At 41.5% G+C, this 50,569-nt stretch overlaps 4 protein-coding genes across 4 annotated transcripts; 3 read left to right on the top strand and 1 right to left on the bottom strand.

Moving 5' to 3' along the window:
* Nucleotides 1-2,411: 2,411 nt before the first annotated feature.
* cdk7 (cyclin-dependent kinase 7) lies at nt 2,412-8,328 on the top strand. The gene is made up of 12 exons (XM_080852500.1): nt 2,412-2,486; nt 2,979-3,038; nt 3,269-3,302; nt 3,529-3,596; nt 3,833-3,901; nt 5,218-5,328; nt 6,191-6,309; nt 6,437-6,536; nt 6,727-6,813; nt 7,181-7,330; nt 7,639-7,783; nt 8,064-8,328. Exons 1-12 carry the CDS (start codon nt 2,421-2,423, stop codon nt 8,090-8,092), a joined length of 1,038 nt encoding a protein of 345 aa, XP_080708626.1. The 5' UTR covers nt 2,412-2,420; the 3' UTR covers nt 8,093-8,328.
* Nucleotides 8,329-8,920: 592 nt separating this feature from the next.
* Nucleotides 8,921-28,717, top strand: serinc5 (serine incorporator 5). Its single transcript, XM_080852399.1, has 12 exons — nt 8,921-9,049; nt 13,204-13,371; nt 14,946-15,124; nt 16,176-16,258; nt 17,694-17,787; nt 23,247-23,458; nt 25,209-25,301; nt 25,547-25,673; nt 27,436-27,505; nt 27,708-27,744; nt 28,077-28,227; nt 28,409-28,717. Exons 1-12 carry the CDS (start codon nt 9,023-9,025, stop codon nt 28,551-28,553), a joined length of 1,386 nt encoding a protein of 461 aa, XP_080708525.1. The 5' UTR covers nt 8,921-9,022; the 3' UTR covers nt 28,554-28,717.
* Nucleotides 28,718-31,831: 3,114 nt separating this feature from the next.
* On the bottom strand, nt 31,832-42,502 carry thbs4a (thrombospondin 4a; the record flags this gene model as incomplete). The annotated part of the gene is made up of 22 exons (XM_080852225.1): nt 31,832-31,932; nt 32,272-32,411; nt 32,780-32,952; nt 33,569-33,765; nt 34,015-34,063; nt 34,159-34,337; nt 34,426-34,607; nt 34,717-34,769; nt 34,901-35,019; nt 35,948-36,107; nt 36,228-36,335; nt 36,451-36,555; nt 38,436-38,615; nt 38,925-39,002; nt 39,308-39,445; nt 40,266-40,432; nt 40,593-40,644; nt 40,753-40,838; nt 40,991-41,093; nt 41,244-41,494; nt 41,606-41,803; nt 42,421-42,502. The coding sequence occupies 22 exons, from the start codon at nt 42,500-42,502 to the stop codon at nt 31,871-31,873; spliced, it is 2,862 nt and encodes a 953-aa protein (XP_080708351.1). The 3' UTR covers nt 31,832-31,870.
* Nucleotides 42,503-43,909: 1,407 nt separating this feature from the next.
* Nucleotides 43,910-50,212, top strand: mtx3 (metaxin 3). Its single transcript, XM_080853060.1, has 9 exons — nt 43,910-44,163; nt 45,162-45,231; nt 45,380-45,456; nt 45,657-45,749; nt 45,867-46,049; nt 46,826-46,902; nt 47,177-47,334; nt 47,723-47,811; nt 47,962-50,212. The coding sequence occupies exons 1-9, from the start codon at nt 44,083-44,085 to the stop codon at nt 48,040-48,042; spliced, it is 909 nt and encodes a 302-aa protein (XP_080709186.1). The 5' UTR covers nt 43,910-44,082; the 3' UTR covers nt 48,043-50,212.
* The last annotated feature ends 357 nt before the right edge of the window (nt 50,213-50,569 follow it).

Here is a 50,569-nt window from a genome sequence, read left to right on the forward strand (position 1 = left end):
GGGGGTGGTGCAGGGGCTCAAATGCAGTTGCCGGGCTCAAATTCAGATGTCGGCCAACAGGCTTTAAACTGAAAAGTGATGCCATCAGCCACATTTAAACTGTTTTAAAATGATAAAATGAGAAATATTTACAAAAAATGCCACTGGTGATCAGGTGATGAGACTTGCCACTTCAGTTCAGTGGGCAAAGGGGCAGGTGCTGCATCACCTGGAGTACGTGCCTGATTGGATAAAGATTCAGTTGGCCCTTGGGCCCAGCAGACAGCAGATTACTGTACAATAACAAGGACTCAGCAAAACAGGAAGGGGAAGGATTCAAACAGATAGATGAAGAATGAAGCAAAAAAAAAAAACGCTATTGCCAAGCCACTGACAGCTTGATCTGAAAAACATTTCAGGTCAAAAATAACGGCTTTTTTTGTGTGGATGAAGAGCAGTAACTGCATGCTCTTCATGATATACTGTAGGTTAATAATAAAGTAGGGTTAAGGTTAAGGGGTGTTGATTAGCTAATTTAAATTAGTAAAATAACAGTGTGGGTCTGCTTGATCCAGAGGGGAAAGAATGCATCTCCAGACTCCACCTTTTCCGAAGTGTTTTTATCTTTTGCGAAGTTGGGAGATGGGAGTCTGAAGATGTTTACATGAGCTGAAAAGTAAGAGGTTGCCATCTTACCTACCATTTATCACTACATGAGTTGCAGAGCTCAAACATGAGCACAAAAGATGTGACCGACTGTGGTGTGTATTAAGATTATTGTAAAACTGCTCATTTAGATAATTAACCAGAGTTATGATACTGTATTTTGTTAATGAACAGAGGTTACTGGTTAACTTCTGCCGCCAAGTTTTTCTTTTAGTCATACAACTGTGTCTTTTTCTGTCTAGGAAAAAAATGAGTAGCCTAACCAGAGTCTTTTCAGAAATGACAGATAGGCTAACACCAACAATATCTTGTCACTCAATGTTCAAGTGAACTCAAAAGACCTTGAATTTTCGTCATGTCAGCAACTTTACAAGTATTGGTATGAGGGAAAAAGAGTAAGAAGGGGGACTATGTGACTTCACCTATGTCAGTCAGTAATTCCAGATTTAATTTGTAAAAAAGACACCCATCAAAAACAAAGCACTTCTTCCATATCTCCCACTTAAAAAACTATTAAAGTACTTCTTAAGTCATGTCCTACTGACATTGCATCATATGATATTATATCACATATTTATCTTTATCAATATCATACATTACCTTGAATGCAATGCTGTGTAATATAAATTATGAATATCTTTGTTATGTTATATCACATCAGTTTATTAATTATATAGTCTCTCTCTTTCTCTCTAATATTTATGAGTCATTCATATAGCCTACATGGGACTTTTTACTGAAATGTCCACTTCTGGAATGGCAAGATGTCTGAAATTGTAAAACGTAGACCACGTTATTACATAACTCATTGGCTGTATGAACACACATACATTCCAGTATACATATAATCGCAATATAGGCCTAACAAAAAATAAAATAAAAATGTTATTACTTTGACAGCACTGTTTGGTCAGCATACCATTCATTTATCTGCATTGAGTCCAGTACCCACTGACGAGATGAACAAAACGTACTCCTCTCTTCATTCAAGGAGGTCATTTCAGCCTAACAAATTTCATTTCATTCAATTTTATTTATATAGCACCATAACAATACAATTGCCTCTAGGCGCTTTACAGAGCCCAGAGCCTGAACCACCTTCGTGCAAGCACAATGGCTACAGGGCCAGGGGCAAGAAAAAAAAACTCCCTGTTAGGCAGGAAGAAACCTTAAGCAGAACCACGGCACATGGGGGGACCCATCTGCTTGAGGTCGGCCGGGTGGAGAAAGGAAGGGGGGGAAGGGGGAGGGTTGTGTGGCAGAATGGGAAGGAAACAACAGCATTTGGTCGATGTAGGCCTACGTATTACAGACATCCGGTGGTAAATACATGACACAGGCAAGACCAGCTTAGTGGGTATACACTGCTCATAGGGTTACTGTTACAGTGGTAAGGGATGTAGGGACAGAGAAACATCTCAGTGGTGGCAATAATGTATATTGTATATAAATGCTAGCATAAGGTATGGGGTAGAGTAAGTGTACCGCAATGCGTTGGCGGTGGGTGCAATTGGCCGAGGGTTTCTACAGGTAGACCATGTGGAGAGACTACAGCAGCGTCCCATGGCGGAGATTAGGAGGGAAAGAAAGAAAGAAAGAAAGAAAGAAAAGAAACAACTTGAATTACCTTTAGCACCACTAGATGATGCTATTGTTCAAGAAACACTTATTTTCTTTTTTCTTTGAACCGGAAGTCATTCTGAATGACCTTTTAATAATCAGGAAGTTAATTTCAAATAGGCAGCCTATACATGTCTATGGTTTAAAGTACGAACATGGCGTTGGACGTGAAGTCAAGATCCAAGCGTTATGAAAAACTGGCTTTTCTTGGAGAGGGACAGGTATTACAAGTCACTATTGCACATATTCAAAGTCCAAAGCATTTAGTGTATTTGAACTTGATTCCTTGTCTCATTCTTCCTGTCGCTAGTGTTAGCACTATCAGGATGCCTTCCTGGAGACAACAGTGAAGTTATCAATGAACCAAGATAGTAGGCTACTGTTGCTATGTTAGCTGTAGTCTACTTGGATCGCTAGATTAAAGATGACAGGTTATTAGATGTAAATCATGAAACCGTTTACCCTGCTTACCACGTACTTACAGAACAGGGGGTTTATAGTTGGGAAATTAACAGCTATTTTAGGAATTCATCTAGAAATTAAGTTTCTTATTTGTTCGTTAAGTTTTAAATGACGTGTTGCTTGTTAAAGTTTATGACTAGTTTTGTCTCCAGTTGGATTACCTGGCTGGGATTTGGATAGTTTTACATTCCTATTGGATTAGTGCGGAGGAAAACTTGATATGTTTGTTTCTGTCTGTGTTTTTGTTATAGTTTGCCACGGTTTACAAAGCCAGAGATAAAACAACAAATTCTATAGTGGCAATCAAAAAGGTAAGGTTATCTGTACCCAGAAAAAAAGCCTATTCTTAACGTAAAGCTTGGTTCTTTTTGTAGAATGATTTGCTTCAAAGTAACTTCTGACAGTAATGTTTCGACTTAATGTCACTGAATAAAGATCCATTGTTCTTATTTGTATGCTCCAAACTCCAATCTTACACCAACATCAAGCAATACATCTGGAAAATGTGAAGCTTGTCCCTTTGTGTGTATTTTCCTTCTAGATCAAAGTTGGGCACAGAACAGAAGCAAAGGATGGTATGAAAACCCCAGACACCATTAGCATTACTGACCTTGTTTGCATATTCAGATCAAGTAGTTGACAGTCCATAAATGTCTGTAGACTTGCTATACATGTCAGATTTGTTGCATTCTCAACAACTTACTTTTCGTTCCTGTGTCTGTAGGGATGTACAGTAGGCTATTGCGTAGTCTGTACGGACGTGAGACCCTTGCCTTATTCTTGAATCATGTTTTGTTTCAGGCATTAACCGGACAGCTCTTCGAGAGATTAAATTGTTGCAGGAGCTGAGTCATCAAAACATTATAGGTGTATGTGAGAATTTATACCAGACATTTCCACTCCATTTTGAGATTACAGCATATTCTTAAAATCTGCATTTAATGATGATGTTTAAATGCTGCTGTTTTTACTTTTAAGAATGAAATTGTGGAGTGATTAATTAGTAATTTTGGCAATATATCATTTTGATTTTTGTGTTCCCCTCAATGCTCTTTGGCATTTCAAAAGGCAAGAGGTGTGATTTCTTTGCTCTTGATTCCCACAGCTATTAGATGCATTTGGACACAAGTCTAACATCAGTTTGGTGTTTGATTACATGGAAACAGATCTTGAGGTAGGAGATTGTAATTTCCGCACTACATGCATAATTGTAAGTGCTGGTGGGATGCCCTGATGTGAAGGGTATGTGTCTGATGCACTGGTATATATCATGTGTCTATTTTCAGGTTAATGGGATTATGTGTAATTGAATTCCGGTTGTAAATGGTAGATTATACAGTTTGAAATGTACCTTTGAGTTGTACAATATGCAACTAAGTGCAGCCCAAATTAGACCACACATTCCAAAACATGTACTTGTCTCCTTTTAAGTCTTCCTCTTATTCTTAGTATCACATGAAGATCAAGCAGAAATTACAGTATTGTAAATAGCCCTTATAATATCCCCATGTTCCACTGAAATTGAGATTTGATAGATAGATGGATACTTTATCCCAAGGGAAATTCAGAAAAACTAGGATTAGGATTATTCAATTATTTAGGAAAACTAGGACATAATTAAGGTTAATTTACATTTCCTCTACATTTGCCCATGTGTATGTCCTGATCTGGAGCATCAGAGACAGCACTTATAGTGAGGAAGCATGTTGTGCTTCAGATAATGACCACTTCAGAGAAGGTACTGTAGCTGTATGTTTTATCTCATGTAACTCAGTGGGGTACCAACAGGCTACACTCCCTGGATCTGGGCAGGGGTAACCGATTAAAACCAGTTAGGGTACGTTATGAGCAGATCCCCTAGGGGGAAAATGCAGGAAGGCACTTAGGAAAATGATACCACTTCCATAAATGGCCTAGACTGTAATGCCATTATCTAATCAGGTGATGTATTCTTTTTTTAAGAAACAATTCAATCTTATTTGATCTCATGTGCTGCATTACTGAAAACCTGTTTTGTGTTAGGTTTGAGGATTAAGTGATCCATTACTCATCAAATTGTTTACATGGAAATCCACTCCAACTGACGTTTCCCTTTCGGAGTCAGCCAGCCGGCTCTCAATAAATGCGTTTTGGATGCCATTATTTCAAACCGCTTGTAATGCAATCATAATGTGCCTCATAATAGGTTTGAGGTTACCAAAACAAGTTGATAAAACTTGAATGTGTGGTTTTAATGTTTTTATTGCTTTATAAGAACTGGATGTTCTTTGAGTTATACCATTCTGTTGAGTATTAGGTGTTGTCACTTAGGTAGGGAGAATGTGATGAAGTAATGGGAAATGTAGTTTTTATGTCTTTTGTATTCTTTAATAGCATCATAATGCTATATACTGAGGTGTCTGTTGACGCGTCTGTGTATTCTGTAACCTTAGCACCTTAGGACAATATATTGAGAAGTGTATTGTTTTTTATCGTTTTTCTTTTTAACAGGTGATCATAAAAGACACTAGCCTTGTATTAACCCCGGCCAACATTAAAGCCTACATACTGATGACGCTTCAGGGACTGGAGTACATGCACCATCACTGGATCTTACACAGGGTAAGATGTCGTCATAGGATGCACTGTAGGGTGCAGTGTAGTGAGGAGATGCATTGTAGGGTGCAGTATAGTGATGGGATGCGTTGTAGGGTGCTTAAATACTATACTCCCTGGAACTTCAACACTTCCACTCTATGTGTGCTTATATAAGAAAAGAAAAAAACATTATTGGTTTTGGTGGATTATTGTTGAAGTCCAAGTTTTAAAGAGGTATTATACGAAGGTAACTGCTTCTTCTCAGAATAGGTGGTGGGTCAGTATCCTGGTTCATTCAAAAGTCCTGTGTTTAGGTAGCTTTTTAAGTTTTATGAGTAATACTAGCCTCTTTGTTAGTCATTACTTATAGGATTCAACCATGATTATCAGCAGAGAATGAGTTGTACTGTATTTCTTTAAGTGAGAATTGGAACAAGTTGCTATTCACGTTCAAAAGCAGAACAAAGTGGCATTTAAAAGGTCTTTTCAGTTGCCTTTGACGTAGAGGAACAACAAAGAGGATATTCTCCATGTGATGGTGGTGGTGGTGGTGGGTGAGGGGAATTTGGAAATCTGACTGGTAAACCTGATAAAAGATGTTCAGTAGATGTATTTTGTCATTGTTAAAGTATCCGTACAAGGATATGGCTCATTGTTGTTATTGACAGACATTGCAGATAGATACCTATAATATTTACCGGTGTATACAAGATAAAGGGGATATGTATTCTCACCTGAAGAAGGGAATTGACAACAGGCCTCAGAATCACATAAAAAAGACACCATGTAGTTTACTTAACATATGCTTGTGTGTGGCTTATTATGTATGTATTGTTTGAATGTATGTATTGTTTGAATCCTGTTTTTCTCATTTGGTTTTAAATAGGATTTAAAGCCAAATAACTTGTTGCTTGATGAAAATGGGGTCCTGAAGCTCGCTGACTTTGGGTTGGCAAAAGCTTTCGGAAGTCCAAACAGGGTCTACACACATCAAGTTGTCACACGGTACTGTATCTTTTTAGTCTATTCCCCCAGACACTGACTTTGTTGTGTATTATACATTTCTATTAAGTGGTAATGTTATTTTGGGGGGAACAATCATACATTTTTTAACATTCTCCTTTTGTTTCAGGTGGTACCGTGCTCCTGAGCTTCTCTTTGGTGCCAGGATGTATGGTGTAGGTGTGGATATGTGGGCCGTGGGCTGTATACTCGCTGAGTTGCTTCTCAGGGTAAGATCACAGTATATGGGGTCATGTTTCCAAAGTGGCATACTAAGCGTTTCCCAGCCCTTGGTGAGCCATGGGAATTGAAGTCATGACCTTGGTGTTGCACATTGCAACCCTTATCTATTGAGATACAGGAAAGATTTTAGACTTTACTTTTTAAAAATGTACGTTCTCTCTTCATTCTTGCCTTCAGTTGCCATTCTTGGCAGGAGACTCTGACCTAGATCAACTGACAAAAATATTTGAAGCATTGGGAACACCAACAGAAGAAACGTGGCCGGTAAGTTTTTATTTACAGCAGTTGGCTAGCTAAACATGTACACTGGGCAATAAGCAAAGGAAAAGAGGAATTCCAATAATTTACATACACCACAAACACTCTTGACTGGTGTTTTGAGTCTACCAAAGATAGCATACCAGTTTTTTTTGCGAGTTTGTTTTGTGTTTGACAACAACAAGGACTATACCAAGGACCTTATGTATGAGCTTTGTTTACATGTATATATTCAAAATACTATTAACAATGAATATGTGGTCTATAAAGCTATAAGAAGTATATAAGGTCATTTACCCTTTTTGAGTTAACTTCAGTACAGTTTTCCATCATTGTACGCTAATCATGCCTTTGTGTTTGTCTGCTTTTAAAGGGGATGACCAACCTCCCTGACTATGTGTCATTTAAGCTATTCCCTGGAACTCCCCTTGAGCATATATTCAGCGCAGCAGGAGATGACCTTCTGGAGCTACTGCAGGGATTATTCACCTTTAACCCTTCTACCCGGCTCACAGCGACACAGGTCAGTATCCCACTGGCCAGGCTTGACATGCAATGATTCTAAGCATTCCTTGCTAATGCCACAAAGTGGCAAGTAACCTCCATAATCCATGTAAAATGTAAGGAATGGTTTCCCAGTGCAGAGGCCTTGTAAAATTCTGGAGGGATAATAAACAAAGCACCTCAGGCTGATAAACAGGTGTTTATCGGCACTGGTAAATTGTCCCCTATATTTTTCCTGCTTTGCCCAATCCAGTTGAAATGTCAGTAACCTCGTGCCCAGAGATAAACAGGAACACTCACTCCCATCCCTCTGTTTGGTCCATGCAGTCTCTAAAGATGAGGTATTTCAGTAACAGGCCGGGACCAACCCCAGGACCTCTGCTTCCACGGCCAAATTGCTCAACAGAAGCCCTCAAGGAGAAGGAGAACCTCGTTATTGGGACTAAAAGGAAACGTGATGCCATATCTGAGGGTTAGTTTACCATTTGTATCACTGCTGTTTTGCAACTTTGTTTGAGGCTGTAACATCACTTTGTGAGATATTTAAGGTGGCATTACGGGAGAAATATACCGCTATTGCTATTTTGCATTGAGCATTAAGCATGTTGTCCAACTGCCTTGTGCATTTTGTCGAGAAGACTTAGTGAACTGCTAATTCTTGATGAAAATCTGTCGAACAAGGCAGTCGAGTCATACAGTGGTGTGTATTTTGAACCTTGCATAATTACTCTGACTTCACTGTTTTATTTCAGGGACTGTGTCCAAGAAATTGGTATTTTGAGTGAGACTTTTTACTATCTGAGGCGGAGGTTCATTACATTTCTGCGATTATGTTCCATGGTTTGGTCAGGAATTAAGGAACCTCAACACAAAGGTTTGATGACTGAGCCTGCTAAAAAAGAATGTGTTCCTCTGCTGGAACGGAATAGTGGCATGTATTTTTGTTTTTCAATGTAATTATTTTATTTTTGAAGATGTTTTGTATGTGCTCTGCATAATTAAATTATGATGAATTTGTCTGGTGTGTTGTTGAGTATTCATTTTACATCTCAAATCTCAAATTTGGCGTATCATTAAATGAATGGCGCCCTGTTATGGAAAAAAAGGGGGGGGGGGGGGGTCCGGTCAAATCACTTACACACTTACAATTTATCTGAAACACAATGAATATACATGCGCTACACGACATGCATGACTGTTCCTATTTAGTAAAATATGTATTTAAATAACTGCACTTATTTATTTATTAGGAAAATGTTGTAAACGTTGGTAAAATCACTACAGCAAGTGTTCCATCCACAACATGCCTTAGGTTTGTGGGTTTGGTTTCAGTGGAGAACCATGACGACAACGGAAGTAACTGGCAATCTGTTGAAAATTAATTTGGATGTCATTTGAAGGCTTGCTTAGGCATCATCCTAAGATTGACCCAAGCTTCGCACCAATGGCCGTTTTACTGTGAGGCAAATAAACAAAGAAATACAAAGGAGGTATAAGCTAAATGTATATACAGCGTTGCCCATCAGCTTCTCGTTGGGTCATATGCATCACTGCCTTTTGTCTGCCTAGAAACTCACCAGACGCACGCTGGTCGAGCTATTGAGGATAGGTGGAAGTCGGCGCGATATTGCTCTTTTATGAGTGATACATCATTGAATAAGGAGGAATATAACGTCAGTCTTGGGCTGGATTTTCAACTTGAACAGTAATAATGTGCAACCAATGCTGTATTTCTCAGGTGAGTTGTTATCGTCTTTTGTAGTAACACACTATCTGATTCAACTTGTTAATGTGACATACAAGGGAGTCGTTAGCATCGAGAGCGGATTTGTGTTCAGTAGCTCCTTAGCTACTAACATATTATTTTATTGTGGGAATAAGATCCGATTAGTCTAGTGAAAAGTCAAGTTTCGTTCAACAATGAAGTCAAGTCAGTCTTTGTTGTTCTAGACTAGAGCGTCCGAATAATATGTTACAAATGGCCGGTAATGAACGCTATTGTCGAGTTTTTGTTTTGGTTTGACGATTCAAAGAAATATTTTTTTCAGAACAACTCCAAACATATCACGTCGGAAAGATTCACTTTCTTTCATACTTGCCTAATTAACCGTCTCTATCATTTCAGCAACTGGAATTTTGGCGAGTTGGTTAGTTGCGTAGTTGTCTACACAGCGAGATGGAAGTGAACTGACTACATATTCCTTGCTTGAATTAATTTCTTCAGTGTAAGTGTCTAGGTGAGGCTACCATGTAGAGGAAGACCTGACAGGGCATTGTTTTTGGCTTGGGGTCGATGGCTAGTTTGGACTCAGGTTCAGCATATCGCTAGCTGATTTTTTTTGAGAAGTTTCGTTCACTTGGTGACGCCTAACAACATTATCCTGAACACTAACCATTATATAATATACCAGCATGGCACATTTTACAGTATAGATTCTTTAGAATTTTAGGCGGTGATGCTTGCAACAAAACTCACAGTAATGTCATGCCATGTTTCAAGCCATGTACAAAATGGTTATTTATTTCAAAGGAAGTGGATTTTACAGGTAGATACTTAGTTAAAAAAACAACACAGCAAAACAGCAACTAAACATTGGTCAATTCCAGTGAAGATGAAGGGATGAGAGGAGTCCTTTGGTCAATATTGTCCTTGCTACAGTCTCCATATGCTAATTTCTGCTTGAAGTGGGCCTCATTTATAGGCTGAGCTTTTTTATTGTGCATGGTCTGAGGGTGGTCTTTTCATTTCCTTGTAGAATCTGTGAGGCGGTTTGTTTGTATAAGATTAGTGCTGGGAAAAGGAGGGGGAAGATGCCAGCAGCCAAAAGGGATTCAGCGTCTGGATTTCTGTCTCATTAGTGTAGACCTGTCAAAAGTCAGTTGTTGGCAGGCATCTTGGGTAAACGGCATGTCTGACACACATAAACCACCATGGAGTTGCTGACACAGGGAATGTCCGACAGGGATATCCCTATCAACAGAACACGTCCTCTTCAGGTCTTTCAGTTTTCAAGACAAAGGGCACTGACAAAAGCAGCTTTAGGTTTTATTGTTGTATTTTTTCTCTCTGATTTTATCCCCTCTTGTTTAGTTGGTTAGATACTTTAGCTGTTGAGAATTCAATGTGTCTCGTTTTCCGTAAACTCCACACGAATATTTTGTGTAAGTGCCCAGGGTGCTGTCTATTGGATTGCCAAGCCTCATATGCGCTTCCATTATTAGTTGGCAAGGAGGGGGCTCCCAGCAAAGGCATGATGAAATGCCTTGAAATACACTTTGGGATGTTTTCTCTGTGCTGCCCGAGTACACAGTGTTTTGTGGATCTTCCATGAAGGGGAGGGGAGGCATTGTGTCCTTGCTAGGCTATATATTCTCTGTGGCCTGATACTGGAAAGATGGAAAGCTTTTTCCTACAACTCCCAACAGCGATTTTCCAAGAGGAGTAGCTTAATTTTCACTGCCGAGTTTCAATGAAAGGACAAAGGATCCTCGCTATTTCAAAGTGTCGCACTGTGAGCAAGAGCTTCACACTAGTATGCAAACTTGTGGAGGTTTGGAGTTGCCAGTTCAACCTAGATATGCTGCCTGAAGGTTAATTTCAACAGTTTTTATAGAAGGCTTCTCTTTTTAAGAGGTTGGTTGAAGCTTGGGGCTGCAGTTTCTTCCTGATGGTAACCTACTGTTTTGTCTGTTTTGTATTTTCTTACACCTGCATAGAGATTACTCATACCCTCTGAATAGTAATCATCAGGCTCACTTTGTTCACCCATAAGCATTTCATTCTTCCACATATATTCAGCAGCCAAGGTTCCCTCAAATGTCTAGCATAGCCATAGTCTCTATTTACTCAAGACAAAAGGCAACTTCTGTGTACACTTGAAACAGTGAAGTGATACATTTTTTCCACTCTTGTACTATCACCCTGCCAACAGGGCAGTGGTACAACAAAGGAGTCGTTGATACAATTGGAACTGTGGTGTTATTGTCAAGGCTTTTTTACTGTCCTTGATGTTATGAATGCAGAAATTCTGAAGTTAGGCGAACTGTAATAGCTTAGACTACACTCATGTGAAACCATTGGCCTTTTACTTTTTTTTTTCTTTTGTGTTGTTTTGCATGTATTTGCCAACTGGTGTGATGACTAGTTATCCAGTCTGATGTGCTGTGAGTTGGTTTGTTTTCAAGCAATACGCATAGCACTATCTCTCAGCTAGACATGCAGTCACACTCGACTATTCAGTCACACAGGTTTTCGTTGATTCGAAAGATGCACCCCTGGAAAACTCCCCTCGCTATGAAAGACGAGCCAGACCCAGGTAGACCTAAGAGGTTTGCGGATCCTGGCCGCAGGAATCCGTGAAATGGGACGAGGAAGTCTCCATCTACACTCTCTGTCTCTCTCATGGATGGGGTTACAGCAGCTAGGTCATTGTTTCGTTGCTGGATGGCCTTTGTGTGTGAAGCAACAAGGCCCTATCGCCTTTCACCAAAGGCCCCAGCTAGCAGCTGGTGGACATGAAAGGGGGGCACTCAACAGGCCAAAAGGCCACTCCTTTTGTGTGGGGGGCTTTGGACGAGCATCCCATGCACAGCATGGGAGAGGTCAGCGTGGGGGGTTGGGCATAGCCTGAGGCATAGACATATATAGGCTAGGTCTATGTCTGTGGCCTGAGGGCCTATCTTTACTCTCAGGCCCCTATGCCACCATGCTGTATTGACCAAAGTGAAGGAGGGCCCTTTTCTCAGGGTGGGTTGGTGGGTAGTCAGTCCTGTGGGCAAGCAGACCAATTGTGGCTATAGCCAACTCCTCCCACATCCACATTGGGTCCAGCCACCGCTGTGGGTGGGAGAGGCTGAATTTAGGTGTGCAGCGTTTGCTCAGAGGTCCCTTCCCAGCTGTCTTTTTTTGGATACATGTGCAGTCAAGTTATTTGCACACAGAAAAAGGCGAAATGCTAAACTGTACAAAGAACCCGAAAGGAAGTTTTCACTATTTGGGAAAAAATATTCTTTGTTTTACCCTCCTGTATTCCATGTATGCAGGATTCACTTGGTTTGATTTTTGGCTATGCTGAAAAAAACAACAACACATAGACTTCATATGAACGGTGAACAGCATGGATCTGCATTTCATTCCTCATCCTCTAAATTCTCTCTGTGACTGAAATGTTCCATCCAGAAAGCAGATGAACAGATAAAGACATTTCCAGATGCGCTCTCTCAAGCCCACATCAGCTCTGCCTTGTAGAATTGATACAGCCTTAATGCCAGTAATCTCTCTGGATGTGCCTCTCCTCTGCTACTTTACTGCTGCTGACAGGCGGCCATGGAAACAATCCCGCTCCTGCTGTGTCAGCAGCCAATAGGAATTGGCCTGTGGGATGGGTAGAGCAGGTACTTGACCAATAGGAACAGCTTGTGGTTGAGCTGCGTTTGTGAGCTTGTTCCTGCTGTATTGAGACTCTTGGTGTTGTGGCAAGTGGGCATATAGATACGACGAGCATATGAAGGATTCAAGACTTTATTTTTCTTATAACAAGCAATAGGCTATAGGCTGATACTCTTCCACCGTCTTCGTCTGGCAGCAACAACAGTGTGAAAAAAAAGTGCACAAAAGACTCAAATACGATATAGTCAGAAACAACAATAAAAACCTTTCGGACACAAAAAATAATTACACAAAATGGGCTCATGGGGAATACAGCATGTCACCCATAATCCGCAACACTAACATATTTGTAGTGCAGTAATGTAGTGTGTTCAAGGGAGCAGAAAGCCCAGTGTGGAATGGTAAGCATATTCTGTGTTTGATTTAACGTCTCTGTTGGGTTATCTTTCTTGTGCTGCCTTGTGCCTCGTTCTCATGTTTTATTTACTAATTTTCTCTTTCAGCTGGCCTGCTGTTGTGGCACAGCGGCCTGTTCGCTATGCTGCGGCTGCTGCCCCAAGATAAAGCAGTCCACTGGCACACGCTTCATGTACGCGCTGTACTTCATGCTGGTCACCGTCATCTGCGTCGTCATGATGTCACCCACTGTGGAAAAGAAGATGAAGGAACATGTAAGTCTCGTCGATGGCCAACGTCCTTATCACCATGTCTGCTTGGCCAAGTTTCAGCTTGCCCTGCTCTGATGCACCCTCTTTACAAACATGTGCCCTAGCCACAACAGTTTGGAAGAAGAAAAAAAAATAACACAAGGGTGTTCAGTGTTTTATATTTTGACTGTGCAAGTAATAAAAGTTCTAATGGAAGAGGGTAAAACCACAGGAGAATGCCCCAATAAATGCATTTTAAATCACTTCCCTCGCCCTTTTGTAGTCTAATAAAGAGGGACTTGTCCACTTATCTCAGACGCCCTGGAAAATAGACAAGTCCCCTCTTTCCTCTAAAGGCTATGTTGAATCCCCACCTCATCTCCAGCTATTGAGGGACCCAACCCCACAAAAGATATTTTAATTTTGCTTAGGAAAAACTAGGGCGCTCAAACCCCTTCACCCCCACCACCATGCCCCCCACACCCCCACCCTTGACAGTAGCAGTAATTCCTAGGCTGCAGTCCTCTTCCTTGGAAACTGGGAGCACAATGGAATGTTGTCCTGGTGCTATGGGAGAAACATTGTGTGGCGTCGGACTGTCATGTGTGCCCTGGTTTACAGGCTGGCTGTGCCTCTGCTATTGTACTCGGGGCGGTGTTGACTCCCCTGCTGTTTAAAATTTCACATGAGAACAACAGACCAGTCAAGTAACAAAGAGCCCAACCCACCCCAGGTCCCGAGAGTGCATATGTACTTAAAACAAGACAAGAGTTAGCAATACCAGTTTCAAAAGAAAGTGCATAGTTTCTGTTCTTATTAGATTTTCTGTTTGGAAAAGAAACCACCTCTTAAAGACATTATAGATGATCATTACTAGAGCACTTTGAGCTGTGCAATTTATAGGCCAAACTTTCACCTATACACAGAGCCTTCAAAGGTGTGTCCATGTTTTCTCTTTTCACATATTTCAGGACTGATCTTGTTCAATTTTTCCTTTACCCCAGGCTGCAATATCTTGTACTGAATGTAGTGTACAAGGCCAAAGATGTATCATTGGGTTTTCAACATGGATAATGCTACACAGCTGAAGCTAAGAGCTCTCTTTGCCAATTCTGTTTGCTCTTCACAAAATAAGATATTAAATATTGGACTTAGGTTGACACCAATACCCATGTCGTAGAGAGAAGTCAAACCTGTCTAACATTCGAGAGCATTTCCTTTATGGTTAAATCGCCCAGGAATAGCTTGGATGTCCTGCTGAGCCAGTGCTATGAGTCATCTGAGTTCACTACTTGAGTTGTTGCACAGCCATCGTCTGTCTGTTTTTTACTCCCTGGTTCTCTCAATAGAAATTCACTGCTTTAAACTGTTTGAAATGTATAAATTATAGGTTTTCTGTGTTTTTGTGCTTTTAAAGACAAGAAATATTCCAAGACGTTTATTAGATTTACAATTTGATATTTGGACCTTAACAAAAGTCAAATAATCCAGTGTTCAGTAATATCATTTTGAAAGTCCACAGCATAAAATGCAAGCTAGGCCACTTGGCTCTCCCTCTTCTTCTGCGCTTAAACTCCTGCTCTGTCCTGCACCCTCAGATCCCATTCTACAGCGAAATGTGTGACAAGCTGAGTGCCGGGGAGAACTGCGAGGACCTGGTGGGCTACTCGGCTGTCTACAAGGTCTGCTTCGGCATGGCTTGCTTCTTTCTTTTCCTCTGCATCTTCACCATATGCGTGAAGTCCAGTACGGACTGCCGGGCGGCCATTCACAACGGGTATGTCTCAGAGTTCTATGTCACTCTGACACACTCGCTCACTCACCCACTCGCTCTCTCTCTCTGAATCTCTCTCTCTTTCTCAGACACACACACACACTTGTATACGAGCACACACTCTCACTCACTCACTCTCTTCTCATCATTGAGCTCCCTACAGCACTCTCTCTCGCTCTCACTCTCTTTGTCCATCCACAATGGGTATGTATGTCTGCATTCTCGCTCAACCTCTCTTTCTCTCCCTTGCTAAACCTCTCATTCTCTCTCTCCGGCTCACTTTTAGAGACTGTGTTTCTCTCTGTCTCTCTTTTGATTTGATTGTTTTTCCTCTGATTTTTGGGGCTGGTGTCTCTAACCCCACCCACCCCCTACCCTATCAAGACATCAGGTTTCTCTCTGAACACGTCCAAGGCTTCACTAGCGCGGCGGGTTCACATATATGCTTTGGCAGGCAGCCTTTTTTTACCGGCCTAGCCCCCCGAACAGCGTTTAGCTGCGAGCGGCTTATCCCTACCCCCCTCCGCTGTCTCCCCCTGCTCCCTCGTTCTCCTCCCACAACACTCGCCAATGAATAGATCTATTAATTCCGGCAATCTGGCCAAAGGAAGTTGCTGCAGAATGAGTCTTATTCTGCCCCTTACAAATCAAATTTCTTAGCCCCCATAGAGTGCGCTTAAGATCGTAATTGGATCCACAATAATTGGATGTTTGTGAGGTATGCGAATATTGCTAACCAGAGGGGATGTGTATGGTCGGGTTTTCTGTTTCTGAGCGAGCGGGGGTGAGAACATGGTGACACACAAAGAAGCTTGTGCCCGCCATGCTTGTCTACTACGTGTAAATCTGCAGAATGTTACTTCTGAAAGCTCTGGGTACATCTGTAAAGTTTTCTCCTCTATATACATCACCATAACACAATCAGCAGTATCAAACAAAATGGCTGATTTTGTGGCCAACCGAAAGTTGCAACACCCAGATAATGTGTGATGAATCATAGGCACTGTGGTAATAATCTGATGTGTTTGGGGCTTCTTGTTCCTCCCATATGCAGGTTCTGGTGCTTCAAGTTTGTGGCTCTGCTGGCCTGCTGTGCAGGAGGATTCTTTCTTCCAAATCAAGAAACCTTTCTTGAAGGTACAGTTGAACTTTCTCCAATCAGTTTAGTTTTTTCTGTAACATTATCATACCAAAGGAATGAACCTCCCAAACCTACATATACATATATATATTCTACCCTCTAACCTCAATGATAAACTACATTTAACATGCATTCCAGAAGTCTCAGTCTCCTTGCAGATCCAACCTCTCTTCTTTGAAAATGCAAAGAAACAGCACACTGTAGCATTCCTCCGCTAAGGTCTCCCTGACTTTGCAGCCGCTGCGCGTGTTAAACAAATGAATGTCTTCTTCAAGGGTTCATGAACTCCTTGGGGCCCGTTTAACGCTGTTGGAGCGCTAGCTGCTCAGCGGGAGAGAAGATTTGGGCCTGGCCCGGTCCTTGCCGGCTTGGCCCGGGGAAAGCAAGAGGCGCTGGTCCCTTTGCTGTCATCAGGCTCTCCATCTGCTGTTGTGTTGGAATCCATGTGTTTTTTGTTTGCTTGTCTTTTGTGGCAAACTTTGAGAAACAGATTTATAGCAAACTTAATTATTCGAAAAACGTTTTCAAAATGTTGCATTTTGCCGTCTCGCACGGTTTACATTAGCAAGTAGCCAAACAATAGAGAATATACAGTCACAACAGATTAGTTGTTTGTGAAGTGATTATTATTGATGTGCAAGCAGGCTGTAGAGAGTTGAAGATGAAGAAGGCACAACAAAGTCTAGGCCACCTTGCCAACAGGGTGAAATGTGCAAGCAGTGAGAGTCCATGCAGAGAGCTGTTCCCTCTAATCTAGTTTGTCATAGATTGCTGTCACACATGGCCTCATAACTCAGTTAAGCATGGATGTTCAGGGGCTGATTCTTCCTGCCAATCTTGCATTCACAGTGTAGCAAGCAGCAATATTTCTTTTGAATATGATAACAATGCAGCCTTGAACATGGCAAATGATGAATGTCAGCTAATAAAAAGTTGTTCAGTGTTACAAAGGCGCATTCCTGGAAGCTGTGTGAGATCTCAAAAATGATTGGCTGTTCCAAGATGGAGGACTGCAACTTTATGTTCACCCTGAAGTATTTATTTATAATCAGTTCAATGTGCTTCTAGTTGCACAGTGTCACCCTGTGTATGTTTGATAGATTTTACATTTTAATTTAGTTCACCATTCAGCTTTGCCATACTAACACAGTCATAACCTTTAAATGTAGTTTTTTGGTGAGCTTACTAAAGCCTTCTGGTACCACTGTTCTAAAAAACTAGAATCTGGTGGCCCTGAATCGAACATTAAACAAATTGCAGCAATCTTACCACAAAATTCAATTTTGGAATTCTGGCAGCAAAACTGCCTGGCTGGGTTCTAGGATTTTTCAAGATTGGACCTACAGTATAAGCACTCTTTCTGGAGAATGGCACTCACTCTCTCCCTCTACCTCTCCCTCCTCCTCCTTCCCTCTCTCTCTCTGGATTCAGTGTGGCGCTATGTGGGGGCAGTCGGAGGCTTTTTCTTCCTCCTCATCCAGCTCATGCTCCTGGTGGAGTTCGCTCATCGCTGGAACCAAAACTGGTAATCATCCATTTATTCCACTTGCTTGATTAAACCCAGTACATCCAAAGCACGCAGAAACATGTCCTTGCATCTACCAGAGGTTCCATCTGCAATAGCCAGCGTGGGAAGCATAGATAAATACAAATCAAGTCATGGTGAATATATCAAATACAGGTAGACAGCAGTCCTATGGACCTACATGAATCCATTTTCCTGAACTCTTTCACAGCCACTGTTGTGAAATGGAAGCAAAACAACTCTGCAGTCGGCACAACTGGAATCCATTAAGCATGGGAAGGAAAGATGTACTGTAGTATTTACGACTCATAATTTCCACTGTAGGTCTCCCAGGGTGGTCCAAAGCATAAACATTAAAAAAACTCAAGCTGTGAAGCCTGCTTAAGCAGAGCCAGGGCCCCTTGTGCTACAGATATGATGGAAGCAAAATTACAACCCATTACTTTCAAGGGGTAATGACAGCAAGGCGTAATTTAAACATCGGACAGGATGAAATACAACAGGATATAGATGTTTGGGAAAGATAACTGTAAACAGATAATGACTTCAGAGTTTATCTCGCTGTCCTAAATTTAGAAGCATCTAGACACATTGTTTCTGGACCATCAGTGGGTGTGTTACGTCTGGCCACTCTCCAGTCTTGGTTAGCTCCTTGACCCATCCGATTAGTTTAGCACTGACTTGGTGTCTCAAATTTCCGGACAAGGAATGAGGGAATGTTGTGCTGCAGCGGTCCTTCATGTCCTCTCATCACCTTCATCTCATCTGAACACATGGGCCTACTGCTTTGCTAGTGTGACGTAGCCAGTGAATAAAGGCATCTGCATGGTTATCCAATTCACCTCGTACGACTTCACGAGAGACACGCCCTTTCTAATCTGATGATCGTACGACTCACCTCTACCTGCATGGTTCTACGAGGGGCTGTGGAGATTACCAACGGTTTATTATGATGTTACAAGGCCATTACATCATCATCAACAACAAACTATAAAATAAGTAGGGCTGGGCAAGTTAACGCGTTAATCTTGCGTTAATTCATCAATTATTTAACGCTGATAATTATTTTATCGCGCGTTAACACAGGTTTTATTATTTTGCTCAAAGGATTTTATTTTGTAAAAGTCTGCAGCAAAACCGGAAACGGATAAACCATAGGTATATACATACAGATGTCTCGTTGCGTTGCCGGCCAACGGAGTTGAACGTCCGCACTTGGCGCCCTCTTGCCACAGTCAGCTCGCTTACGTAACATTGTGTTGGTAGTGGTACATGTACTTTTTAAATAACGATAACTTGCTCAATTTTCAACCAATTTTTAAGCGGTTTGGTTTGTTATAAACGTCAGAAATGTAGTTATGACACTGCTAACTTATGAACAATTATAATTATAACCATTGGTTTTCATATGAAAATAACATTAAACAGAACAGATAGGTGCAATGAACACACACATGCACTAGGTATTTATGTAATTTATGTTAAATCATTATACTCAGCATACAGAATGGCAACATGAGATATACAGTATGTATACTTTTAAAATAGGAATATTACTAATATAATAAAATAATTTGAATTATTACATATTTAGTTTAAACAAGTAATAATTCTGTAGTAGTAACTGCTACTAGATACAAATGCTGATGCTGGTGTTTGCACAACAAATGCAATGGCACTTTAGTTCATATGGCAGTACATTTAAAATAACAGTGTCAAGTTCTAGGAATTGACAAACTGCACTGAGAGTGTTTTCTGGTTTCTCACTCTAACAGGGACATTTGGTACTGAATATAGACTGGTTATGCTGCTCCCTGATGAAAGTAAAATGTTTCTGCTGTTACCTCAGAAATTGCCTGTTTTAATGATATGATTGTGGCTCAGGATTTTGTGGCCAGTTTGTTTTCTTTTTCATAACGAACAGGATAACATTAATGTGCACTGTACATTACTTTTGAATTCATTGTCGGATTTTGCGTATACAAATGCGATTAATCGTGATTAATCAGGGAAATCATGCGATTAATTGCGATTAAACTTTTTAATCGTTGCCCAGCCCTAAAAATAAGAAATCGTTTGTTTTTATCCCGTGATTTTCAGTTAATGATCAGAGGCTGTTGTTGTGAAATGAATTACTAACGACAATGACCAAGCTCGCGGTTATTGCAGAATATTTTCTATTATACCACACAAACAGTTCTGCTTTTTTATGTCTACAATTCAGGTTATTTTACAATTTAATCATTTACACTGCATGCTCTGCTAACTCAAACACAAAGAGGCTGTTCGAAAACCAAGAAATGTTTTTATTATTGCTGTAATTAGACGACGTCTCCCTATGCTTTATATGCGGCGAGAGCCACGATAGAGCAAGGAAGAAGGGAGATGTTGGTTTTCCTCCTGCATCGCCGCTGGTGCCCTTCATAGTTTTTTTTTTCATTTTTACAAACTTGTCCCTGATCTTCCTCCAACTCCTAATGCACTCCTGGACCTCCAGCCCCAGGTTCCCAGCGATCTCTCAGCGATTTTTTAAAAACGGCGGTGCTGTCATATAGGGAACAAAACAGGAAACGTGATTTTAGCCAGGGGTGTCGGACAGCTCGGATCGGATAGTGAGAAAATTCAAGCGGTGCTCCAGAGGCCATCCGAGACCCTCGGATGTCTCTCCGAGGTGCTCAAAGGTGTGGTCCCACTTCAAGGAGGGCGTTTTAGGGCGTGCCTCGTGAGATCGGAGAGCACAATCGGATAAGCATGTGGGGGCCTTAAGCCTCACTCTCTGACACCTTAAGAGACTAAGCAAGGCAGGTGAATTCATACAGTACATTTCATACACAGAGACAATTTGGTGTGCTTACATAATATAAGTTTACCTGCGCTTTACCTGCGCTTTTCAAGAATATAAATTGTTTGGTCCAAAGTTGCCATGCCAACCTGTGTATATATTCCTTACTCTATCTGATTGTGTATTTTTTTTAACCATATTAACAATATTTGACTTTGGACTTTCCAACATTTCATATGTGCAGTTAGCATTTAGTTTTGCTTTCTGTGAGCTGGTAGCCTGTCACTCCGTGCCAGAGGTCGTTCACAACCTCTGGGGGGAAATAGAAAGTGTAGGGTAGCGTACGATAGGGGTAGGTGAGCTGGGGCTGGGGAGTGGAGCTTTGCAGTCACTGCAAGCCCTCAGACAGGATGCACGTGGTGGGGCTAAATGTGTATACAAAGCCCCCCTCACACACTCACACACCAACCCCTAGGCTCTGAGGGCAAAATGGAGAACAAAACAGCTAAACAATGGGCAGGAACTGAAAGAAGAGCCCAAGATGAAAGGAAGTGCATTTGTGAAGCCTTCCTGTAGTACTGTGTGTTTGTGTTTGGCAGGGAGGCCGTGAGTTTTTGTGCAAGGCTAGGTCAGCCAAGCTACAGATGTAGTTTGTTTGTGTGTGTGTGTGGTTGTGTGTGTGTGTGTGTGTGTGGTTGTGCGTGTGTGTGTGCGTGTGTGTGTGTGTGTGTGTGTGTGTGTGTGTGTGCGTGTGTGTGCGCGCGTGTGTGTGTGTGTGTGTGTGTGTGTGCGCGCGCGCGCGCATGTGTGTAGGACTGGATCAATTCCTGCCTGTTTTCTGTGTCTTTGTGTGGGACTGGCCCAACAACTATATGCCTTTGTGAATAAGTGCGTGTTTGGGAGAGAGGGGGAAAGCGAGGGAGATAGCGCACGCGACCAGATGGCCTATTTGGAAGTGACACAGACATTGTGCCGAGGGGGCCTTGTTGACACCAGTGGACGGACAGGGCGTGTTTAGTGTGTGGTGGGCGAGAACACTGTCTCTCTCTCTCCCACACACACACACACACACACACACTGCACACACACACACACACACGCCTCCGGCACAATGACCTCACTCACCACACGCCCTGCTTTAGAGCACATCCATACATTCTCCCAATTTGTAACTGACCCTTCTTCATTTCCAGCATGGGTCAAGCTATTCCCTAACTCAAGTGCTGATTCAATTAGTATTTTCCCAGACCAGGTCTACAAGTTTGAACAGGGCTTTGTATGCCAGTTCAGTGGGCTTTATAGTGTGATTTTTGGTGCTCTCCAAATGAACATTTATTTGAAAAAAAAGCATATATAATGGTTTAAATATCAGGGGGCATTCAACGTACACACACACAGAGGTTACTTAAATTCACAAGCTTGCAAGTCTATTGAGCTCTTCAATTTACAACTAACCCAACCCATAAAAGTCCCTTCACACTTGGCATGCTACACATATAATATGCCTTTCAAGCTGACCGTGCTTGACACTATTATTGAAAATCTGTAGTTCACGGGAGTGAATCTGTGCTTGGTTAAAAAGAAGCTAATAAACAATAGTATTTCAATTTAAATATAATTTGTGTTGATTCTACATGATTTCAGTGATTCTACATTTAAATATCCATTATTACAAAACTTAAGTTTTTAGAAGAAATAAAGGGATTAATCACAGCCAATTCTGTGATTTGAAAGTAGTTTTGCTTATTTTGAGGATGTTTGTGAGCTTGGTACTGAATCCCACCTTTGGACTACTGTGACTGGATTCTGTGCAAAGTAGTTTATTGATCCAAAGAGAGGATTAATCAATACAACTCATAGAGTCGTGAGGAGCATTGGTTTTCTGATGTCATTGTTTATGTGGTTTTAGACCGATAACATTGGAGATGAGCGTCTACCACAATAGTGCACTTCCTCTCCCTGTTTGTTTCCAGTAATCCAGTCATTTGCTGAAATACTCCCAGTACATGGAGTACAAAGTTGCACAATGGATAAGTTCCTCACACAGACTTGCTTGTACTGGTCGTGTTAACACAGTTGGTGCCAGCTTTACACGGCACTCTCAATGTTTAACACGTTCCTTGTAGCAATTACGTTATTCTTTCTGTATAAGTCCTGATCATTTTCTATGCATATTTAGTTGAATAGAATTTACTCTGATAACCTGGTGTAAGGTTCACACACATATGCAGACTTCATCACTGAGATTAGTTTCTCAATGATTAAATCATCGCTCATAGTTTCTTAGACTTTCTTAGACCTCAGTGCTGTTGTCTCTCACTCTCTCTCTCTCTCTCTCTCTCTTGACCTTTCTTCTCCTCCTCTCTTCCCTCCCTGAGGAAGTCAAGTCTGAAGCACAACAGACTAGTTGCACAAGATGCACTTCCAGACCAGCTGCTCATGTGGCCCTTTGACAGGCAGTGATGGTTAAAAACTGTAGTTTTTGTGTGGTGTGTTCTAGTGAAGTGAGGATTACCAAGTGATTATGTTAATATCTGTCAGGAAATTTAGTTTTGAACATAATTTTGTCTTTGTGGGTATGAACAGCTTTTCACCCAATAAATAAAAATAAATAATAAGGAAAAAAGCCTTCAACTCAACTCATTGTCTGCCTCTTTCTCTCCTCCCTCCTCCTCAGGACGTCGGGAGTGAAGTACAACAAGCTGTGGTACGCGGCGCTGGCCCTGGTCACGCTGCTGCTCTTCACGGTGGCGGTGGCCGCCCTGGTCTTCATGGCCCTCTTCTACACCCACTCGGAGGCCTGCTCCCTCAACAAGATCTTCCTGGGCATCAACGGCTCCCTCTGCCTCTTCGTCTCCCTGCTGGCCATCTCGCCCTGCATCCAGTCCTGTGAGTCTTCCCACTTCCCTCTACTTCACTCTGTTTTCGCCTGCTAGCACACGTCAGGCTTGTGTGTGTGTTCTCTCTCCGCCACTAAAGAGCCTGGAGTTGGAAACGTGTGTTTTTGCAATGAGCAGCCTTAAAAAGCAGCGGAGGCTCCGAACAGATGATAGTCCTGAAGGCCACAGCACACTGGATGGACAATGGAGATTGATTAAAGCAACACTGTGCAACCGTTTGGCCCTTTTTGTGCATGTGTTTCGAAGCCACTACGTTTTGTATCATATTCATGCGGTTGGTATATGGTCATGCGAAGGATGGATGAACACACCAGTCTTTACCACTAGCCACCCATGCTGTGCACTATGTGGTTCTGCGGTGTGGGACGGAACCCCTACCTTCACAGCATGACATCGCTAACTCCGCAACAAAGTCGTTGCTTGCTTTTTAGGTAGCAAGCTTGCTAGTTTTAGACTAAAACTCCATTATATTGCTTTAAGGCACCGTCACACTACAACTTACAAAAAAATCATCGGCAAAGCCTAACACAACATTTGACCATACTTCTGTGTGGTTGACAAGGGGTGATTGATTTCTGCGGTTTGATCAATCAGTGGCCTTGTTGGTATTTTAGACCCCCTGCCCCATTTAAGCCCCATTTACATGAAGCCTAGATTCACTGAATAGGGTTCATTTTTCACACGAATCGCATCTTTTAATTTCGTAAAGACGGAGCCTGGTAACGAGAGATTTGCGCAAAAACGGAGCCACCAGATTGTGTTGAACGGGCTGTAGTACATACCCCACGCCTGTGGGTGGCGCTTTAGCGCTGCCACATACAACTGAAAAAACGTGAAAAACTTAGAAGAAAGACTAAACAGCACACGGTTAAACATATTACACAAGACATTCAAGCTCCAATTAGCAACATTACATTATGGTGGTTAATAAAATCAGTGGTCAGACTAAAGGTTATGCGAAAATGAATTGTATTTTCTATTGATAATAAAGAGTTTGGAACAGTACAACATGACATGGCTGTCATCCCATTTCCCATGAGGCTTTGCTCCGACCATTCTACATTAATATATGAAGAAAAAAGCGAATTAAATCGCTGGCCAATTTATATTTGTGGTCATGAAAGTTATGTAACGTCTGAATAAAAAGAATTAGATCAAGATAGGAGGCTAAACAAAAATCAGTAGGCTGGATTAATGAGAGTGAATTCGAGACCCACCACAAGTGAGATGTAAACGGAGAACAAGTGATGTATATATTGGTTGAAGATCGTGAAGCCATCGCGTGGGACAATGACATCATCAGGTTGCGTGAATCTGTGCAGACGAGCACCAGCCCCCGTACCGATTCAAATCTACTAACTTTCTACCCCCGATTTGGATCGTTGCGGATAGAGAGTGCTCGTCTAAATGATAGGGCTATCTGTATTCGGAACTTTGTGGACGAAGACAAACTAGACTTCGTCTGTATTGGGCCTTAGAATCTTAACAGATTTGACTGCTCAGAATGCCTGACATGTAATAGGATACTCTATTGTGCCACAGCAGAAAGTTTTCAATCAAGTTCACTTTTGAATCAGCAACCTGTTTTTTAGGCCATTAGGACTAACTGGCCAAACTGACCAGCGTGCAGGTGATGGGCTGTGTACATCTCTGTGTGTGTTTGTTGTGTTTGTGTTCAATCAACCTGTGTTGTAATAAAATCTCTCTCTCTCTCTCTCTCTCTCTCTCTCTCTCTGCAGTTCAGCCCATGTCTGGCCTGCTGCAACCTGGTGTTATCAGTGTGTATGTCATGTACCTGACCTTCTCGGCTCTCTCCAGCAAACCCATTGAAAGTGAGTGGTTTATGTGTGAGTGAGTGAGTGTGTATTTGCATGTCCATGTGTATGTTTGCATAAGTGTGTGTTAATGAGTGTGCATGTGTGTGAAATACTTGCTCTCACATTTAACAGAGCCAAGCCTTGGGTGAAGCCCTCATTAACTGAGCCCAGCAGTGGCACCCAGAGTTCATTTTAATTGCTCCCACATTCGGGCAAGCCTCTTCCCTCTCATTAAATGTGTGTGTCTGTCTGTCTTGCAGTGGTGGAGGAGAACGGCGTCAACGTCACCGTCTGCGTCTTCCCCTTCAGCTCTGGCGATGAGAGTGGTAAGAGGATAGCCACAGGAGTGGGCACCGTCATCCTCTTCTGCTGCATCTTGTACTCATGGTACGTGTGGAATAGGGTGACCTTAGTGTTAAAGGCCGCTGCTGATTTTGCCTATTCACTTTGCTTTCCTTCTCTTCTCCTCTCCTCTCATGCACACTCACTCTCTCTCTCACTCACTCACTCTCTCTCTCTCTCTCACTCACTCACTCACTCACTCACTCACCCACACAAACACACACACACACACACACACACACACACACACACACACACACACACACACAAACACACACTCACACACACAAACACGCTCTTTCTCTATCTTCTGGGAGTCCTTTGTCTGTTCAAGAGACTAAACCAAGTCATTTTCAATTTGCAGTTTCTCCTGCCTGGTCACGTTTTTCCACATCGGAACATAAACATGCAATTTAGCCAGGGACTGCACGGGGTGTTATTTTCGACATAAAAGCAGGTAGTGCTGCCATGGTTGAGCGGAGGAGGAGGAAGAGGCGAGGAAGATTAAAGCCTTCTTCGCTTGGCTCCCACAGTGTGGAAGGGTGTATTCACATGTGTTTCACATTAGGGACCGACATGTCAGGCGAGGCTCTCCCCTTGCTTGCCGGTGGTTTATTTCTGTAACTTTACTCTGTATTTACCCAGATCCGTTTGTTACTGAGGGAAAGAGAGCATTGTGGAGCCACCATTTTGAAGGTTTGCATGGTAGAGGCTCCCAGATGCACAATCCCACTCTGTCATACGGATGACTCACACACAAGAAGGGGCCAAGCTGATCGAGTTTAAAAAACTGATTGGGCTGCGGCTTTCTCAGGGAAGATTTCCTGTGCAACTATTTATCAAAAACAGCAGGAGAATGCGGCCCATTCTGTTTGGATCCAAAGACGTGCCTCTGAGACTTCCAGTAATTGCTGCGTGTATGTGTGAGATGAAAGGCACTTAAGTGATAGGGGTGTGCCAGCTTCTTCTCCTCTGCTATTTTCGTCCTGTTCAACACAGCATTAGGGATGGAACTTATTGACTTCATGTCACTTATGTCTCATGAAAGCGGGAAATCGGTGGTAATCTCACTCAGGATAATGAAGCCTTTTAAGAGATAGAATAGTCAAGGCTTCCAGTGGAGAAGAGGAAGGAGAAAATTACCACGAGCTGCAGAGTATGCCATGGAAACCAGACCGAAACAGGCAGACCATAATATACTGTCTTACTTAAATGTATCTTATAATCAGCAGGCTATCTTAGTCCAATGTTGTTTGTCGCAATCCTAAGAAGGCGCCCTGTAGACCTTTAACCTAATGTCACTGCTCACCACTGCTGACATGGAGTCAGTATTCAGTTAATGATGTGAATAAGTTGGACCATACTGTAGGTTTCATTACTTTGTTTTTTCTTATTTAAGCTGTTCCATTTTGTCTACCACAGCTCCTTAGTATAAGTGTTGGCACGCCGCCTGTGCCGTCATAGGAACTTTCTCTGGATTCCATAGCTGTTGTGTGGTTGTCCTTATAGCCTGTCGGCAAACACCACAGGTACTATATCGGAGTGTTCCCTGATAAGAGGGTAAAAACAGTTAGCTTCTCCCACTCTCTGTGGTTTCTGTTTTCTTATTTACCTCTTATCTCTTCCCCCACCTTCTTTTCAGTTAAGTTCCAATACAAACATGCAGTGGGGGGTTGGTTGATACCGAAGTCTGTTGAATGCATTTAGATTTAGCATTTAACGGTTTGTTGACCTCTTTATCGCTCCCCCCCCCCCTTTCTCTTTCTCTCTTTTTTCTCTCTCTCTCTCTCTCTCTCTCTCTGAGCAGTTTGACTTCAACCACCAGAAGGAGCTCCACAGCTCTGCGGGTGTACAGGCCCTCTGTTCAAGAGAATGAGGTAATTGAACACCTCAGACACTGAATCCACCCGCAAGGCATGACCCCCAGTGCCCCGTATTAAAATTGAATAACAACATGGCAGTTAATTAAGTTATTTTGAACATTCTGAGATGACATGGTGTTTACACAATGATAGTGATTTTGGAACGGATATGTTACTCAGGCTATTTGGTGTCTTTGCCTTCTACTTTCCCTCACAGAGAGCTCGCTGTTGTTTCTGCTGGGGGGATGACTCAGGTAGGTGGATTTCTGTGAATAACAAACTGACCTACACTGATGGCTCTATCCTAATACGATTAAGCCCACTTTAACTGATGTGATTATTTTCAGTTACTTCTGCTGAGTAGTAATTAACTTGATCGGATGATTTATCACCATCATGTAATTACTCCACTTTTTACTTTCATTACATTTACGACACAGGTAAATAAATAACTGTACACTCCTCTAGCGCTTCTAGTGACACCTGGTGGTTGTAGGCCTCTGTAGCAGCATTATTTTCCTCCCCGCTGGTTTTCCCCTCCTCGTGTGCGTGTTGACTAAATTGCGGCTTCGCTTCTGTGTTTCAGATGAGTTTGAGGAGGAGGAGAAGAAAACTGGAGGGGGTCAGGACGTCATGTACGACGAGAGGGACGGCACCATCTACAGCTACGCCTACTTCCACTTCGTTTTCTTCCTGGGCTCCCTCTACGTCATGATGACCGTCACAAACTGGTTCCAGTGAGTCACACATTGAGACGCACTACGCTATATGAGCCTGTCTCATGGCACTGCTGCACTAATATAACAAAACAAAGCACTAACACTGATTGCCAATACACACTGTTGAATTGTTTGTTTGTTTATTTGGTGAGTTGTTGTGTAAAGTCTTGAGATGTTTGTTTTGCTCTCGTGCCCACAGTTACGACAACGCCAAGATTGAAAAGCTGCTGGACGGGAGCTTGTCTGTCTTCTGGATTAAGATGGCCTCCAGCTGGGTCTGCCTCCTGCTCTACATGGGGACCCTGGTGGCCCCCATGCTCTGTCCAAAGAGGTTTGAGGCTTAAAACCAGCATTCCCCCACCCTCCTGTCCACTACAAAAGGTGGCACACACAAACTCACACACACAAACACACACACACTCACCACCTCAGTAGATTGAGTTTTGTTATTGCTGTTGGGTTTTTATCTTTTTTTTTAAATTGTGTTTACAAAATTAGTTGCTTTCATTCAATATTTTTTTGGTCAAGGGAAAGCTATTGATGCCTTTTTTAAAGTTCTTTTTTTTTTTTTTTCTATGTCTTTATAAATCCTGGAGTTTTGTTACTGTTGCGTTCGTCGTGGTCACAGTGAACACCTGGACCATTTGTCAGTCAGAAATGTATATAAAAAGTCTGTTTTTTTTTTATTAAGAACAAATCCCCGGATTTAAATCCAACAAACATTTTGCTCAGGCTAATAAAGCACCTGTAAGTGTCTTGCTTGTTACATTGCATCCACTTTGGTAGATTTAGAATTCTATGCAATTAAACAGGTTATTGCGTTTTTATTTCTTTTTTGGCTTGTCTCAAAATTCTCATTTCTGTGCGTTGTCACAGAGCTTATTCTTGTTTTCCTCTTTGAGACTCAGTTGGACACCAGGAAAATACGCTTTGTAATTACACAGAAGTTTTCCAAATATGTAACATATTGACCTAAGATCTATGTTAATATAAATGTAAATCACTGGGCCAATTTGTCTTGTTTTCTTTGGTTCTAGTTTTAAATTTTTTATTATCAGAGCAGAAGAAATACATTTTTGTCAGTAATTGTTGTTGGGCCAGGAAAGAGGCATACCGTGTCGTGGGAAGGCTTAATCTCAGGATATGAGGTTCTGGAAACTGAATTTGAAGAAGATTTAGCTGGTTTAAAGGACATGGAGCGAAGTTCAGGTTTGTAACAATACAGCTGTTAGAGTCCAAATATGATGTTTTCATTATTGGTGAAGATGCATCATCTTAACCGAATCACCTCTGATTATACCATCATCTAGACCCATGGTGACTTCTCAGCATTCATGCCAAATACTGGATGCAGCCCTCTAAATGCATTCAAGATCTCAGTCTTTAGAAGGATAGGAAGGTGCCAAAGCTAGAACCTTAGGGGTTAAATTGAGTCATGTCCAGGCTAATGCAGAGCATTGCTAACTCAAGGTAACAGAAGCTACTTAGAAACAGCAATGGAACAATGGAATTGTATAGGCATTAAAACTATTTCTATTTAATAATCAGTTTCATTGCAATCAGAAGTGCTTCTTACCAGCCCATGTTTAGTAGGTTTGTTCTTGTTTTCCCTTTAATTACCATTCAAAGATGTCAAAAAAATATGTATTTTGATCAAATGTTGATCTACCATACTAGAGGAGCTTTCACATATTGAATTTTGTAATTCTATCTGTCATTCAAGATAAGACGGTGAGCTATTGTTACATTATATGTCATATTTAAATTCTAATAAAAACTCTTTGTACAGTCAGTTTCTCAGATCCAAAACCAGCAGTTGCAATTTCACTTTCCATCTTTACATCTTATGGACATGATAATAATGCACTTTTTTCTATCTTTCATACTGGCATTTTACAATTATAGAAATCAGATGTATTCCTAATGCATAGTCTGCAGCTGTATTAAGGCACATGTAGCATGTTTTCTACGAACTAACATTACTGGTTAGTATGGCAACCTCTGTATGGCCATCTGTCACAGTCTAACACAGATACAGAAACTGGAAACTTGTTACACAAAGGGTTTTATCCTCTATTTTTTAGGTCTTTATTTACTTTAACAAACGTATTGGACATAGAGGAAAGCGTAAGAGATATATGATATAGAGTAATTCATTGGCATTTAAATTAAAGTTTAATTTGAAGGTCTTGCAATCATGTGCAATTATTTACACAGAACATCGATTCTGAGGGTCACATGTCTGAAGCTTACAAAAGAGTATGCTTGTTAAATCCCTTTAATAATGTTTGTGGGTTGGTATAATTTGCGTTGGGTATGACTGGACTACTTCTTTGCTTATTGCCTTTGCAGATGAGACAATAGTAAGGTGGGGGGGACTGTGGGGATTTACATTTTTAACACTGTATATTTCTTTCCTCTTATATCAACAGTCAAAGTTCCCCCAGTCTAATGAGGATTATTAATCAACTGCCATAGATTTAGGTTTGACACTAAAAAACCACCTACTATTCATTGTTATACCCAATGAGAGTTGTGAACTGACATGTTGCTCGCCATTGTTTTCGGAACGCTGATAAGTATGTGTTTTTCCAGGTTTCTGTGTTTTTACTTTCATTCTGTGTCTCACATGTAAATGTTTCTAGGTCAAATTCTTGAAAAGGAACATACCAACTCTTCTAAAGGAAACCACTAGGGGTGCTAAAACTGCACAATCAATAGAGAGGGTATCAATTTGTTATACGTGTACATTTGATATGTGCATCGGAATGGAACATGGTTGTTTTGTTTTCAAAGAGCACTAAATAGGTTGAGTCAAAGGCATCCTCGTTGTTATCCTGTTGTGAAATGACAAAAAAAACTAACCTACAAATTATAGATAGGTTTAAAAGTACAAAAGCTATTTGTGTTCATGTTTTAGGTCAAATTGTTTTTATTATTGTTTTTAAAGTCATTTTCTTATACAAATAAATGAGTATTGGTAGTGAAACACCATCTGTGTGAGTTAGGAGTGGGGTGCTGAGAAGTGTGGCTGAGACCATCTGTACTGCAATGAATGAACCTTACATCATGAAGTACAAACTCCTATCCTGCTTTGAAATCAGTTTTTCAGTTGTCTTTTTAATGATTAAATATAAAATCTAAATGTAAATCTGACGTGTCTTTTGTGTTTGTTCTGGACCTTTAAAATGTGTTTTTCTATAAGTCTCTATAATATTGGCTTAATTGGTGCCATGTCAGGATTTATGTTATGTTTACATTCTTTGAAATAATTTAATTATATATTTATTTTAAAGGGCTTCTTTAAGATTGAAGGTTAATTTCAGTAACATCTTAAAGACTCATGTTCTGGTGTTAGGCAAAAAACTGTTCAACTGCTGGTAAACTACTTACAAAATAAAGCGGATCACAGGTATATCGTAAACATGTGGAGAATAATGTAACCATACAAGTATATGTGCCAACTTAGTATTGTCCAAGTAATATTCAAAGCTTGGTAATATGTAATGTAATTCCCTCTGTCCCTCTCTCGGTCCCTCTCTGGAGGTCTACCCCTAATGAACAGAAAAGAGCCTTCGTGCTGGGTTTGTACCATTCCCAAGTAATGACCTCTTGAGTTTCTCTCCATCTTGTTATTCTGTCATTCCAGCCCCCTCTGCGATTACTGGCTATTGATGCCTGAGAGCTGCGAGTTGTATTCCTGGAAGTCTTCTGGAATGGTGTCTGTGAGTGGAACAAGAGGGGGGAAAAAAACGTAATTAAAAGTGGTCCAAGATAGAAAACATGCTCGTAGGAACTCAGCCTGGTCTACAAAGGAATCGAAAGGTGTCTAATTTAGTTCACATTTTAAAAAGTAAGCTATTATCCTAAACATTTACAATACTTTAAACATAAACAGTTATATTGTATATGTCCATATGATAATTAAATAATAATAGTTGTCATAATATTATATATATATAATGTCAATAGTCAGACCGTTATTATGAGTTACTAAACCATCAGCTGATAGAAATCTGGCTGTGACCAGACATCTTTTTTTGTTTTTCATCTGTCACTCACCATTGCAACGATACATCAGATTGGACCAGATGATGTTTTCTTGAGAAAAGCAAAAGACGCCAAGCCGGCCACCTCTCATGCTGGTGTCCATGATCACTCCAGAATCTGCCACCAGGGCCGGGCCCTCATAGAGACGCACCCTGTGCAGAGAAATGGCATCTCTCTCTATCTTCCATCTAGGATACTACTTTATCTCTCGTGGTCAGGGGTACTCAGCCCGACCTGGTCACCAAACCCCCCCCCCCCCCCAAACACACACACACACACACATATACCTTTCTATCCCTGCTCCAAACAGACCTTAGTGAATTCGATGTTATGCTTGTGATTAGCTAAATCAGGTGTGTTGTGTTTTGCTCATTAGGAGTGTCACTAATAGATCTAATCAGAGAAAGATGGTGATCACACAGAGCAGAGGGTGCCCAGGAGTAGGCTTGAGATTCCCAGTTGTAGGTCCACTTATGGCCAGCAGGGTGCGCTGCACATTAGGGTCAGCCAGCACTCTCACCTGATGTAGCCGACCTGAGGGCGGTGCTGGAGGGCCCAGCGGTAGGAGACCTTGTCCTTCCAGCCAACGTTGCGCGGGTCCTTCCACAGCAGACGCACCTGGTTATTGGTGTCGCCAGTGTGCCACAGGGAGTTCCTCAGGTACTCACCAGGACCTGTCTTTGATTTCACCGCCTGTGTACACAACACAGCAGGGCACAGGGAGTGGTGAGAGAATGAACTGTATAAGTTCATTGCTATGCTATGTTAACTGTAAAAAGTGATTAACATATTAACTAAACACTTTTTAAATGAGTTTTCAAACTCTATGTAGACTCAATATATAGACGATATCATGCACTAACCCTGCTTACCAGACAAATGTGGCCCATGTTGAGCGAGCTGTATCATGTGAGTGATACCATGCTCAAAAACATGGCACAAAAATGACTTGGTTGGACAAAGGTTGGTTGAGGAGCAGTTTGGCTGCTACAGGCCAATGGGGTTTTAGAGGGTGACATTTTGTAAGGGTGATATTTTGTAAGGGTTGTGTCTTGACTACTGCAGGACATATATGAAGTTAAATAATTAATATCAAATCAAGTTCATAGTTGCTTTTAAATGTATATATATCCTCAAACTAAGTCTTAGTGTAAATGATCAGCAAAGTAGGCTCCACAGACTTTTGATAGCCAGTGTGTAGAAATCGGTAGCAGTAGCACTACTCTACACAGACGAGGAGCTCTGAAAGCATACAGTATAAAGTGGAGCCCCATGCCGAGCTAATAGCTGCGGTGGGCTGTGGAGGAACCTTGAGCTGGATGCCAGGCTCGGCCACGGCTCTGAAGGGAACAGCCTGCCAGTAGGTCTGCTCTGTCTGCTTCCACATCACCACGTAGAAGCTGGACGAGTCCTGGTAGCCAAAGATGAAGCCAGCGTAGTCATCGTCTGTCACTGTGTTCACATGGAAAGTCCCCTCAAAGTCCACACCATTGAAGGCGGTGTATCCTGGCAACAGACAGAGTGCGGGGGGTCAGTCCTTACTTTAAAAAATATTTCAGTCTTACAATCAGTTCTGATGTTGGTCTGCACTTAAATGCATGGATAAATATATGAATGAAGATGAAAAGATGCAAAAAAACATTCACAATGCATAATTATTAATATTACACTGTATGTCATTATTTAGTTTTTATTTTGTAGTAATATACCAGTAACCATCTGGTTTTCAGCAAGAATGTGTAAGAGCAAGCATACCCACAGCAAGCCCAGGATCGCTGTTCATGGTCTGCACAATCTCCATACCCTACGATAAAATGATTTGGAGTCAAGATCAAACATGTCAAGGGTGGAATTGCTTGCAGCCTGTATCACTTGTTCTTCATGAGGTGCCTAAGGTACCTGGTTTAGGACAACCCAGTTGGGGTCGATCTGAGCATCTCCCTCCGGATCAAGCACCACTGTCTGGTAAGCCCGGAAGTCTGTCATGGTGACCTCAGCATTCTCAGGGCAGCTGTCAATGCGGTCGATCACCTTGTCACGGTCAAGGTCACCATCACAGGCATCGCCATACTTGCCGCCTGTCCAGCATGACATGAAGAATGACTAGAACCGTCATTGACTCTTTGATGAATGCCTTTGCTGTTTAATGAAAGACGAGTCACATACCGTTTGTGTTTTTCTGGTCTGGGTTTGGCACGAGTCTGCAGTTGTCTGTGTCATCAAGAACGCCATCGTTGTCGTCATCATCATCGCACTCGTCCCCGAGGCCGTCCTTGTCTGTGTCCAGCTGAGAGCTGTTGATGACATCGGGGCAATTGTCTTTGGTGTTCTGGTGGCCGTCTCCATCGCTGAAACAAAGTAGACACATGAAGGTTGGCACAAGTAAAAGCACTTTCAAATGATTTCTGCGTGTTAATCCATTACGTTGTCTGATGTGTTGAGTGCAAGAATTCATACCTGTCTATATTTGTATCACACGAGTCTCCGACAAGATCATCATCAACGTCTGACTGCAATTTTACATAGAAATACTCATAAGTGAACATGATTAACAGTTCTTGTTTAACCATGATTTCAAAGCTCTACTGTACTTTCTACCACAGGTGTACGGTCAACTGCTATCCAGCTCTGTGCGCTGTACCTGGTTGGGGTTTGGCACCTCAGGACAGCTGTCACAAGCGTCACCCACACCGTCACTGTCTTTATCCAACTGATCACGGTTTGGCACCCTTGGGCAGTTATCTAGAATGTTTTTCAGACCTAGGTGCGGCAACAGATCATTCAGACTGGATGCATCATGGTACAGGTCATTTTGTGTCAAAGCCTTCAAATACGCTAATAAAGGCCAGCAAAGGAATGGGTAGCAAAAACAGACTAACAAACTAGGGAGATTGAATAGAACAGACAGTAGACAGCAGTTTGTGCTCCCTACATGCTCTACTACTTTTAAGGAATCAAAGTTGTGGAAATAAACAGAGTTTTTTAGAGCGCATAGAGCACAATGAGTCTTTGTATTCCAGGCGCGTGTTGTGAGCGTGCACGTGCAGAAGATGCAAGGTGGCACTGTTTCTGTGAGACTGCGAGGGGGGAATAGTTTCCACTGGTCATCAGCTCTTGGCCTCAGGTCCACAGTGGAAATGTGGTTTTTGCAGCAAGGAGACATGACCAAGCCCTTGAAAGATCTAGTCAAAGGTCTGGAGGGCTGCCATCGCGAGCAGACTATTAATATCAAGTCCTGCCAGCACCCATTTCTCCACATGTGACTCAAACGCCGTTTTAAGAGTTTAAAAGTGCACTACCTGCGCCATGCCAGACAGACAGAAGTACCCATACAGGACCCTGTGTGTTTTTGATTAGTTGAACACCCTATTAAGTTTTGTGGTTGCTCATTAGGCAGTGGGCAAGGGTTCATGTCAAAACTGCATATTTTAATTTGTGATTTAAAACAGGGCCTGAAAGAGGAACGTGGGCTTCTGTTTTTCCCTATAAGCAAATTACCTAAGTGAGAGAAAATCTGCCAGAGGGAAGGCCAAAGAGGGGGAAAACAGACTTTTAAACACACGGTTTGGTTCTTGGGATAACAGAGCTACTGTGCAAACTACTTTCTGGCAGGAATGAAGTAAAGCTAAAAGACTGTGTGTGTTGTGGGATAATGTCAACAGGCTCAATACTGGCAGTGATTTTTTACCATCTTCATCCATATCATCGTCACAATCGTCCCCAAGCCCGTCCCGGTCTGTGTCACGCTGGTTGGGATTTTCAATGAGACGGCAGTTGTCACATGCATCTCCGTGAAGGTCCTTGTCACTGTTTTTCTGGTCTTTGTTTGGTGTCAACCAGCAGTTATCCTAGAGTGAGATGCCATGAACAAAGGAGACAGTAGTAATGAAGTTCTTTAATACAACACTGACCGTAACTGCAAGTTATTTTAGGACAGCTTGTCATGAAAGCAGTTAGTGCGCTCTTACGTCCACGTTTACAATTCCATCATTGTCGGCGTCACTGTCGCATGCATCCCCATACCCGTCTCTGTCTGCATCCTCTTGTCCAGAATTGGGGACAAATACACAGTTATCCTGAAACCAGAGGAGACCTTCATGCTCACTATGTGATACCAACAGTGTATGTGTGTGTAGAGGGGGAAACAATGCCAAGAACATACTGTAGATGGTCGAGTTTGTTATACGTCACCTTTTTGCAGTTAGGACCTTTACACTCCAGCACTGTATCAGGGATGGCATCAATGTCCGTGTCCTTGCCACAAGAGTAGCCATTGCCTGCCCATCCAATTTTGCACTGGCAGAAAAACAATAAGAATGAGGGCATTATGAAGAGGTTGTGACCCCTAAAATTTTTGTTTTTAGCTAGAAACTAAATTATATGAGTAGACTGTCATGAAATTCAATGGTAAATGGTTCACATTTTTATTTAAAAAAAACCTGCATTGTATGGGTTGACCATGACATGTACTGTTTAAATTAAATGTTGGTATAGTGTCCTGTTTGGGTCTCATCTATGTCATGAAATGTATATTTAAAAAAGAATGTTGTAGGAAAAAAGAATGTCTAGTATTGTAGCCCTCTCTCCCCCTTTTCCTACTTTCACATTTTTTCTAAATCATGCAGTGGTTACACTTTAACCTGACTTAACCTTAATTTAACTCATTAGGTAGATTTAAGTTATTTTGTATTTATTATATGAACATCTGTCCTGGTTGATGTACTTAACCTTCTTCATAAACAGCATTTTAATGGAACACATCTTATATAAACAGTACATGTGTTTAAACTACATAGCATCAACCAAACATTTCTTCCCAGTTCTTGAGTACACACAAATTTACAGATCCTTTTAGTCTGTGTTTTGTGTTCCAATCACTGCCAAGGACCGTTCTAATAAATCTTCATCTGTCCTCTGTAGTATTTTTATGAGATAATGGAACATTTTACCATGCCTTAATGGATTTTTTTCAATGGATTCTTCAAATCCTCTTTTCTTGCACACAACTGCAATTGGATTCCTGTTCTTTCAAATGGCTGATCTTGTGTAAATGAAAGTCCATCTCTGTAGATGTGATAGTCCCCTCATAACTAAAAGCTACGAGGCCCCAGAAAAACTATGCTGAAAATTAACCAAGGCCCATGCACTGACCTTATGCTTTTCCACCATATTGTCTTATGGTTTGTGGATGTTACCACACATATAATGTTGGGCTTTGAGATTTAATTGGCGTAGTGCCCTCTCGACTCAATAGGAACAGAGGTTGTCACCCATAACTTTTTTGATCAAGACTATACCTTCCATGATCTGTGCATTACAATGCTCATAGCTGACATAAATACAGCAAATACGACATTTTAGAAAAATAGCATCTTTCACTGAGCATTGTAATTGTTTCTTTTCTATCTAATCTGTTCTCCTATGCCCAGCTAAAACCTTATGGTCGAAGTCATCACACACATGGACAGGCATTAAAAGGAGTGAGTACACAGAATAAGTGGTAAAACCACTACAGATGATCCAGAACGCGGCGGCGCGTCTGGTGTTCAACCAACCAAAGAGGGCACATGTCACCCCGCTACTCACTGAGCTCCACTGGCTGCCGGTAGCTGCTCGCATCAAATTCAAGTCACTTATGCTTGCCTACAAAGTGCTAACTGGGTCTGCTCCCACCTACCTAAATGCTCTTGTAAGGGCAAATGTTACACCCAGGACGCTGCGCTCATCCAGTGAGCGTTGTCTGGCACTGCCCCCGGTGCAAGCAAGGCAATCCAGACTATTCTCAGTTGTAGTTCCACGTTGGTGGAACGACCTGCCTAGCACTACCAGAGCAGGGGCGTCCCTCTCTCTACCTTCAAGAAGCTCTTGAAGACCCAACTCTTCAGAGAGCACCTCCCTTCCTAACTGGCACCTTGGCTTAACCTGCACTTAAGCAGTAACAGGCCTGCACTTCTTTTTATTCTTTCTATGTCGTTTTCTATTTTTTTTGGAAAAAAATAAGCAGTATTTATTGTTACACCAGGTTTTTAATGCTCTTAGCTTGATTGTTCTCTCCCTTGTACGTCGCTTTGGACAAAAGTGTCTGCTAAATGACTAAATGTAAATGTAAACTACAGTGAGGTTTGAGTGTTTTGACTCTGCATGCTGAGTGATGCTCTTAAGACTGGTGCTCTCACCTGGCAGCTGATGGTTCCATCCAGCTCCACCACACACTCGGCGTTGTCGTCGCAGGGGTTGGGCTGGCCGTTACCACACAGCCGCTCCTCAGGCCCCCCCCCAGGCACTGTGCCAGGTGAGCAACCCCTCACCTGGTCCCCTCTGTAGCCAGCCTTACAGTTCCCACAGTGGAATCCACCCTAAGGAAGAGAGAGAGAAGGAGGGAGAGAGAGGGAGGGGTGAAGAGAGAGAAAGAAAGATCGGAAAACATGGATCTTGTTGTGTGATGTACTGTTCTGATGTAGAGAATGTGCAATGTCATCTGTTAGGTTGATTGATGATTTGAATGCATTACATATATTTATGCATATATATTTACACAAATATAGAAAGCTTACCAGTCATGCACATTGCATTAGTTTGTATTTACAAATATAGACACATTTCCAACCCTTTTCATGACACAAAATAGTAAGAAATGACAGTAAATGTATAATATGACTTCTTACCATAGTGTTGTGACAGTGAGAGTTTGGCGTGCAGCCTCCATTATTGGAGGTCTGGCATTCATCTATGTCGTTGCACACCTGAGGGATGCAAAGAGTTCAGTGTATGGGTTGTGTCCGTGTTCCACAGCATTAAAGGTAAGCGATTGAAATCATATGCATTCATTTTCAACATAACTTCACCATGTCATTTTAAAAGCATCCGTCTTTTCCCCTCACCTAATTCAATAACTTATACTAAGCTGAAAACTATGCATATCAAGTATTTTATTTATACAAAAAGCCCTCCAAGATGAAAATTTCAGCACAAAAAGTTTTTCTTTACAAAAGGTTACACTTAACACAGCCGAACACAAACAGTAACTTGTGTTACTGCAATGACTCACCTGCCTGTTTGCCTGCGCATAAGCGACGCCCACGCCACGAACCTCTGGGCCAGTGTAGCCCCGTGGGCAGCTCTCACAGCGGAAACCTGGCGCTGTGTTGATGCAGCGCACCCCGGGGAAGCAGGGGTTGAACTGGCACTGTAGCACATCACAGAGGCACACACATCACAGAGGCACACACATCACCGAGTGTAGAGCCAAGCACAATGACTTACACTTTTAAAAAAATCACAATCTGTCAATAATACTGTATGCCTTAATTACTACCTCTCTTCTTTGTAAATTAGTGTGGAATAGACACGATTACCAAGCAATACATTGCATCAATGGGTTAAAGGCTATTAGTATAATAAATGCTTGCAGGTTACATAGGATGTAAGGGAAAGTGGCCAACACAAAGACCTTTATTGTTATAACTCAGTAATGGGCTCAGTGAGCACTGGTCATTAAATGTAGCCTCTCCCTGAATACGTGAGCTGAGAGAGATAACAAGAGTGAGTCATGGAAAACAGACCAGGGGTCTTTAAATGCCTCCTTCATGTTCACTGGAGGATATTACTCAGCACTCAGTAAACATTTTAGTTTTCCATTTTGTACGTCAAGATTGGACTGTCAATAAAAGATTCTTTGTTTGGATTGTATGGAGAAAAGAAAGACTTATTGGTTGTTTGCCAATGCAGTTGCAACATGTCTTTGTCTTTGTCATGACTGCTTATTAATTCATCTTTATTTGTACTCCTGGGACACAATAATTTGCTTCTGGAGTTTGACGGGAGCACTTGAGTTTGGTGAGGCAATGAATATCTGCAACCACCAAACCCACCAAGTGCTCTCAAAATAGCCCCTTGAAACAGCCACATGTGATTTTTCTATTTAACCAGCCATTTCATTTTCAGGTCCAAGTTTAGCCACACAAATGGCAACGCTGCTTTTGGGAGACCCTGAATACCAGCAGTACCTCATCCACATCATCACAGTTGACTCCATCCCCAGTGTATCCTTCAGGACAGGGTGGACACTCGACCCCTTGCGTGCTCTGGACACAGCGCGCCCCTCCGAAGCACCTCAGCGAACCACATGTGTCGTCTGGCTGCTGGAAGCCAGATGGGGCTGAGCCAGTCCCATCTGAAGTTTAATAAAACGCCTCAGTTAACACATCGCCCAAAGTCACCATCCTCATTACTGGGGATTAGGCTACTCTTCAAAGCAATTCAATGAATGCTCAGTCGTATCCACAAGGCTACTATTTGTGAAACATAAAACAATAAGCAAGCAATGATCTTACCACATGGCAAGCACTGAGTGATCCTGTCTTTCAGATACTCTGTCTCCTTCATCTGTTGGAACACATACAATTAAACTAGCCATATGATGCACATTTCTTTTTAGCATGATTTATTCAATGTAACATGGCATTTAGTTGTACAATGGATATGGTTCAATACCTGAAGTAGGAGCATGTCTTTGAGTTCTGAGATCATCTTAGTAAGAACTAACATTTCAGGAGACTCCATCTTTGTTGTGGTGATTCCTATAAGGACTTACTTCATTTAGTAAAAGTGTACATTACACAGAATGATCACAGAATGGTTTAAGACAGTGGTGTGCCTCTTGCTGATGTGTTTGAGTACTTTAAACTCTTTACATAGTGTTTTTACAGTAGAGAACAATTCCAAACCTCACCCAAGAGCTGCAGAGATTCAGTTTGCGGAAAGTGGCAGTCGTGCAGAGTGGCCACATTCTCAACAGAGTCCTCAATCACCAGCTGAAGCTCCTTTAGTTGATCCTAGAATAATGACACAAAAACACTATCCTTTAAACAGTCACACTTTTCAAAAATCGACCATTGAAGAGATTGCTTTGTTTAAAAACAACAATTATTACTCCAGAAATAATAATAAAAAAAGAGAATCCATATAATTCAACATCTACTCACCTGTGAAGCAGATGGCATTTTCTTTATTGCCACCTTGTTATTCCCAAGAAGCACTCCAGGCTTGAAGGCTGCAGGCAGGTCATCAACTGTCTGCACCAAATTGCAGTCCACATAGACAGCCGTCCTGGGGGGGCCTGACTGCAATCCGGTCATCTGGACCATAAGGTTGTGTGTGCGCCCATCTGCCAGTGGCATGTCAAGGAGGACTACCTGGCCTAACTTACCGTTGCTCTTCTGGTATCGAAGTGTAGCTGCAGGGCGAACAAAGAACATGTGTGAATGTGCAGAGGAGAAAATAGATCTGTGCAATACTTGTTAAACCCATTCTACTCAGTTAGTGTCATTAAGCTAAAAGACTTCACCTTTATTAAGCTTCCCCTGCACCACAAAATCCAAGTGTTCACTGTTGTCCTGGGGGTTGTAAATCTTAAACACATGTGTTGGTGCTTTGGTCTTCATTTGGAAGGTGGCTAGAACGAAAGCTTCATTCAGCCCTCTGTTTCGGAGTCCACCTTGTAACAGGTCTGCTAAACAGTCTGGTGATCCCGTAAGATCATACACTGTGAACAAAACAGCATGGCCAGTTGGCAATGAGATTGTGGGTAAATAATCATTACTCTGTAATTAAATATCTATAGAGGTCACCTGGATAAATACAAAAACACTTGATCATTCATGCTTTTAAATATGCTAAGTATCAAAACACTTCATTTGTTAAGCAGTGGTCTCATAAAAACTTTTTACAATATGGCTGGTAGCCGTTATGACATGTTTGAGGGCAGTTTAATAAAGTGCTTGAATTCACACCTGCTGTGGCCGCCATACATCAAGGCAATCACGTGGACAATTTTGCTACCTTCTGAAATTTATGGGGTGCCACTTAACCAGAACGCCTGAGGTAAATACTGTCCACTTGGATGAACTTGCTCTACTATGACTCAGTTTTGAAAGTCACACAAGTATGCAGCAAGGAAGCATAAACAGAGGAACATTGTAGGTTAAATATTCTATACGGTTTTCTGCCTGTCCTCAACATTGGTCAGTATGATCACAATTCAGCACCAATTAATCTGTACAACTGTGAACATCTGAGAGATTTGAATTGAAATAGCAGATAATAGTTAATAAGAAATCAATTACATTTTTGGTAAACAGCAGCAGTGAGTCAGCTACTTACCGGTACCCTGGGCTCTCACACATGTTAAATAAAGCTGCAAAACCACTGAGGAGTTAAACAAAGCCCATTTCCAACTCTTCATTCTTCTGTTTTTCCGAAGATCCAAGACTATTAATACAGTCTGTCAATGGCAGCAGAAAAAATAGCGCACATGTGAAGTACTCAGTGTGAGTAATGTGAAAGTTAAGTCCAATTGCAAAAGCAGAGAGAGCTTTAAAGAGGCGTTTGTCTCTGATTGACTGCAGACCTCTGCACTGCCGTGTGGAGACTGAGAATCTAGTTTGTGCTCAGAGAGTGTATACTTCTTCTCACATGGATTTATGGAGGGAAGGTGAGACCAAAGACCTCCCCCAATAAACTCCCTCACTTGAACACACAGAAGTTTTTAATGTTTTTAAATCATCTTAAAATAGAATATATTATTTTTGTTCTTGTACGTCAAAATTATTACTGTAGTGATCATCATCCACCTCATCTACACATCAAGATGAAACAAGTGTTTTAAGTACTTAATATGGAAGAAAGGAAATAATAAACAAAGAAAGAAAAAAATACTTATTCAACCATTTTAGGTCAATTAACTCTAAAAATGCCCTATAACCCTATACATTCTTGATTAAGCTTATGTGAGATTTCAGAAAAGGGAGAGAACTCACAGGAACCAACAGGGTAGAGCAGGTGCTGGGCTGGCAATCACTGAGCCTGCCCTGTTGACCCTGTGGTTTGCAAAAAGCTGAGCTTCAGACATTTTGAGCCAAGTTTAGATGATAAATATGGAGACAGTGCATCAAGTGTCTGTTATGGAGATGGGAATTTTGAGGAACTTTCCAACATCTTTAAGCCTTCCCTTTACCAAATGGTCAGCAGACTGAAAAGCTCAACCTGCTCTTTTAAGTTCAATAAACAGTAGGTCTATCCAGGCAAGTAATTACATGTATGGGTTTAAACATGAAAACAACAATGCTGTTTTCCCCTACCAACATTAACAGGCTTCACAGAGGTGATGCTTAATGGAGAGATTCTCTAAACAATGGCTTAGCTTGGACCACCGAATGAGCATGGACTGCCAATGACCAGAAGTAGGCTAGTTATAAGACAAAGGTGGCATTTCCAACCAGAAATAGCTGGCACCTCTGGTAAACTCCTAAAAGTCTGAGTAAATGCCTTACGACTCTGGTTAATGAAAGAAAAATCAATGTTTCCCATTCAGGCCCTCTGATTTGAAAATCCTAGTTACATGCAAAACACAAAATCGGATAGGTAATACATGCTTTTAGCTATTTAGAGGGTTGGTGGTGATCTTTCCGAAAGTGCCGTTGAACAACTAGGCTACCACAGTAACATGATTTTGAACACTCATTTGCTTATCGACCCACACTTTTGGGGAACACAGTCCAGTGGGAGTGTGGGACAGCCTCTGTGGGCGGGGTATGTTTGGAACCTCCTTGAGCGTCGTCACTGTTGACATTCAGCAGGTGAATGTAACACAAAGGGTTAATTAGCAAACCTTACGTTCGTCAATGCCAGTATTTCTTTGCTTTAAAGTAGTCGAACTGGCAGCAACTGAGTTCAGTATGTAAGGTTAAATAGACAACGTGCTTACATGCTGATAAACGCCTAAGAGTCATGTAATGCAGGTCACTGCAGATCGTAGAATCAAACATGGCGACTCCCATGGAACTGAGATGCTGGGGAGGCGATTGGGACCTGCCCTCTGTGCATTTTGAATCTCTTATTGTGCTGGTAAATGTGGTTATCTTTGCATGATATTAGTTACCGAAGTAATTAACACTTGAGGGAGCTGTATTTAATGATCGGCGAAAAGACTATGGGCTATCTAAGCAAGCTAACATTTGTAGGCTTACTTGCAGCATTGTACCGTCAACTTTAGGTATCTGGGTTGCATTCTCACGCTTACTAACATTTGTGACCCTATTAGTTGTGCCATCGTTAATGTCGGTTCATCTTGATGTTTGAGCAGAGCTACGAAAGCGACGTCAAAGTTATTTGAAGCTAGCAGGTTTAGAAATCGCTAGATGTTAGATAGCGTAATGCAAACAATGCTAGTCTAGGGGAAAACAAGCTAGCTGTCATCTGTAGTTCACCAAAAGGGCTGACTGATCTTTTCCCCCAAGGTCAGCTTCATGATGTCTATCTTCACGAGTAGGTAGGAAATGTGCTGCAGGTTTCCTCTAATCGAGTAGCCATGGTAGTGTCCTGATAGTAATTTAAAGGTTTTGTAGCAGTTAGATTTGGTGTTGCATTCCTTAAGGTGCTTGCTAATTTCTCAGGGACAAATATCTTACACTTTGGGCAAAGTTATTTCACAAAGCCAAATTATTTTACAGCTAAAATCTGGCACACATGCATAATTTAAATGCAGTTGCTTCAGTAGTTTTTTTTCCAGCTTTGTAAAAGTCCTCTCTGGCTGTAAATACTAAAGATTGTTTAGCAGTTAGGTGCATAGGATCAACAGACACAAATATACTTTGGCTCTCTGGCAAGAGCAATTACTACCTTCTTTTGCTTTGAGTTTCTAGATTTGACCCTACCTCTTGTAGCCTCTAGAGTAGAGTCCAGTCCATTTTAGGTACGACAGTTGTCCTGACCTTCCACATCTCAAATCCTCAAGTCCCCCCTTTTAAGCATTTATTCATCCAAGTTGTTTCCTTGGCCCAGTAAGGTACTTTTACGGTGTGTTGTCTTAAATCTTTGCCTAACTGATGTACACGTTCTCTCAGGCTTATGGGAAATTTGCAGGCGCAAATATCTCTGTTAAGCCCATCGACTGGACATGGACGACGATTACAGGTAGCCACCAAGTTATTGCATAGAAGTCTGGCTTATCATAATTGTGTATACCATTTTTTGCTTGTTGATTTCAATGTTTCAGATTGTGTTGCAACATACAGATGATGAATATCTTATCTAATGGGAGGTGTAATGCTGTTTTCTGCAGCCACTGTTCCAGAACTCCGTTTCGATGGATGTACCGTAATAGAGCCCATGAAAATACTCAACTTCCTCAGAAAACAGGTCTGACAGAAATTTTCTGCTGAATATTAACTTTTTTTATTTGCTTGATTTGGTCTTCATGATGTCAAGTATTTTGAACACATTCTTATGAAAGGTCTGTGTAAATGTTGTTGACATTTACATTATTACACAAGTACGTTAACATTAAACATATCCATGTCTGTTTATTTGACACTGTTTATATTCCCTGTCTTAAACAGGGACTCAATGCTGACTATGAACTGACAGCCAAACACGGTGCTGATACGATGGCTTACATTGCACTGCTGGAGGAGAAGTTAAGACCAGCACTGGTGGGTACCAACAAACCTTACCTTTAGCAAGCACTCCTGCTCATATCTCAAGCTTAGCCATGGACATATTAAAACTAGCTTGTTTGTTAAAGAGTGCTATGTCATGCTGTTTTCCAGCTGCACACATTCTGGGTGGATGCAGAAAACTACGCCAACCTGACGAGGCCATGGTTTGCATCACACTCTCCCTTCCCTCTCAACTTCTTTGTCCCTGGTCGTCAAGCCAGTTTGGCACTTTCCCGCATCATGCTCACCAAAGGGGAGTCTCCTTACTGCACCATAACAGAGGTGGAGGGCAAGGTGTGGTGCATCACTGTATAAACACATTATACTTGAAAATAAACAGTGCCTGTTTGGTTCCACTATTTGAAACTATTTGATGGGTGTCATCACAAGGAGACTGCCCAAATATCTAGCTGTTTTGTGGATGTGAGAAAAAATCTGTAATTTCCACAGCATCCACACCACAGCATGTTGCAGACACTAATATAACATGCTTAAATACTACCGTGAACCCTAACCGTCTTGCTTTAATAAAAAGTTATTCAGCTTAGGGGATCTCAAGCCACTAGTTTTGGCCCCTCGAAGTTTCCAGACCTGTCTGACCAGCGACTGCGGTTTTGGGTCTCTCTCTCTCTCTCTTTCTTTTTTTTTTCTTCTTTGAGCAGATGGAAAAGTGTTTATCTCCTGTAGGAGATGAGGGGAGAGGATCTCCTCAGGGATGGCCAGACCAAGCATGGAGAGCCGTGCCCAGAGAATGTCATGAGCTCACTGCCCAGAATTCTTGACTTTAATGAAGGGGCAGAAAAGAGAGCAGGCAACCTCTGAACCCCCTCTCTAGATTCACATACAGGCTGATTAGTGCCAATATTGAAGTGACCTTGACCCCCTTACTCATCATTTCAAGTTTGCTTGGTTAATGCCAAATATATACACCATGAGAACATGGCACTTACCGTCAGTATTTCGGAGCAGCAGCAGGCAGTCATGTTATTGGAAGTGCTTTGTGGGTGGCTGCATAGTCTGATTCCGAGAATGATGTATTTACTGGAATGGTGAACTGACTGTGTCCTCAGATTTACAGTGAAGCCAAGGAGTGCCTGAACCTACTGTCACATCGATTGGGTACCTCACAGTATTTCTTTGGAAGCACGTAAGTCAGTGTTATCGTATCAAGTATTACATTGCCCTAACTCGGTTACATCTTTATCAAGAACAAATGTGTAATATAAAAAGTTAATAATACAAAAGTTATTCTGACAATAATAACTCTCGCTCATAAGTAAATATTGAAATATTATAACAGTCAACATGCTACATGCGCTTATGATGGATGTTTCAGAACTTCTTCCTTTCAATTTATATTTGAGAAGAACCTCTTCTTCTGATGTGTTATAGTATGTTGTTGCTCAATCTTCTCCCTGTAGGCCGACAAGCCTTGATGCCTTTGTGTTTGGGTACATCGCCCCCCTATATAAAGCCCCTCTCTCCAGCGGGCAGCTCCAACAGCACCTCAAACAGCTGGGCAACCTCTGCCAGTTCTGCAACACCATCCTCAAGAACTTCTTCACTGAGAATCCCCCAGGTGAGCTCCGTTGGTCACTCAATGAGCCTGCAGCAGAAAAGTCCTATTTTGCATTAATGCTGGACGCATTTTTAATAGAAGCTGAAAGGAGTGTGTGTGTGTGTGTGTGTGTGTGTGTGTGTGTGTGTGTGTGTGTGTGTGTGTGTGTGTGTGTGTGTGTGTGTGTGTGTGTGTGTGTGTGTGTGTGTGTGTGTGTGTGTGTGTGTGGACACTGTGTTAGTTAGCTGGATTTCTGTTATGTCTGCAGTGCATTACTCCTAAGTGCAACATTATTTGTTTTGTAAATTTCCTTTTTGGAACACACGTCATAACACTGCCACTTTTTCACTTTGTCTGTTTCTCCCTTTCACTCTCAACCCCTTTCTTTCTCTCTTTTGCTCTTCCTTAGAGTCTCCTCCAGCTATTCAGGAGCCAGTTGATGCAAACCTTCAGAAACTAACACAGCTGGTCAACAAGGAGTCCAACCTTATAGAGAAGGTTTTTTTCTTTTTCTTGTTTTTCTTCTCTTCCCTTGTGCTGTACACGTTTAATTAATATTACTTTATATTCATTATTTATTTAATAAATGAATTAAATAACTGCAAAGCTTTTGTCTTGTGTTGACCTTATGCTTTTTATTCTGGACAGATGGATGACAATCTGCGGAGCAGTCCTCAGCACCGTCCCCACAGACCACAGACCAGGTCCAAAAACTCCACACCATCCTAACGCCTTCCATGGCCGGAAACTTTCCAAAAACCACCCCTGCATCCCCCCACCCCCCTTCTTTCATCAGAGTGGGATTCCACAACAGGTTCACTGAGATACTGCATTTCCTCTCATAAGCTTGGGAGCTTGCAGTTGTGTGCTGTATACAGGGAAACTATCTTCTTGCTGCTGACTGTCCATGCAATGGACTCTCCTCAGAACACATGTTGAGGTTATGGTGAAGATCTTTTGCCAGTGTGTTGAACAAGGAACCTAAACATTTTTTGCAAAACAAACCGTCTCTGTCCAAAGCACATAGCATAGCTTATCCCATCCACTCTCAACGTGGCTGTATTCCTAGTATTCTTACTGCAATTCCCATAGGTCATAAGATTAGGATTGAATCCCATTACTAGTAGGGAATGACATCTAGATTTGTAATGTGTAATTAGCAAATACTGTGTTGGTTTTAAAAAGGGATGATATTTATGAGGTGAGGCCTTCTGATGTAGGAAACGATATGAACTCAATAATATTGAATGGCATGTTCCGTTTCATCCGGTGTCTCCATCATGACGTTGTAGCTGATGGAAACAAGATAAACTGATTTAAGATGTATTTTATACCTCGCGGGCTGCTCCATACTTATGCATGAGACCTTTTTAGAGGCACGGCAACATTTATGCTCTGATATGCTTTACATTTACTACAACATTGATTCCAGCATTTTTTTATCTACATGGACTGATAAGGACCGTAAACTCATTTATTTCATGTCTGGGTTAATAAAATAAACAAGATTTCAAAATGAAATGTGGACGACGTGAAAGGTTTAAATTTAGGTTGTGTAAAAGAAGAAAATAATTCTTGACCTAGCATAGGTTGTAATAGTTTGTTGTGTTTTTATAATAGTAATATATTTTTGGAAATGTCTTGATGACGGGGCATTTCAATAGTTACAATCACACAAATAATCTTCAGTGTATGAGCCATACGGCATGCTATTCAATGCCTTTATTGGACAAATGGAAAAAGGGCTCTCGCATAAAATGCCATGGAAACTGTTTCCACAGTTATGTGGGAATGGTTTGTTTACACCGTGTGGTAGTATGTTGTTGCACACGGTACTGTATTATCTGAAAGCCTAATATGCGGGACACTACCAAATTAACTGATTCCACAACAATTTGATGCTCTTGTTGCAACATATCTGTAAAACAAACCAATGTGTTTAGGCAGTGTTTAGTGGTGATCTTTTATAAGATTAACTTTTAATGTTTAATGTACTCTAGAAAATCTTCATCGATACCTCGGTTTCCATTCAGTATGTCTGCAGTCATCATTAATTTAGCAGAACTCTCTTTTTTTTTGTACTTTTTGTTTTTTTAATCTCAGTTGCCTTTGGGATCATTGGTTATTCTCTGCACTGCGTGCTATTTTTGTGCTGTTATGGTCTCAGTGAAAGGACAGAGGTAGCAGCTGTCTCAACTGGCCAAATGTCTTTCAGGTCTTTGTAGTGAGCATGGCCTGCCTTTTGTGATTTGCTTTGCTTTGTTCTTGTCAAAAGGGATTTCCTTTTTACCTTGTTCATACTGATACAAGTCTGTTTTCGGAAGGCACTGAAACACTACGTATGGGATAGAAACGGTATGCCAAAAAATCTGAAGTACCTTGATCTCAGTTAATGTTCACAATAGGACATTTTCTGCTTTTGATTTAGCCAGAAATGTGTGTCTTCAGATTATTACCAATACGTTAAATTAGAATTATGACCTTAACCAAAATCCTTCCCTGTTTAGTGTTTAGTGTTTAGGTTTGAGTGGTCCAATGTCTACACAGACCTCTGTGATGAAATGATTGTTTTGGCAGATGTCATTTTTTTGTTTTCTTTCTCAGCCACTTTCATCATTGTACTGCATCAGCAATGCACTTTCAGTTTGATTTTATGTCACTTAACTTATAATACAACAAGAATGTACAGAATGGTTGAATTTGTTTGCTTGTTTTGTCATGTAATGACCTTTCATTGTTTTCAAAGGGGAACATTGGGGGTTGGTGAAATATAAGTTACCTGGGGCAGGTTTTCAGATGAATTTGTCATGATGTGGTGGCACTATGTCCTAATCAAGAGTTAACCTGTTGATCGCTTAAATAATGCATGAAGAAAGACCTCAATCTATAAACATTTCATTTGTTTTAAATGTTTCATTATGCTAAATAGTCAGACACGTTACACTATTTTCAGGACTTCCTAAACGAATGGAATATATGCAATAAAATTCTGTAATTTGTTGCTCTGTTGTAGCGTAATGACTGTTGATGATAATGACAAAAATAGCACAGGCTTTTAGATGATGTTTTACTAGAACCTCACATTTTCCAGGAGGCTTCCCAGTCGCAAAAATGCACCAGGAGCGAGACAATCTTCAAAGCCTGCGCTCAGTTCACTACGCGCTGTCATGGGGAAACTTGGTTTGGACCTTGATAAGTTTGAATTGAATTTCTCCATCCCAAACACGTTCCGCTTTTTCGAGACGGACGCCCAGAA

Source organism: Sprattus sprattus (assembly GCF_963457725.1).
Source record: "Sprattus sprattus genome assembly, chromosome: 15".
Lineage (NCBI taxonomy): Eukaryota > Metazoa > Chordata > Actinopteri > Clupeiformes > Clupeidae > Sprattus > Sprattus sprattus.

Excerpts from the sequence above, each read along its gene's own strand:
- cdk7 (XM_080852500.1), top strand. The coding sequence starts at position 2,421 with ATGGCGTTGGACGTGAAGTCAAGATCCAAGCGTTATGAAAAACTGGCT. Across the intron at positions 3,303-3,528 it reads CAGAACAGAAGCAAAGGATG|GCATTAACCGGACAGCTCTT; the intron begins GTATGAAAACCC and ends GTTTTGTTTCAG. Across the intron at positions 6,814-7,180 it reads CAACAGAAGAAACGTGGCCG|GGGATGACCAACCTCCCTGA; the intron begins GTAAGTTTTTAT and ends CTGCTTTTAAAG.
- serinc5 (XM_080852399.1), top strand. The coding sequence starts at position 9,023 with ATGTGCAACCAATGCTGTATTTCTCAG. Across the intron at positions 16,259-17,693 it reads TCAAGAAACCTTTCTTGAAG|TGTGGCGCTATGTGGGGGCA; the intron begins GTACAGTTGAAC and ends CTCTGGATTCAG. Across the intron at positions 25,302-25,546 it reads CTCCAGCAAACCCATTGAAA|TGGTGGAGGAGAACGGCGTC; the intron begins GTGAGTGGTTTA and ends TCTGTCTTGCAG.
- mtx3 (XM_080853060.1), top strand. The coding sequence starts at position 44,083 with ATGGCGACTCCCATGGAACTGAGATGCTGGGGAGGCGATTGGGACCTG. Across the intron at positions 44,164-45,161 it reads TTGAATCTCTTATTGTGCTG|GCTTATGGGAAATTTGCAGG; the intron begins GTAAATGTGGTT and ends ACGTTCTCTCAG. Across the intron at positions 46,050-46,825 it reads TAACAGAGGTGGAGGGCAAG|ATTTACAGTGAAGCCAAGGA; the intron begins GTGTGGTGCATC and ends CTGTGTCCTCAG.